The sequence below is a fragment of the Nelumbo nucifera genome, chromosome 1 (assembly GCF_055504915.1).
Source record: "Nelumbo nucifera cultivar China Antique chromosome 1, China Antique-T2T, whole genome shotgun sequence".
Classification (NCBI taxonomy): domain Eukaryota; kingdom Viridiplantae; phylum Streptophyta; class Magnoliopsida; order Proteales; family Nelumbonaceae; genus Nelumbo; species Nelumbo nucifera.
The window spans coordinates 143,592,729-143,664,817 of NC_142649.1; the positions used below are offsets into that span (position 1 = coordinate 143,592,729).

Below are 72,089 nucleotides of genomic sequence, written 5' to 3' on the forward strand. Positions count from 1 at the left end.
AATCCGGCTATCCGGATCAACATGGTTTAAAAACACTACTCTTACTTTGAAGCCATTATTTTATCTTTAAATCCCATTTGCGATAGCTTCAATTCGCTTTGAAGAAATTGCTAAAATTAGCTTTATCATAAAGTTGATTTCTCAGCTCAATGAAAGGGTATGTAGGCTTTCCATGTTTTTCAGTAAACATAGCTTCTATGTTTTCTGTGTGAAACCGACCTTGCAAAGCCAGAAGCCGCTGTGTGAAAGTCCTGACCCATTTGGGAGGGTTTCAGTGTTGAGTTGAGTTGACTGAGCTGCTCTCATGAAATTTAAAAGTAGGTTGGCAGAAATTTGATTTCTCAGCTCATATAAACCCTAGTTTTGGCTTTCCAGATTTTTCATCAAACACGTTATCACAGCTTTATGAAGCCCTCCCAAACGGGCACTAATTAATTATCAATGCAGGGATTTTATTTGAAGATTGAATTGTGCATGTTTGGATGCTGATATGGCAAATGTATATGAACTGTCCGCCTCAAAGGGGAACCTCTGGATTAGTCACGTGTAGTTGCCCTTAATTTGAAGTGCGCGCTCTGATTACATTTCCAAGTTAACTAAATAGCAGTAAAAATGACTGATAAAATTTGCCACATGGCAAAAGGTTGACTACGTGTATCTTACTCTTGTGGACAGCCAGTTTCTTTTTTTACCAAAGAATAATGGTGAATAAGTTAAAATGGTATTTGGCACTTGGTCAAGGATCAAAAATTTGGATCGCATGTAGGAATACAGTCCAGATATCCCATCCACAAGACATCACAGCTGTCCATTGCGAATATCTCCCTGTGAATGACAATATACAAGTATTGAAAATATTTATTGTGAGTGGCTGTACTGTTCAGTGGGTAAAATATCTAAATCAGTAGAAATAAATCTGAACTGCTCTTATTGTGTTGGGAAAATTTATGATGCAAGAAAGACATAATAGCAGAAAGAGCATTGACCAATCAAAGCCCATCTGTGAATTTCAATAAATATCACCTGATTGATTAACACGTTTATGGTACCTATTATCCCAAGAGGCCGAACTAGCATAGAGATATCTTGTAGGAGTTAATTGCTACATCACCTTTTATTTCATTTTAGATATGAGCCAGTGAACAGAATTTGCCCAAACATATCGGCCCAAAAATTCAAGTGAGTAATCCGAAACTTATTGCTTCAACTAGGGCTGTGGTCCAATACAAAATAGGTATCCTACCCGATGAATTCCTATAAGAGAGACAGAAAGAGAGAGATTTTCTCTAGAGGAGTGTTGCTTCAAGTAGGTGAACCTTTTGGGGATGATGACGTGCCTAAAAATAGTGTTGCATGCATTGCCACGTAGGCAGGCAAGAGGGGGTTATCACTTATCAAGATTGCTTTTTCCTGTTTTTCTTTTTGTTAAAGGAAAAAAATGATAAGATCTTCTCTTCACACATAGCACTTCACACCGATCTCACAGACGCATCTTACAATGCATTAAAAACATCTCTTATACTTGCATATTATTATTATTTATGAAAGATATTTCTAATTGACGGTGGGATATGCATGTGAGGTCGTTGTGAGAATTAGGAAGAGGCTCGTTCAGTCGACTACCGATTACCGACTAATAAACACGTCACCCTCATTATTATGGTGGTTTTCATTTTGTTTTATTCGATTATTCTTGTTGATGAATTGGTTTGGGAGATCTTATCGGTCGTTAGATGTGCTAATCGGTGATCCATCAGATTTCACTATTAGAAATTTAGAATTTCAATTTGGTTGGTTTTAGCCTTTCCAACTAATTAATGGTAGGTGGGTCCACCATAGTCTTCAATTTTCACTATACAAAGAATGTAGAAGCAGGAAGGGCAGTTTTGCTTCACATCCACAAAAACACTACATGTGGATGTGGCTACTGTTACTGACGGGCTCTCACTTGATTTTAGTTACTGGGCAACATTTGCGTTTACATTTACCCAATTAGATATGATGGATAGGCTCATAGGCCCCGGTGGGAATGATGGGCCACCAATCGATCCATTTCTATGTATTTTTATTTCTTTTATTCTTACCTCTCATTACTTTTTCTTGAAATAGTAAGTAATGGTATTTCTTTTTATACATAATAAGTATTTCGAACTGGAAGACCCAGGTCACCGTTTTAAAAAAATAAAATGACGAAAATGGCCTTATTAGCTAGAACTAGAAAGACCATTTGATTTGACTAGCCGAGCAACGCAAGAATGGGATAATCACGTGATTTTCAACGTCTAAAGAATTGGGATGGGGTGTCGTCATGGGACCCACCAATACCGCCGAGCGGAGGCCACGGGACGGGACGGCCGGAGAATCTCCGAAAAAGGGGGTTGCGTTTGGACAGAGTATCGGGCGATACAAGGGCGTTTGACTTGGGCGTAACGGCCGATTTCGTCGCGGAAATCAAGACAAAAAGAGTTAAAAAGGGAATAAAAATAGCTCTTTCAGAGGGGCGTGCGTCGTGCGAGCGAGGCATGAACGTAGTAAATGGCCCTCTCCATGCAGCGCTGCGTGGCTCAGACTCATTTAATGAGAGATCGCAGTAGTAAAGGATGGGAATGCGTGGTTGGGCTCCATACATACTCAATAGGAATCTCAACAGTCCCACTCCCCTAATTAACTATTGTGAGCTGTAACAACTAACAACTATCTAAGGAAAACCTTCTCTCTTATACAAAGTACATACTCATACAAGATTACAAACCCTAATACGCCCAGGAAATTAACAATTTTTCTAACCCTAATAATACTAGGCAATCACATAGTTCTCTCTCTCTAATACATACACACATACACAATGCTAATATGTGGTGTGGGTTATTCTGTTTTCCTGATAAGTTCTTAAATTGGGATTTTGCTTTTTCATTCATCAAGTTCCCTAATTAAGATTTAAGACTTATTAATAGTAAGTCCTTTTTTCCTTCCAAAATCCACATTAAATGCGGAGTGTATTTTCTTATCTGTATCATCATGTCTAACATGGAGATTTGTATAATTTTGTTATCTCTAGACAATAACCAAATAACTGGGTCATGCATGCTAGATAAATTGGATTAAGTTTATTCTTTTAATCGATTAATTAATTAGCAATCATAGTACACATTTTCATTACTTGTTCAGTAGTATTATGGTAAATTAAAAGCTAACCAAATGAGCCAATCAATTAAATTATATTAAGGTAAATAAATTTCTTCCTTCTTCATGTTAACAGATGATTGTTTTGTTAAATTTAGGCAATAACTCAACAGGCAGATCACACATTTTTTTTCCACAGGTTAACTAATAAACTAAATAATAATCATACAGGTAATGGTGATTATTCATGTGGACAACATTATCATACTTTTTTGAGTCAACTGACGTATGAAACCACCTAGTTTTAAAAAAACAAGTTTATTGCATTTTGATTAATAATTATTATGTGCTTTTCATCGTTGTCATCATCATCTCTACTCCTTGTTCCAACTATATAGCGTTGGTTACATGAACCTTGTTTTACCATGCAAAACTTTCAATTATCCAAAACAAATTCATAACTAGAATTATGCAACAAAAATCATCAATGGTGCTTGGTATCATATTATGCATAAAAAATTATATTTTTCCATGTTGTAAAGAAATTAAATAGTATGTTTTATCTTCTTATCTCTTTGTATTTGTTCTTTCAATAGCTATATGATCTCAATTTCCCCCATAAAAAAATGGAGATCACTGAAGTAAATATAAAACTGTGCGAGGTTCAAAAAGCTCAGAGCTTAAGAAGATGAAAAGAGAATAATTATAAAGATTAAAATTTGAAGCAGTGAAGACTGGTCGAAAACAATGGTGTTTGGTAGCCGTCATTCGTTTTACCATGCCCTTCGAAAAATATTTATCAGATGCTCTCTCTCTCTCTCTCTCTCTCGCAATTACACCTCTTCCTCCATAAATGCTATTGCACCCTCTCAATACTCTCTGCAATTACTCCTCACTGCCACATCTCCATCTGTTCCCCTTTCTCCTTCTCTTCCCTCCCCAAATCACTTTCTCTTTCTCATCTCCTTTCTCTCCGTCCTTTATGCCTCAAGTCTCAGTCAAAAACATCCTGAAAACCACTCGCCGATACCCAAATAGTGGTTTTCCGGCTATCCAACAGTCTGTTAAACAGATCTAATCCACATATCATATGGGCTGAGTAAGAGCTTCAAAAGGGTTATTTTGTTCAGTCGAAGATCCCTTCACGAGTAAGTATAATCCAGGGAAAATTGCTCCACTTTTAGCAGTTGTTCGGAGGAGTGTTTTTTATTTCTTTAATTCACCATTATCCTTCTGTATGCGTCAATATGACTTTTTATTTCATTTCTCAGTTATTTTTTATTCCGTTTTATTACATTTGTCCCCTCTCTTCGCAGATCATCGAACGAGATGGAGAAAGAGTGAAGTCGGTTACTCCGAGATCTTTTTGTTTTGTTTTATAGTCTGGTAATATTGGTTCTCAAGGTCCATGTTTCGTAAAACCGACTTCTCACTGTTTTTTCTCTTCTTGTCATTTGGCACGTAATCACAGATAGGCTGGAGCAACCCTTTTTTCTGAAAACCAAAACCGTAGCCATTTCTGCACGTTTATTATCTGTAATGATCTGATTAGCCTGCTCAGACTACAGCAATGAATCACAAAAACACTACCTCACAAAATCTGTATAAGACACCAAACGGGGAGTTAGAGAAGTGAAGGAGATTAAGTGTGAAAGATAGATAAGGGTGTCGGAGATGAACATGGAAAGTGTGTGAGACTGTGAATTGTTGTTATTGTTGTAGAGCGGGGGGGTTCCATATCAAAGGGTTTTTCTTGGGGGTGAAGTATGCCTGCCGGAATCATGATTCCACCAGGACATGTACCGCCGATGATGGGAAGGAATGGAAAAATCACTGGCTTTGGGTCATCTTCGGGTCTTACGCTCGGTCAGGTCAGCTCTATCTCCTCTTTCTATCTCACCCTTAAATTCTTGCCTTCTTTCCATTTTTACCTGTGTTTATTAGGCTTCGTTGGTCTCTTCCCTCTTTCTGTTTTCATTTTCTTTTCTTTTTTTTTCCTTTTTTTCATTTTCATGGGCTGTTAGATTGATTTAGCGACTGCTGAGCTTATTTCGTCTTCTGACTTCTTTAGTTCCTTTTTCTTCTCCCTAGTATATATTTCTTCTTCTTTTTCTTCTACTGCTTAAACATTGTTAATAGACTTATTAGTATGACGGTAAACAACAAAGGTGTTAACTGGTTTCTATCCAAATCGTTCTCGATTTCCGAGAAACGCGTAAGGTCTTCTTTTTCAGAGGGGCAGAGAGTGTGAGAGTTTTGCCCTATAAATTTTGCCTGCAGATTCCATCTTCATGCATCTCAACATGAGTTTTCCTTGAGATGGGGGAGAGAGATCGATAGATCTTTTGTGCTACAAAGTTTTGCTACTGCAATTGTACTTTCTACTACAAAATGGGTTTTTATTCTTTTTTGTTTCATTTATCCTAATATTTTCTCAAAATTTATTTTTTAAATCATTTAAAACATCGGCTTCTTTCTTTTGACTGTTGAGTGGTTAGCTTGCTTCACTTCAATAGTTTGAAAGAAAAATAGCTTCGGAATCTTAAGGATCTGGAGATATGTTACAGCCAAACATGTTGGATGGACAGCAACACCAGCTCGAGATGTCTCAGAACACCCCTGAAAGCGAGATGGCTAAGATAAGAGATGATGAGTTCGAGAGCAAATCCGGCAGCGAAAACATTGAAGGTGCCTCCGGTGATGATCAAGATCCCAACCAGCGCCCCAGAAAGAAGCGTTATCATCGCCACACTCAGCTCCAAATCCAGGAAATGGAAGCGTAAGCTCTTGAAAATCTCTAAAGAAAAAGGAAAAGAAAAAGAAAAATGTCATTTAGATTTTCGATCTCTAAGCCTTTTTCCCTGCTCTTATCAGTTTCTTCAAGGAGTGCCCTCATCCGGATGACAAACAAAGGAAGGAGCTTAGCCGTGAATTAGGGTTAGAGCCTTTACAAGTCAAATTTTGGTTCCAAAACAAGCGCACCCAAATGAAGGTAAAACCCTTCATTTTGCATGGACTACATTACAGGCTCCGTCTAAGTTTTCTATGTAAAAATAGTATCTGCATTTTCTATATTATGGCCTTTTCTGCCTTCTTGTTCTCACGTTTACTATACCTAGACTAACTATATTGGTGGGAATTGAAGATTGGCATGATTTTGTTAATACTGCTTAGATTCAGTTTTCTGATCACTTTCTGCTACCAATCTCTCTCCTCGTACAGACCCAGCATGAGCGCCAAGAGAACGCACAGCTGAGAGCCGATAACGAGAAACTACGGACAGAGAACTTAAGGTACAAAGAAGCCCTCAGTAATGCATCATGCCCTAACTGTGGAGGTCCCACTGCCATCGGCGAGATGTCATTTGACGAGCATCAGTTGAGGCTCGAAAATGCTCGGCTAAGAGAGGAGGTACCAGCGATGGATCGAGCTTACCTGTTTGCTGCTTTATTATAAGAAGCTGGGCTGGGAAGTTGTCACACTGAACTAATAAGTTATCAACTTTTCTCTTTGGTTTACAGATCGATAGGATATCGGGAATTGCTGCAAAGTATGTAGGCAAACCTTTGGTCTCTTACCCTCTTATGTCTCCTTCCATTCCTCCTCGTTCCCTTGACTTGGGTGTTGGGAATTTTGGGGCTCAGCCCGGCCTCGGTGTTGGAGGTGGAGGGGAAATGTACGGGGCAGCTGGTGATCTCCTTAGGTCAGTCTCCGGGCATAGCGAGGCTGATAAGCCAATGATTATCGAGCTTGCTGTTGCAGCAATGGAGGAGCTCATCCGGATGGCTCAACTAGGCGAACCCTTGTGGGTGCCTTCCCTCGACAATGCAACCGAGATTCTATCCGAGGATGAATACATCCGGGTATTTCCTAGGGGAATTGGGCCAAAACCTGCGGCGTTCAATACTGAAGCTTCCCGAGAAACTGCTGTTGTTATCATGAACCATATTAACCTTGTTGAAATCCTTATGGATGTGGTACGTGCATTTTCTTTCACCGAAAAGAGTAGACAAGGTCATACCTTTATATGTTTACAGAACTGAATATCCCGAGAACCCAAGTTAATTTTCCCTTTTGGCTATCAGAATCAGTGGTCGAGTGTCTTCTCTAGCATCGTTTCAAGAGCAATGACGCTAGAAGTCCTATCAACTGGAGTAGCAGGAAACTACAATGGAGCCTTGCAAGTGGTAGTTAACTTATACAGTGCTCTTGATCTCGTTTTCTTTCAACTACTCATGAGGAGAGGTTTCTGATTTCATGCTGGTGAAATGAAACGTATTAACTAGAACTTTTCAACGATTTCGCAGATGACAGCAGAATTCCAAGTCCCTTCACCACTGGTGCCAACTCGAGAGAGTTACTTCGTCAGGTATTGTAAACAGCATGCCGAAGGGACATGGGCGGTGGTTGATGTTTCGTTGGATCATTTACGCCCTGGTCCTGTGTTGAGATGTCGAAGAAGACCGTCAGGCTGCTTAATCCAAGAGATGCCAAATGGATACTCGAAAGTGAGCAAATAAATATTCACAAACGAGAGTTAAATTAATTTCCATTTAATTAACACCGCAATCTCTCTCTATCTCTCTCTCTTGTAGCTATAATAACTAGTTAATTTGGTGGTTGTATATTCGAAAGGTAACATGGGTGGAACATGTAGAGGTGGATGATAGAGCTGTTCATAGCATATACAGAGGGCTGGTTAGCTGTTGTCTTGCATTTGGTGCGAAGCGTTGGGTTGCCACCTTGGATCGACAGTGCGAACGCCTTGCAAGTGTAATGGCTAGTAACATACCGGCTGGAGATATTGGTGGTAATATTAATAATACTGTATCCGCTCAAATTAATTATATGAAAATTAAGAGAATAACGACTGTATATTCATTCTCTCTTCCATAATTAACCAACCATATTCATTTCTGAGAAATCCTCACTATACATGTATTGAACTTGGCACTACTATGCACAGTCATAACAAGTCCAGATGGGAGAAAGAGCATGTTAAAGCTGGCTGAGAGGATGGTAGTAAGCTTCTGTGCTGGTGTGAGTGCTTCTACCGCTCACACATGGACTACATTATCCGGAAGTGGTGCCGAAGATGTAAGAGTCATGACTAGAAAGAGCATCGACGATCCAGGCAGACCTCCTGGTATTGTGCTAAGTGCTGCCACTTCCTTCTGGCTACCAGTCCCACCAAAGAAAGTTTTTGACTTCCTACGCGATGAGAACTCCCGAAGTGAGGTACCTATATATATATATATTAATGTTTTGAATCATATATCCTTTTACACTTTTATCATCATCAGACACAAATAAATTAGATTTGAAATTTCTTCTTTTTTCTTTTTAGTGGTCACTATAAATTATAATGCTGGAATCCATGTTAACGAAGAAAATCATGAAGAATAAATTAAAAAACAGAGGCTTAATCATCTTTTATTAGATTCATAGGAATAATAGTCATACTAATTAAATTAGGCATGTAATGTAATCCTCGTATTCTAGTTATAACAATTGCTTCTCTCCTTTCCATCACCCTAATCAAAATGTTCCTATCATATCGTGCAATTACAGTGGGATATCCTTTCAAATGGTGGTGTTGTTCAAGAAATGGCACACATTGCTAATGGCCGTGATCCAGGCAACTGTGTCTCCCTACTGCGAGTTAATGTAAGTCACACAGTTGCAGAGATGGGTGTTTACATTATCGGCCCGTATATCATGCATCTATATATGATCAATCTCAAACATCAAACTGATGATCACAATGAATTGAATTATCATTGTAGAGTGCAAATTCAAGCCAGAGCAACATGCTGATATTACAAGAGAGTTGCACCGACTCAACAGGCTCCTTGGTAATTTATGCTCCTGTGGATGTTGTCGCAATGAATGTGGTTCTCAATGGCGGAGACCCAGACTACGTTGCCCTCCTGCCCTCCGGGTTTGCTATATTACCTGATGGGGCACCAGTTCAGAGTGGAGTACATTGTGGATCTCTACTGACTGTTGCATTTCAGATATTGGTCGATTCAGTTCCTACCGCAAAACTTTCTCTCGGATCTGTGGCTACTGTCAACAGCCTCATTGCTTGCACTGTTGAAAGAATCAAGGCTGCGGTTTCATGTGAAAGTACATGAATCCAAAAAACAGAGGCCATGGGTGAGTGATATACAGCTCTATTTGATATTCATTAATTTTGTCCCTCTATGTTTTCTTACTCTCTTCATTAATTAATGCTTTTTTAACTCCTCTATTTGATATTCTTATTGATAAGACTTGAGGGCTTTTCGGCCTTTATGGGACATGGGAGTTAGGGCTGCAAACCAACTGGATCAAATCAGATATAGGTATATCTAAATTTGATTCGGTTCAAATCAGAATTTATTATATCCGTCCAATTTATGTCAGCTTCAAACCAAATTGGAATTGTAATTAATATTTGAGGGTAAATCCAAGATGCCGATAAGGTATGGTAAGAGCTTTGATCACTCAAACCCTCTCTCCCCATGGTGAATTTTGATGAATATATACCTCCTCATTAATTGCATGGTTACCATTTTTATGATACCTGTTAATTGGATATAAGTTTTCCGGTATCATGTCTTTCCCTAATAATCATAATCGAGCCTTTATTTTTTTGTCTTGTTTTTCAAAAGGCTTCCTTTATTTGAAAAATTAAAGAGATACATATGTGTTTAATCGGAAGCAAGGGGAACCCTTGAAAACACAAATGTGTGAATGCCCATTAGGTTGTTGATGCTACTCAATTCGAGGTGGTGCACGAATCGAGGTTATAGTCATATAATTTTTGTCAACAGAGCGGAGCCAAGATTGAAGGATGAAGCCACGCTCCAAGATCTGTAATCAAGAAAGATGTCAGAGGCCTGAGGAGTTATTCCTAGACAGGCACTCCGACACTCAAGTTAGTGGAATATAGTGGGTGGTTGGGCCGAACAGTTAAAGAACAGTGCTGGTCCGAGTAAAGTAATAGTATGGGTGCTAGAAATTGGAATCCCTTATCTTGAACGGGAGATACTTTTCTATAGCCGAAGGTCTGTGTCCTGATCGGATTAGGCTTTTGGGGTTTTCAGGATGAGGTTAACCATCAAGGTCTTCGGAATGAGCCCTAATCCCCAACGGAATTGTCCCCATCCACTCCTGTTCTTGGTCATGCTGATCCACATGACTTGAAATTGATGTGGCTGGGAGGATAAGGTGGGGACCACTACAATAGCACAGTGCGGTCGTGGCCATGGAGTTAGTGTATGCCGCAAAGATGGTAGAGCGGCATCGACATGGCCGTGATGACTGGGCGGCCATGTGGTACCCAGAGCCAACTCAACCATGACCCGAAGAACTGCAAATGGTATCGAATTGTCCAAATTTGAATTTGACTTAGACCTCATTTGGGTGATTTGAATTTACTCACTTATACATAATTGGATCAAATACAGATCCAACCCTATCCAATCCAATATAATCTGATTTGATTTGAAGAAAATGCTCATATTTATATATATATATAATATAATCTGATTTGATTTGATTCAAGTAGAAAATGCTAATATATATATATTAAATTATATTGTGACTATCAATAAAGTTAGATGAATGTTGTGTTTTTGTCAAATTGTCGTAGGTTCAAGTTTCATACTAGTAATTTTCAATCCATATTATTCATGAAATACAATAACAATGTCATTTTGTGTTCATTTATTGAAAATCTCAAATATTTTTAGTATCATTTCTAGTTTATTTATAGTGTTCAAGGAAATGATATAGGAAAAACTTATAAATAATTAACTGGTATCATACAAGTGGTATACATTAAAAAGGGGGGGGGGGGATTTTTTTATTGGTCAAATCTCTTCCGGTCTCATACTTTTAACAGATAACAGATTTACCAAAAAAAGCAAGCAGTGAGAATCTTTTCTATTAATGCATTAAATGCATTATTACTATCTATTAAATTGTGTGAATATGTCTGCTAAGTCATTTTCATTTTTCCATGTTTATGTATGTTGTTGCAGATAAATTAAAGAAGGAAGAACAAAACAGAAGGAAAAAGGGGGAGGGGTATGGATTTTGGGTGACGGGTTGGAGTCAAGAGCGAACCTTACCTGACCCGTGGTGGCGTTATTGACTTCGCCAAACGGCAAGGAGATACACCACCAACCACCTCGCAAGGGAAATGGTTCGGGTATTGACTTCTTCAAACGGCAAGGAGATACAAGGATCGATTGACGATATACGGGGATATATAAATATAGTTTCATCTTCTATTGTAGAGTTAGGGTTTTGAATCTGATCTGTTACTTAATTCATCTGTGTCCTCTTCTATCCTTCGTTTCTTTTGTCTTCTTCCCCTGTTTGAGTGTGGTTTTGAATTGTTGGGGGTAGGATTTACACCACTAACAGACATTGGTTTCTGTGTTACTTAATATAGTTCTCATTAATTACACATGGCTTTGGAATGAAATTCAAAACGTCGAATTCTCTTGTCGTCCCAAGATAACAGTGTAACGACACAGTTCAGTTTGGTTTGTTGTTCCGGCCCACTCATTCCTCAGTTGGATGGATTCCATTGCCAAATATTTTTCCAGTTTGTCCGACCGATCTGAAACTAAAAGTCTTAACTATAAGGTGCTCATCTCAACAGTAAGGAAAAAGACAGCAAAGAAACTGCGACCATTATTAATACTTCACTTTGGTCTGATGGCCGATATGCCTGATAACTGTAAATGAAGAAGCTGATAACATGGTACTGTAATTCAAGTCTTTTGTCTTGGCTGACAGTGATGTGACGATCCACCATCTTCGAAGAACAGCTGTTGCTTATGCAACATATATATATGTATAGTACTAGAACTATGACAGTATCTTGTTCAAGTTTCAGAGTGTAGTATCACAGCGCCATTAAATTGTTCCTTTAATATAGGAAGATCCAATAAAATTTTTGTCATAATGAAGAAAAACCGTACGTGTGAATGTGAGCAAGTGGGTTGCCAGGACTATGCTGCGCGCGCTATTCTCACTGGTCTCTTATGGCAAGATAGAAGAATCATAGAATGATTGATTAATTGCGATACATGTGCCATTTGACAAATGCATGAAACATGCTTCCCTTGATGAACAAAGCCATGTTTAGGTTTGAGATTAACATATTGATTTCAGAAACTCAGGGCCAGGATTATGATTATTAGGCTAAAAGACACCCTGAGTTTTTCAATTAGACTGGAGTATACATACCTTGTGAGCTGATGCCATTGGACTTAAACATACCCTCCCATCACATGTGAACTCATTTAAATAAATTATTTAAAATCCTATTATTTTGTCCTTCTATGTCCTTTTAAAGATATGAGAGCTTTGGTCATCTACTCAGCATGGAGAGAAGGGATTTTTATCTCCTTCTCCCATTATCCCTGCCCAAGATGCTTTGTGGAGAACTCCAAGAAGAAAGCCATAAATGCTTCTTCACCCATTCTCCTAAAAGAGCGAGGAAAAAGGAAATTTGGTTACATGATTTCTTCTATTTCAATAGGATATCCGGATGCAAAAGAGTAAACTCGTAGTCCATGAATTGTGTCAAAAACTCCTATCCAAGAACTTGTTGCCACCTAGGCATGATGATTATCATACTTTGTTGAGATTCTTGAAAGAAAGGGAGTCTAACATTGACAAAACAATATATAAATGTGGGAAGAAATGCTTCGTCGGAGAAGAGAATATGGAATAAATATATTTTGGAGGAACCTAAATTTGAAGAGCTTGAGGAATTGATAAAGAATGGAGATTGATAAACATGGTTTTTTTTTTTTTTTTTTTTTGAAAATTTGAAAGAAAATAAAGATAAAAGAGTCGCAAAATATATTTAAGTCCATTGAATTCAGAGGGGCTCCCCAGAGGCGCACCCCACTAGCAACCCACAACACATCGCCTCTATGCATTGGGATCATCTTCCGAACTTGTCATGGCAAGATCTTCCCGTTGCACAGAAAGGATGTACTGTAAGGTGAGCCCTGTAGGGAGCCCATCCAAACTCTATAAACTCAGGATATGTTTAAGCCTTTTACCCTTTATTATTATTATTATTATTATTATGGGTGGTTTGCTAGACATTCCTTGTAATTTGTGTATTACTAAAATGCCCCTTATAATTTTCAACCACTTTACTTGATTAACCTTGTTTGTATTTTCATTTGGAATGGTCACATGGCCTCTTAAAAGGAGTGGACGTGATATGAGAACTGATATCGGAATTTATATTCCAAAAATACACCTAATATATTTGTTCTCATTTCAACCTTTTAGAAAGAAAACCCTTGCACGTAATATGAGAAGATCTGAGATTCTGAAGTGCACGTAATATGAGAACTGTTTGGAATTTATTCTTCTAATAACGACGAAATCAAAACGTTCCTCGATGATGGGTGCAACATCAAAAGAGTGTGGAAGTAATACGTTCATTAGTTGATTTTTGTGTTTGATTTCTTCCAAAACACACTAAAGTTGTCTTTTCATCCCCAAGTGGAAGAGGATAACATAATAGATCAAATTTGCACAGAAAACTGACCTGGAAATTTTCTTTAGAACGTGAGGTTGTTCTTCATGGTCTTTTGTTTGAGACCTTCCATATTCAGGATCTCAATTTCTTCATCCAAGTTATTAAGGGCTTAAGGCTCCATTTAGAAGAGTACAATTGGAAAAACCTTTGTATTTTTGAACATCGTATTTACATTGATTATATATTTGTATTCGCAATCTTCCCAAGGCTCTGTTTGTTTGCAATACAAATACTGAACCGGGGCATTTATGTACCTCGGTTCAGATTTATGGGCGTTTCTTTGCCATACACAAATGCGTCGATTCACAAAACAAAAATGGATTCTCTAACAGCTTTATGCCGAAGTAAGCAGGCTTATTCATTGTCTTGATCGAGTAAGAGGAGAGACACCGCTCTTGGGGGTTCCGCCAATGGTAACTTCTCATCTTCATCTCCGACCACTGCGTGGTCATTGCCATCCATGACTGAATCGATTTTTTCGAATCATTTGCTTTTGTAGATCTCCTCTGCTGATGTGGTGATACTCTTTTGCTTTTGCAGTGATACGAAAGCACGGAAGATGAGTGGAGAAAATAATAATTCACTCTATCAATTCAATGGGTTACAACCTATATATAATGGAGCTAATAAGGTCGGCGATAAGAAGCCAACCCTTATAGGGAACTATACAAAGAGGAAAGTAAAGATTAGGAGATAGAGTACTAATTGTGGTAAAATCCGAATTGTGCTAACATCCCCCCTCAAACTCAAGATGGCAATGTATCAGTCATCTGGAGTTTGCCAAATAGAGCACGAAAGCGAAGAGGAGAGTGAGCTTTTGTAAAGATATCTACAGGCTGATCCTGGGAAGAGACAGGAATAAGATGAACAATACCCTCAAGCACATGATGACGAATAAAGTGACAATCAGTCTCAATATGCTTGGTGCGCTCATGAAAGACATCATTGTGAGCAATCTGTACGGCGCTACGATTGTCATAGAAAAGAGGAGTAGCAGATGAATGAGTAATTCCCATGTCATGGAGTAACCATCGTAACCATAACATCTCAGAGGTAGTGTCAGCAAGAGCTCGATATTCAGCTTCAGTACTGGAACGAGAGACAATCATTTGCTTCTTACTACGCCAGGATATAAGAGAATCTCCAAGAAAGAAGCAATAACCAGTAGTGGAGCGTCTATCAGTAGGATCACCGGCCCAATCAGCATCAGAATATGCGATCAAATGAAGAGAGGAAGAATTGGAATAGTGAAGTCCGTGAAACAAAGTGCCCTTGACACAATGGATGATACAAAGCATAGCAGCATAATGAGTAGTGCGAGGAGCAGACATGAACTGACTCATAATATGGACAGCATACGCAATATCAGGACGAGTAATAGTAAGATACACAAGACTGCCAACTAGTTGTCGATATAAGGTGCAGTCACTAAGAGGAGTACCATCAGTGGCTGAAAAATGGGCATTAGGCCCAATCGGAGTGTTAACAGTCTTAGTATCAGTGAGTCCTGCACGAGAAACAAGATCAGTGGCATACTTGGCCTGAGATAGATAATATCCAGATTGGTCGGAGGAAACCTCAATGCCTAAAAAATAATTCAGTCGACCAAGATCTTTCATGTCAAACTATTTGCTAAGAAAAGACTTAAGAGTTGAAATGCCCTGCAAATCATCACCAGTGATGATCATGTCATCCACATAAAGGAGAAGAAGTACACAAACCTGAGAGGTCTTACGAATGAACAAGGCATGATCATAAGTACTAGATTGAAAACCAAACTGACAAACAATAGAGCTGAACTTGGAGAACCATGTTCAAGGCGCCTTCTTAAGACCATATGGAGCCTTACGGAGACGACAAACCTGATTAGGGAGATGATCATAACCAGGAGGGGGCTGCATATAAATCTCTTTAGAAAGATCACCATTGAGAAAAAACATTCTTAACATCCATCTGAAATAGCTACCAATGCTTAGCAGCAGCAATCGCAATAAGACTGCAAATAGAAGTGAGACGAATTACTGGGGAAAACGTCTCCTCATAATCAATGCCATACTCTTGTGTGAATCCTTTGGCTACCAATCTAGCGTTATACCTTTTAATTGAATCATCTGCCCGAGTCTTAATTTTGTAGACCCATTTACAACCAATCACAGATTTATCTGGAAGCAGGTAAACTAAATCCCAAGTATGAGTGCTTGTAAGAGCTTGAATTTCTTCTACCATTGCTTTTTGCCATAGAGGGTTAGTACTAGCCTCGTGATAGGTACAAGGCTCGTATAAAGATACAATGGTAGAATAACAGTGAAAATCACGAAGGAGAATGGAAGGTTTAGTGACCCTACCAGAACGACGTAGTGAAGTATCAGAATGATCAGGGTCTAATTTCATCAGGAGGAATCAAGGGCTCAGAAGAAGGCAGAGCCGGAGGATCCATAGCCAAGGTAGATGCATCAGGAGCGGTTGTAAGTTGTGCAGTACTAGGAGAGCTATCAGAGGAATGAGTAGTAGGACCTACAGGTAAATCATCAGGAAAAAGCGAAATAGTAGGATTAGTAAAAAATTATGGAGATGTTGTGGTAACTCGAAATGAGGAGAGACTCGAGAACATTTTGTGTTCCCAAAAGGTAACATGACGAGATATGCAAAGTCGTTGGGAAAGAGGATTCCAACACCGATATCCTTTATGTTCAATACCATACCCAAGAAAACAACATAAACGTGCTTTTGGTTCCAATTTGGTATGTTCATGAGGTTGTAATAGAACAAAACAAACACAACCAAAAACACGAAGAGACTGGTAATCAGGGCAATGGCCATACAATCGTTCATAAGGAGAAATGTTACCAATAACAGGAGAAGGAATGCGATTGATGGTGTAAACAACAGTGAGAGCTGCTTCCCCACAAAAACGTTTAGGACAAGATGAGGAGATTAAAAGAGCTTGAACAGTATCAAGAATATGCCTATGTTTTCGTTTTGCACGCCCATTTTGTTGAGGGGTACCAAGACAAGATCTATGAATAATAGTTCCATTTTGTGAAAGAAATTGAGTAAAGATAGAATCTCTATATTCCATGGCATTATCAGTGTGAAAAATTTTGATGGTTGAGGAAAACTGCATTTTGATCATGGTGGCAAATTGAATATAAAATGCAGGTAATTCAGATTTATTACGCAGAAGATAAATCCATGTATATCGAGATAAATCATCAACGAATATCACAAAATAACACGAACCACCCATGGTATTATGAGGTGAAGGGCCCCAAATATCAGAGTGAATAAGATCAAAAGGTGTAGAAGAAACAGAATCACTTGTATGAAAAAGCAAAGCATGATGTTTTGAAAGATGACACAAAACACAATCAAAGTGTGTTGTTTTAACAGGACCTAAACATCCATTAGAAATTAAAGATCCTAATCTAGAGGTAGAGATGTGATCAAGGCGATAATGCCAGACACTAGAGGTGATAGCAACAACAAGGGATGGTAATTGAAGAGATGATAGCTCAAACAGTCTCCCAACCTTACGACCTATCCCAATGATCTTCCCTATTCGTGGATCCTGCACAGTATAACCACAACTTGAAAAATGTATTTCAAAACCAAGTTCACATAATTGTCCAACAGATATAAGATTTAGAGACAATTTAGGTACCAAAAAAGTATTAGGTAGTGACAAGTGAGGGATTGAAATAGTTCCTATACTTTTAACAGTTAGGGTTGAACTATCGACAGTATGAACAATTGGTGCAATAGAAAGATGTGAGGAAGTAAACAGAGATGAATTGGAGGTCATATGATTGCAGCAGGCAGAATCAAGATACCATGATGAAGAAGTACCTGAAGTGACAGACAATACTAGATTAGAAGAAATACCAGAATTAGGTTGGAGCTAATGAAGAAGAGCTTGGAGTTCTCTAAGGGAAAATTTTGGAGAGGTGTTATTAGAAGAATCCTCTGTGGTAGCAGCTGTTGTAGAATTCGAAGCCTGATAAACCATGGGTGAGGACTTCTGTCCAGACGCCTTTTTGGCTTGCAAGCGGCGGCACTCAGAAATAGTATGACCAGTCTTCTTGCAGTATTTGCAAAAACTCATTTTTGAGGATTTAGAGGAAGTTGAAGAAGTAGCAGACGTAACTAAGGTGATTGGAGTAGCAAGAACAACATCAGTAGATAATAAGGATCGCTCATCTCGAAGCATTTTTAGACGAGTTTCTTCAGAAAGCAGATCTTTGATCACAACATCAAGAGAAGGCAATGGGCTATGATGAAGTAGAATGCCACTAACAGGTTTATACTCATCCCTGAGAGTTATCAGAAGATGCCAAACACGTTGGCGATCGCGAAGCTTGGAATAAGTAGTGGCCACAGAGGTACTATCCCATTCAGGTTCACACTGTGCTAACTGATCCCAAAGAACTTGTAATTCGGAGACATAACTATGAATGGTCTGTTCAGGTTGCTGCTTCATGCGGTGAAGACGCCTATAGAGCTGAAACTAATGCACATCATCAGAAATAAAATAACGAGCTTGTAAGAAATCCCATACCTCTTTAGGAGAGTCATATCTGTGAAATTCCAACTTGATGCTTGCAATACAAGTATTGCGAAACCAGGTCAATATTTGATGATTTTTCTCGTCCCATTTTTCTACTCGTTCAGCAAATTTATCCTCTGTTTTATCAGCAAATTTAGTAGGTTTGGGAATCTCACCAGTCACATATCGCCATAGAAGGCGTCCCTTGAGAAAACTGCACATCTCTTGGGACCATAAATCATAATTTGAACCATCAAATGTAACAGTGATGGGATGAGAGATATGTTAAGCAGCTTCAAATGAATCCATGAGGAGAAACACAGAACTTTGGAGCAACACAAATCATGGGAAAATCTCAATACTGACCTTAAAAAATATAGGGCAGAATCCCTATTGTCTTCTTTGTCGGGGCAGCCTCAGTTCCGGTACACGTAGACCTTTATAGAAGAAGAGGTTGGCCAATTCCGTTATGATGCACAGGCGGAACAATGGGAAGAAGCTCATGGTTGTCCACATTGTCAAGAAAGCAATGGAGACAATCCATGTGCTCACAAATAAAAAAAACCCTATTCAAGTTATTGTGGATGCTATAATCAACAGTGGGCCGAGAGAAGATGCAACTCGTATTGGTTCTTCTATTGTTGTGAAGCGTCAAGCTGTTGATATCTCTCCTCTGAAGCGTGTTGACCTAGCACTATAGCTTCTTATGAAGGGTGCCCGAGAGTGTGCTTTCAGGAATATGAAGTCCAGGGCTGAATGCTTGGCCGATGAACTTATTAATGCTGCCAAGGGCTTCCAACGGCTATGCCATTAAGAAGAAGGATGAGATTGATCATGCTGCCAAGGCCAACCGTTAGAAGAGATTAATTAAAGCTCTGTGGGTTGCGGCTGTAGGTGCATGCTGGAGATCGGAGGAAGACGAAGTTGATATCACCAAAGAACCACCAACACCGCCAGTGCTGGAATTGCCAAAAAAAAACAGAGTCGAAGCGAGGGGCAAGGATTCTGCTGCCTCGGTTGCCTCCACCACCAAGCCTCAAGCTAATGACCGTCTGATTAAAAAGAATAAAGTCGTATTGCAGTAACATCTGCATCATGCTGAAATAATATCGACAATGGATGACCACTCTAAACAAATCGTCCAACCTCGAAACAGAAAACGACTCAAAACAAACAAAATCGGGAAAAAAAAATTGAATCTTTAAATCGAAAAAGGGCCGAATCTTTAGAATCTTTGGTTTTGATACCATGATACGAAAGCACGGAAGATGAGTGGAGAAAATAATAATTCACTCTATCAATTCAATGGGTTACAACCTATTTATAATGGAGCTAATAAGGTCGGCGATAAGAAGCCAACCCTTATAGGGAACTATACAAAGAGGAAAAGATAAGATTAGGAGATAGAATACTAATTGTGGTAAAATACGAATTGTGCTAACATGCAGATCTCTCGTCTGTTTCACTGTGCTCTCTGGTAGAGGCACAATCCATCTTCTTCTACAGATGAACCATTCACTACTCCTAGACTCTACTTCCATACATCTAGAACTCAGGCATCCGATGTCTTTCCAAACCATTTGCAATCATTCATGTATTTGAGATCTAGATGAAGGGTGTTTTTCTTGTGTAGGATGTAGATCTATTTTCCATTTGGATGGTTCCTGTCTAAACTTCTTTCATATATTTGGGGTTTCAGTGATTTGGGTGATTATTTGCAGGTATAGTCAAGGTTCCTACCTATTCGTTTGCTCACATTGCATTCTACCAAACACCAACAAATTTGTATATGTATTTGCATCAATTGAAACAAACAAGAGCATAAATCGGTGAACCCAGATTGCATTCATGAACCAGAAAGAGTGCATTTATGCACTCTACATATTTGCATTTGCATTGCAACCAAACAAAGCCTAAGGATCAAATAACTATGATACCATCTCATTTTCAACCTAGCTCAGTCTAGTTCTAGGCTTAGGCAAAAATTTTGTGCTCAGGCCTGGTCGAGGCCCACACATATTCATATATTATACGATATATAATATAAAATGTTATATATGTACTATTTTACACATAAAACCTTTAGGTTATTATATGTACTACTACTACTACTATTACTATTATTATTATTATTATTATCATTATTGTTATTATTATTATTATTATCATCATCATCATCATCATCATCATCATCATCATCATCATCATCATCATCATCATCACTAATGAGGGGTGATTTGGCCCTCAAGTGACATTACGACACATGGCTCCACAAAACTGTCAGACGATAACTCAACTCCATGTATGTAGGTTTTAGGAATATGACAAACACCTTGCATCCATCATGGACTCCTCGGTCCCACCTCGCCAGGTCAAACTGCAAATAGATCGGCCAGTGGTAGGTCGGTGTATGAGGCGACCTACCTTCGCTGCCCGAATAAAGATTTGGCCAACGTCCTGGGTGACGCAATGAGCGACCTCCTCCTCGAGTGAGTTGCCGCTTCCTGTCTTGCCCACTTTGGGCACAATCGGATAAGCACTTCCCACCTACACGGAGTCAAACTACATGCCATCACCGCCTCCAAGTCAAATGGGCCAGAGATCTTGGATGTGCTTCTTGGAGCTCATAGCAGTTAGCCTATATAAATGCATCCCCTTCCATAGAAAAGGTACACGTGATTAAACACTAATAGCTCTCTTGCTCTCAAGCTTTCAAATTCTCATAGCTCATTACTAAATTAAGCATCAGAGTGCCCAACCTAGGTAAAGCAACCTGGACACTCTGATCACTTCTCTCTTGTACTTCATCCACACGACCTACTCAGTCCGACGTCCGAGCTGTCCGCCAGCAAGGAGTGTCAAATCGCGTAACATCAATTGGCGCCATTTGTGGGAACATGTTATACAAAGCCTACTAACTAAGATTTCAACATAGTAGCATCTGCAAGCAACAACCTCGTCAATAACGCCAACAACAACGTATGTGTTGATAAAGAAATCACAAGGGGGTAGGACCAGCCCGTCATGAACATTGAGGTCTCCTTTGTCACTATCAAGCAATTCACTGTGCCCCTAACCCTACTAGGTGTCCCTCTCGCTTAGAATCCCAACCTCCCTCTTTCCACAGTGAGCGTGTCTCTTCCAGTGGTCGAGCCCTCCATGGTTTCTGTTTGGATTGATGGCCCTCAGTTTCACAAGCTGGAGTAATTCGTCCACTGGATAGACATGCAAATGAGAACATAGGAGGGCCGTTTTGTAGTAATGGCCGAGATACAACAACACCAATAGCATCAGGATGTTGAGCAAAACGTGAACCAGAATCAGCAGCCTGACGACCAGAACCAGAACCAGGTACCGGACCTACCTCGTCATTACAATGATCCGAGCCAGGTTCCTGCCATGGAATCAACTCGAGCTGTGATGTGTGAGGCCACCAGCTCCACTAAGGGGTTTAGGAGAAGGTGTCATAGACGTGCACACCACAATGTAGGAAGGAGTTGCCTCGCCCCGAATGGGAATGAGGAGGCAATGAAGGAAGAAGAACAGGAGGAGGCGAGCCAGATCGCCACATCATCAATAGAGCTGGTGACCTGCACTTCACCATTGGCGACTGAGATCCTTGCAGCCTCATGGCCTAAGGATTTCAAGGCCCCCAGCCTAGATTCCTACAATGGAATAACTGATCTGGTTAACCACCTCGACAGTTTCTAAGCCTTGATATAGCTACACGGGATCAATAACGCGAGCCTTTGCATGGCCTTTCTTACCACTTTCCGGGGCACAGATCAGATGTGATACTCAGGATTAGTCGCAGGCTCAATCAAGAGTTGGAGCTAATTCACCAATCTCTTCACCACCCACTTCGCGAATAGAAAGCAATGTCCGAAGTCAGCGACCTACCTTCTGAACGTGGTCCAATGACCCGATGAGAAGCTCTAGGATTACATTAAGTGGTTCAACCTAGAGCAGGTACAGATTCTGAACCTTGACCCAGTTGTCCAGCTCACTATGGTAGTTAACAACATTTGACACCCTAACTTGCTCTGAGAGGTCGTGTTGAATCCTCCAACCTCTATGGAGGAGTTCCTCAACCAAGTCGCCAAGTTCATGAAGGCCGAAGAAGCACTTGAGTCTCGGTTGGAGCTAAGTGGAAAGCGGAAAAGATCAGAGGACGAGCCAAAGAACAACAAACAGAGGAAGAAAAGCAATCCATCGAGGCCCAACAGGTCCCCATGCAACCAACGAAGTAGGTTGCCTCACAAAAGAAGTAGGTCCCCATACCGAAGAAGCAAACCCTCAAGCTAGCACTCTCACACCCCTCCCATTCAAAGTCAAAACTACACCACTTTGAACACGAAGAGAGGGGAAATCCTTATGTAGATCAAGACAGCCGGGTATGTTAGATGGCCACCTTAGAAGAGAGGTGATCCTGCCAACAAGAACCCAAACAAGTATTGCCACTTCCACTGGGACATTGGCCACGATACAGAGAACTATCGTAACCTTAAGGACGAGATCGAGGAGCTGATCCACCAGCCAAGAGAAGTGCCACACTAGTAGGGACTAGCATCCACGAGAACCACCACAAGCAGAGCGGCCCATCCATGGCGTAACCATGATCATGGGCAGGTCCATTGTAGTAGGCTATAGCACGTTAACCGGGAAGGACTTAGTTCAGGAGTTCATGCATGAGGATGAGAACCCGCCGAAGCACCTTCGTGTGGAGGAAGTAATCTACTTCACCAAGGATGATGCTCATGGGATCTAGTATCTGCATGATGACGTCGTCGTGGTCAAAAGTGATAAATGATTTCAAGGTAAAGCAGATTCTGGTGGACTCCGAAAACTCGGTAGATATCATCTTCCTTAAAGTGTTCAAGCGGATGAAGTTGGAAAAGAAGGACCTACTCCCGGTCGATGTCCCCTTGGTTTCCTTCATCGGAGAGGTAGTGTGGCCTCTAGGCCGAATTAAGGTTCTAGTGACAACAGGATCATCATCGAACCAGGTACACTTCGACAGTGACTTCTTATTGGTCACAACTCCCTCACCTTACAATGCCATGTTGGGCCGACCGATCCTACATGCACTCAAAGCAGTGGTGTTGACCTACCATCTGTCGATGAAATTTTCGACAGATTAAGGAGTTGGAGTGATGCGAAGTGACCAGCTGGAGTCTCACAAGTGGTACGTGGCAATGTTGAAAGCGAAAGGCAACCAAACTGCCAATATCTACTCAGAACTGTCCCTAAATAATGGAAAGGAGGGAACTCACCCCATTGAAGTTACTGTCATGGTTCCGGTCTCAGATATGACCCCACGAAGATGATGCAGATTGTAGCCCACCTAAAGGGGTCACTGCGATCTGAATTGGTAAGTTTAGATGTTTCCTCTTGGTCGACAACAAAATTGACCAACATAGACCCCTCTATCATAACTCATAGGTTGAATGTTGAGCCTTTGGTCAAACTAGTCCAGTACTCGAGCTGTATTGCAAACCTAGTACTCATGAAAACGCCAATGGCAAGTGACACATGTGAGCCAACTACACTGACCTCAACAGATCTTGCCCAAAGGACATCTTCCCACTCCCTATAATAAATCACTTGGTAAATGTGACCTCGATGTTCGAGCTATTGAGCTTCATGGATGCTTACTCCAGCTACAACCAAATACAGATGGATCCAGCCGACTAGGAAAAAAATAGTATTTGTAACTAAGGAGCCTTGGATCCTCCATGTGGACAACTCTTCCAACCAGCACGTAGGTGGAGCTGGACTAATCCTTTACGCACAATGAAGTTGAGTACGAGGCACTGATAACCAAGTTATCATTGGCAAAGGAGGTTGAGGTGAAGCATCTGGTTGTATGCATCAAGTCACAACTAGTGGTGAACCAATCGAATGGGCAACATGAGGCCCAATAGCCCACCACGTTGGTCTTTCTGGCCAAGGTTATAGAGCTCATGCCCAACTTCTGCTCTTGGTACATCTAGCAGGTTCCAAGGTTTGAAAACACCGAGGCCAACGCACTCTGAAAGTTGGTTAGTGCGACAAACATTACGAAGAGGACAGTCTACATAGAAGACTGGAGGGATGAGAGATCCATCCTATGGACGCCCAAATCTTGCGGAATAAAGGGGCGAATTTCAAAAATTTTTCTCTCCCTTCAACTGGGAATCGCATTCCCTATTTAGAAAATCATATTTTCAATGATCAATCTTGAACCATAAACTGTACCAGATCTGAACCAAAAAGAGTAGGAGAGGGTTATACCAGCAAACAGCACACGATCCTATCGTGAAAACATATTCAGATGTAGACTTTCTATCATCTGGATCCGACTGGAAATAGCCATCTGTATACCCTTCAACAAGCATAGCTACAGGCTCATCCTTTTTAATCAATTCTTCAGCTCTTTGCAACATATTGCTGAGCTCTTGTAAGCTGACATTCAGCTTGTTTATGTTATAGTTCATGATAAACGGATTAAAGGAAGGAGGCAAAGAATTAAGGATAGCATCTATCTGGGTCGCAAGGTCCAGCCCGGATCCAAGAGCCTCCAATTCGTTGATGTATCCCATCTCCGGGGCAGGATTCTTAGCCACTTTGTCTAACTTTTCAGAAGTTAAGACCAGCATAAGGTTCCTGTACCAGTCGGCATAGTTTGGGCCCTTCAACTTGTTGTCATCAAGCAACTTTGCAAATTATTCGTTTGCCATTTTCTGATAAAAGAGCAAACATCAGTCCACAACCTAATTTGATTCATGTTTATTACATAGATATGGATTTTAATCTACGTTCCATTTCCATTTATTCATCTCTGAGATTTCCCTCCTTTCTCAGTGACGGAGACTACGAATTGTCTCTAAAATGTGGGAAATCACATAGGGTGCATGGAGCCAACTGTTTCAGCTGCATAACCCCACCACCTTTCTGTGAAGGATCATATCCACTCATCATATGAGTTTTCCCTTTGGCCTTTGTCAGACAAGGTTCAAAACCGTTTTCAGGTAAACCTTTCTGTCCAGTGAGTGCTTACCCATCATATTCGTGAACGCCAAGGTACCGTGAGAGAGTTCCCATTTTCTGGTGAAGCCCCTCCCACATCGGTCTATGACGCCCCTACCATCTTATGAAACACTCACACAAGCCCAACAGCAAATGGATAGCCCATTTTTTGGTGCATTTCCTCATATTGAATGACCCATCCTTATGCTAATGATGGAAGGCCTTTAAAGAGTTCATCGCATGAATCTCCTTATCACATGCACTCGTATCAGTAGGAGGGAACAGTTAATTACGCCCTAGTTTGATCTAGGTCAAACCAAAGTGGCTCCCACTGACTTTCATAAAGCTAGATTTCAGTGGGCCTAAATCGGCTAGGGTTCCGCATGTAACCTCTCCATGAGGTGTGGGGCCCACCACTGAGGTCATCCAATGACCAAAAAGGGACACCATGGCAATGATGTGCATTCAGCCATGGTGTGCGCAAGAGCCACTGTCGATCAAGCATGGGCCATGCACTTATGGCCCATGTACGTAACACATCACACAATACATCACATGCAAGGATAAATTGATCCAATCAATTAATTATCTGTAAAGCCCATTTTTAATCCATAATATTAACCATTTAATATTATCTAGGTATATGGGCCAAATTAGGGTTGATGGGTTCAGCCCATATAGCTTTATCCGTAGAGTGGGCTTTTAGCAGCTTTAACCAATTAAAACTGGGCCTTTACAAGTTGGGCCGAATTAACCATTTAATTAAATATCAATCCTCAGGCCCATTAGTGGGAAAATTAGGGCTGACTTTCAGCCTTGATCAAACCCTAGATTTGGTCCAAACAATTTGAACCAATCTTGGTTCGAATGGGTCTAGGGTTTGATCTTTAATTAAATCTTTAATTTAAGAAAATAATCTGAAATTAAATACTAATAATAGAAAAGCAATAATCAGTCAAACAGGGTTGTTCACACAATCCATCCTGCAAAACAGAGTTTAGATCAGAGTTTGCAATTTCATAAACTGCAAATCGCAGATTGCGATTCTCCCATCTGCGAAATATCCTTCCTTGCGCTGCCATCTTCGATCCAAAATAAAATAAATAGAAATCCTAATTTCTATTAATAATTACATCAGATCGAATACCTATACATTCAGACTAAAAATAAAAAAAATAAAAAATTATTTTACAGACCAAATGTAATAAAATAATCCATAATCTGCAAAATCGCAAGTTCCCTGCGCAAACCAAGATTTTGATCTCCTCTTGTACGAACAGCCCATAAATCAAGAAAATCATAAAGAACAATTCTAAACAATAATCAGATTTATATAAAAGTTAATTTTAGATTATTCGCCCATAATTTTGGGAACAAATTTCCCAAAACCCTTATCAAAGCAAATCGGGTAGAACACCTTCTGCCCATTTGCGTAGGTTCAGATCTGAAACAAATTGGTTCAAGATTTGAACCATGAAAATATGATTTTCTAAATAGGGACTGCGATTCCCAGTTGAAGGGAGAGAAAAATTTTTGAAATTCGCCCCTTTATTCCGCAAGATTTGGGCGTCCATAGGATGGATCTCTCATCCCTTCAAAGACCTACCACAACCTAGAATAGAAAGGGTGGCAGAAGAGGTCGCTCCTGTCTTGGTCACGGAACCGAGCTAGACAGACCCATTCATTGACTATCTACGCCAAAGGACCCTACCAACAAAACACAACACAACTCGGAGGGTAGAGCGGCAGTCAGCTCATTATGTTATCATGAGATCCATGAAGGTCTTTGCGGAGGACATTTGGGGGGAAGGGCGTCGACCCAAAAAGCCCTAAGACAAGGCTAATACTAGCCCACAATGAAGGACACAGTGGAGTTAGTTCGAAAGTGTAACAAATATCAGCGATATGCTAACATATCGCACCAGCCCACCGCCGACCTAAGGTACCTTACCAGCTCGTGGCCTTTCGCATAGTGGGGGATAGATATCCTTAGTTCCTTCCCACTTGCAATCGAGCAGAGGAGGTTCTTGGTGGTCACGGTGGACTACTTTACGAAGTGTGTGGAACCCGAGACGCTACTATCAATAACAACTCAGAACGTGTAGAACTTTTTTTGGAGGAACATCATTTGTAAATTTGAACTCCCCAGCCTGTTGATAACAGACATCGGGAAGTAGTTCAAAGACATCAAGTTCTAGAATTGGTGTGCCGAGATGGAAATCCAGAAGAACTTCACCTCGGTGACCTACCCCTAAGCGAACGGTCAGGCCAAAGTGACAAACATGACAATCTTTGGCGAACTAAAAGCTCGGCTCTCCTGACCTAAGGGTTTGTGGGTGAACGAGCTTCCCATTGTTCTTTCGGCCTACTGAACTACCATTAAATTGGCAACTGATGAGACTCCCTTCAACTTAACGTAGGGGACGGAGGTTGCCATCCCAACCGAGATCGAAGTGCTAACCCTGTGGTCTGAGGCATATGACGAAGAAGCTAACAAGGACGATATACAAACTAACATTGATTTAGTGGAAGAAGTTTGGGACTTGGCCTAAATATGGATCGTGATGTACCAACAGTGAGTAGCTCAATACTATAATGCCTGAGTTAAGAAATACCAAAATTCAGTTGGCAACCTAGTACTCAGAAAAGTTTTGGTACCTGAGCCCGATACGGGAAAGTTGGGTTCGAACAAGGAAGGCCCCTACAGAGTCTTAAGGGTGATGGGCGAAAGAATGTACGAGCTCAAAACCCTAGAAGGGAGGCAGGTACCTAGGCATGGAATGCCAACAACTTAAAGAGGTATTATTTATGAGGAGTTTGGAGTTTTGAGCTATGTTCGTGAGAAATTATGCTACGACAACCTAGTACAAAAGTCTAGACCATTCGCTATGGCAACCTGGTCAAGCTGATCTATGTTGTAGGCACTTTGGATAAATGAATGAATGAGGGGATGTTACTCTAGGGCTCCCTAGGCTGACCTAGGAAGTCGTCGACAACTCAGCAGCGTTTCGACTTAGCTGAAGAATTTTATAGCTCGACAGCGTTTCGACTCAGCCAAGAAATTATGTTGCTCGATAGCTCGACCTATGTTTTATACTTAACCTATTTCCTAAAATGGGAAATAAACAGTGCAAAGGATAACATAGAATATGTAAAAGGTTGATTTCATTAATACAAAAAAGGAAAGAGTACATCGCTACTCAAAAAAAAAAGAAGAGAGAAGAGAAGAGAAGAGAAGGTAAAGAAAGAAAAGATGAATTCAGAGTGTGCAGGCTCAAAGCCTAAAGACTTCTAAAAGACATGAATAAGGATCCCCCAGTAGGTACTCTTCCTCATCGCCCTCCTGACCGTCATTGACCTCTTCTGTGCCCTTGTCTTCTGCCTCATCACTGCTCTCGTCAGCCTCCTCCTCCAAAGTTAGAGCCTCTTGGTCAACCTGCACAACCAGCTCATCAGGTACCGATCTAATCGATAGGGTGCCAAAGTCGAAATTCGGTGCAAGGACTTGAGGAAGTGGCGACATAGCTTGAATCCTCTCTCCATAGAAAGAACGATGTACTCGACCTTCTCCTACTCAAACTTCGATGACCGCGGAACCGCTCTACCGCTGCGACCTCAGTACAACAGATGTCTTCAATAAACTTGGTTCACCACTCTTCCAACTGACGCTCCCAGGTTTGCACCTTGTCGGTCAGGGTGGTGATGGCCTCTTTGCCCTCATCCATCTTGCGCTGCATGTCGACAATAAGGTCGCAGAAGCACTTATGGTCCTCTTCCGCGCTACGGTGAGCTCCCTCTAGTTGGGCCTACAGTGCCTCTATATTCACCTACATCTCCCGTCTCTCATGCTTTGACACAGCGACCTGATCCAGCAAGACCTAGCCCTTTGAGTTCACTTGTAAAAAAAAAATAATAGTAGTAAGACTCAAAAGAAAATAAAAATGAACAATAAAAATGAGGATCAATTAGTCAGTGGGATCAAACCCACTGTAGTATTGGAAGTCCTTAGGAAGGAGGATCCCCCTCCCTACCCGTAGAGTGACCAAAGGATCAGTTAGTCAGTCAGTGATCAAGAGGTTAATGTTGGGGACAAATCGAGGTGTTTTAGAGTGAGAGGTGCCAACGACACACTCAATTGGGGCGACCTAGGGTGATGAGGTTATTGAACCTATGAAGACCTGAGCGGGTTTACAAACATAGGTTTGCCGCCCCCCTCAAGGTCAACCACCTTAGGCATACACATGACAACCCTCACCTCAACCTCGGCTGATGAGCCATCCATCAACTGATATATCATTAACCACCAACATATGAGGTGTTGGACCTCGAGACACAACTCATTGTCGAACTCAAGTGAAAACAATAGGGCTCATTAGGAACTCTTTTTATATAACACAACCCTAAGAAGATGTCCATGTCCAAAGGGAAATCAAAGTTGTAACTAAGAGAGATTATCCCCACAATGGTCCGGATGGAGTTCGGGTAGAGTTGTCCCAAAGAGATGCCATAATGAGAGAGCACCTCAACAATGAAAGGGTGCAGAGGAAATCGGAGGCCAACGATCAATGCCCCCTTGAAGACACATACCTTGGTCCGAATATGGCTCCATGGAAGTTGGTCCGAGCCAAGCAGAATGTAGTTGTAGTCATTCGGAATATGGAAAGAAGACACCACACTAACAAATTCTTCCCCAGTTATCTTGGTGGTACCAAAATGGCAGCTCGATTACAACTCTTGCTAAGAAATCGAGGTCCCTGTATTGGAACCTTGTTGCTCTCATACTGAAGTCCCTTCCTCGGCCCGAGCAGAGTAGGAAGACCTCCCTTCAGACTCACTCAAAGACATGAATGAAGAGGAGGGAGAAGGAATCATCAGTGTTTTAGAGAAAGAACCACCAACTTCACCTAACTGAATTAAGATTGATGAATTGGCAGCGACTAATAACTCTGTAGTTTGATGCCTTAAGGGCATCATTTCATGGGTATTTTAGGCCTTAGAATAGTCAAAATGTCCCCTTTTCCCAGTTAAAATCAATATTGTGACCTCATAGGGTATTTGTGCAAATCTTGGGGAAAATCGGGGAAGTTTCAAAGTTGAAATGCAATTTCGGGGAAGTTGGTGTGAAGTCCAGCAAAGAGAGGGGGTGTTTTTGTGAGAAATTGAGCACAGGAGGGCGCCTCCTATTTGCTAAACCCAGAATGGCACCCCTCCTACTGTATTAGCATACTCCTCTCTCCCTATCAAACGCTAGGGCACCTCTCCACTCATTCTTTTCATCTCTAACAAACCCTAGCCGCCCCTAACTGCAAAATCCTCACCTTCCATCCCTTCTAATCTCCTCCATTCAAACCCTAGGGCGTCACCTAACTTCTAATCCTCACCATTCATCCTTTAGCCACTAGATCTTAGCCCTCTGTTCCATTCTCTATCTCAACCATCCACTCTAGGGCACCACCCACTCCTTTTAATCTCCACCTTTCAACCCTAGGCGCCTAAACCTCCACATCAAATTCTGGAAACCCAAATATTAGCCCTACATAATATTGAGCGCCATCTCCTTCTCTTCTCAGCCTTAAGATCACCTTATAACCATCCTAACCCTTCATTCTAAAACCTAGGGCACCCATATTTTTGCTAAAACCCAGCTGTCGCCTCCCTCTTTCTCCCTAATCCCAGTTTTATCCACCCTTCTCTATAAAAAGGACCCAAGGGGCCCTGAGAACAATTGGATTCAGCCCCCAGGTAAGACGGAAGGCTGATCTTGAGAAGTTCAAAGGTAGAGGAAGAGGAGAACGCCTAGGCAAGAGGAGGGGTTCCTGCTTGCAGTTCGCCTAGCCACTACTACCACCTCTAGATTCGAATCCCAACCAGTTTACTTTAGTTTTAGATTTAAATTTCGTTCTTTAATTTCCAATTCTTATTTTTCCTTTTTATAATTTACTATTATCTAGTTTAATTTTTGTTTTCTTTTCTGTAGATATGGGATTCGGCCAGGTAAGACGAAAGGCCTAGCTCAAGGAGTTTGAGGGTCAAAGGAGAGATCCGGAGACTGCTACCTCTGACCAAGTTGTAGACATTTCATTTAGTTTCTTTTATTTATTTATTTATTTTTTTGCACTTTTCACTTTCAGCATTGCTAGAATCTTATTTTAATGGATTCTAGTTTAATTAATTAAGGTTTTGTGTTTCTGCAACTTCCCATCGTGTTATTTTGTTCGGATTAAAGCACGTAGTGATTTTTCCCTCGCTTCCTTGTGGATACGACCCCTTTCTCACCACTAACTGCGTTTCATAGTTGTTTTGTGAATCGGAAAAATTTATAAATATTAAAACTGGTGTTCCGAAGTGGTTAACGACACGCTTTCGGAGACACCAGCGACCTCTCAACTGGTCCTGTGTCCCATCTCTCGCCTCACTCTTCTGCAAGGAAATTCAAAACATTACAAATGGGATCCCTCCTAGAGACGCCCTATTTATAGCCATAGGTGAGGAAAATCAACAAAAGAGAGGATCACAACCCACCAATAGTTCACAGGCGAATTTGATTTTCAAAATTTGTGTTCCCGATTTAAAACTTGAACTTGCCATGCACGCTAGTCCGCCCTTAGGCCGAGTTAAGCAAATAGATTGAGCAAACTATGAACTAAACGGACGAGTTACCCCGTGCTAGAGATTGACAACGATGTACTAACTTCACCGAACCAACATTGACTCGGGAGTGGGGGGCAATTGATGAGGGGTGATTTGTCCCTCAAGTGACATTACTACACGTGGCTCCACAAAACCATCAAACAACAACTTAACTCCACGTAAGCAGGCTTCGGGAATATGACAAAAACCTCGTACCAATCATGGACTCCTTAGTCCCACCTCAGCAGGTCAGACTATAGATGGATTGGCCAGTGGCAGGTCAGCGTATGAGGCGACCTACCTCCGCCAACCTGGTAGATACTCGGCCCTACCTCAGTAGGATGGACTAAGAATAGGTTGGCCAACATTAGGTCGGTGTAGTAGGAGGCGACCTGACTCCGTCGGCCTAGTAAAGATTTGGCTAGCGGTCTAGGTAACGCAATGAGTAACCTCCTCCTCGAGCGAGTTGTCGCTTCCAACCTTTCCAAGATCAAGATGCCATGTCGGCGGAGCTAGTTTCTGCCCCGCCCGCTTCGGGCATGACCGAATAAGCACTTCCCACCTACATGGAGTCCAACTACGAGCGTGAAACTGTTGTTGAGTTAGATAGGCCAGAGATCTCGAATGCGCTTCGTAGAACTCACAACAGTTAGCCTATATAAAGGTATCCCCTTCCTCGAAAAAGGTATGCACGATTCTGCACTAATAGCTCTCTTGCTCTCAAGCTTTCCAATTCTCATAGCTCATCATTGACTTAATCTAGACACTTTTGAGGACTTCTCTCTTGCAATTCGGCCACACGACCTACTCAATCCAACATCTGAGTTGTCCGCTAGTAGGGAGCGTCAGATCGCGCAACATCAATTATCATCATCATTATTACAAGTTCCATTGATAGAAGAAATGAGAAAAATAACAAACATGGGAGTTGGGACATTACATTTAGAATAATAACAAAAATCTCATTTGATTTGTCCAAATGAAACTAAAAACTTAATTAGTCCTTTTTTGCATTGAACTCTCTTAAAACTATAAGAAAAACAAAGAGAATTTTATTTGTCTTTTTTGTTTTTCTTTTTTACTTTCTTTATTTGACATATAATTATTAAATTGCTTTTTCTATATGTTTTAAATTATAAAAATGTACTTTTATGCATTAAATCACTAAGTAATCATTGATACTTGAGGCTTATGCCTTTTTACGCCTCAAGCTACGCTTCATGTCTTGAGGCTTATGCCTCATTCTAACAAAGGCTTAAACCTCACATCAAAGTTGTGAAGTTTAAGCCGTAGGGCGTTCTCATAATATCAAGAACTTATTGATAAGACAGGTCCCACCATTGAAAGGAAAAAAATGTAATCTTATTGCGTGGATCCTCCCCAAGTATGGTGAAATTAAGATCAATTTTGATGCCTCTCGATTGAGGGATAGTTTTTGTTCCGTTGCGGCAATTGTTAGGGACCATTTGGGGAGGGTCTTGGATTTCAAATGCTCAACTCTTGGCACTACTTTCATTAATGCGGCTGAGGCTTGGGCTGCATGGGAAGCTCACAATTTGGCCCTCAACTTTAATGACCATCCAATTATATTTGAGGGGGACTCGAAAATTGTGATTGATTGTTTAAAAGGGCAGATTTCTCCCCCGTGGAATCTTAGGAACATCATCTTGGGTTGCTTGAAGATGAAGGAGCAGCTGGAGAGAGGTATACAATATAGGCACGTGTTTAGAGAGGCAAACCAGGCGGCAGATTGGCTCACTCACAAGTAGATGTCATCTTCTCTTTCTGCTTTTTCTTTTAACTATTGTAATCTTCCTAGAGACCTTTATTTTATTTGTTTAATGACTTCTGGGGTCGTACTACCCCCATCTTGTGTATCACATTTTCTTTCATATCAAAAAAAAAAAAAAGAAAGAAGTTTAAACCTTGAGACAAAATCTGTACACTTTTTCAGGGTTAAGCCTTTTATAACAATGCTTTTAGGTTTGGTTTAAATCTCTATACCACTTTTTCAGGGTTCTTTTAGGACCGATTTGAACCAATTTGTTACCTCATAAATCATACTCTACTTGAGCCAAATCCATGTATTGTTTTTCCCAGGCTTAATTATTTTTAATTACTCAATTAACGTACAATGTTAACTTCCATTGTTCTTTAAGGATGTTTGGAGCTCGATAGGCAAATAACTCGTGGTGAAATCTCGTCTAACACTGATGGCTCAAGTTGTGCTTCTTATGCAAATAAGGCTGGTAGTGCCTTAGGTTAATCAATCTACAAATAAAAAGGTTTACCTTTGTATTCAGCCAACGGCTATTTATATAATGAAATTCGCTTGAAGACCGGAATTGTTCTTAGGCTTAATGAAATTTGAAATAAACATGAAAACTTGTATATTGAGAAAAAAAAATACATGCTTGAGTTCAATTGAACCAAATTGATTTAGGTAATGAGAACAGATTACAGCTTTAGAGCAATCCCAAGAGCCTTTGAGAGGGACGGAGCTATAAACATACGTGATGGATGAGTTTGTCTTTAGTTTGAAATTCTCCATTTTCAGGGAGACGTGGAATTTTCCACCATAATGGTCCAGGTTATCACCGTTAGAGCTGTCTAGGTTCTTAGGGCGCTTTTGAGATGGTCAAAGCTGCTCAAAGTCACCCAATCAGAGAAATTTGATAAATGGGCTATTAAATTTAAAGCAATAAAATCTCAATACTATAAATGGGCTATTAAATTCAACATTTCAATCTTTTCATCAATATGTATGGACAACGTTAAGGTAGGAATTCTTTTAGGGGCATTTGTTTTTGAGATTTTGAGAGGGGGAAAGTTGGTGACCAAGAAATCCATTTCTTTTTTCTGATTTATGTAGGAACCAAGGAAAGTTATTCATCTCTTGGTGGAATTGCGACATATCCCCTCCACCCCGAACTCGTGGTGCCGCTGTTCTTTTCCTCAACATTCTTTAAGATGGAGTCGGTTTCAAGCTCCGTAGACCCCCGAGGATCCAATCTAGAAGCTCTTTCTCCTCTCAGCTTCCACCGGATCTCTTCGTCGCAGTTGCAACAAATACTCTCCACGTCGGAGGAGCAAAAGCTATGGTGAATGACGCCATGGTACCGGAGGTCTCTGACAAAGGCCCAGTCACAGCAACCGGTGTTGGGATCCCATTGGATGAAAGCTGGATGGATGTAAATGGGTTCCGTGAATCCTAGGAGAACCATTTTGTCTTTTGGGTGGCAACGGGCAAAGGAGGCGAAGGTGGAAGATGGAAGGAGAGCTTTGTAATCCGGAATTTGTTAACATCTTCTCCTGTTTTCTCCTTAAAATGGTTAAATATTTTTTATTAATTATTTTTAATATCAAAAACAGGGGAGAATGGAGAAGGAATTGTGTTGGAAGGATGTAAATTCTATTCTCCTTTTTCAAAAAAAGGAATCGTGTTTAATGGAATCCTAGGAGGACCTTTAATGGATAATGGAGAATAGAGCTAGATCCGTCCAACTCTATTTCTCTGACTAAAATTCTAAAAATCAGAACACTAATTTCTTCCTAAATGGGATATTTTCTACCAAAAAAAAAATAGTAAACAGGACTCAAATAACCATTTCACCTAAAGAGTTGCAACAGGTATCTCGTGAAGAGTTACAGGGTTGCAACCTGAGTTGCAGAGGTGCAAACAGTAAACCGCTTGCAAACATAGATGAATGTGTGGATCTAACCATGAATTACTGTGCACCATTAGTGATTTGCACAAATATTAAAGAGGAGGACGATGGACGGTTAGCCATTGCTGATTTGAAATGTTAGGGCTTTGACGAATCAGTGTTTCTTTCCCCCTTTTTCCTGTTTTATTTTGAAAATTTGAAAAAAAAAAATAATGGGTAAAATAGTCTTTTTTGTTTTTTCTGTTAACAAATACTAACAGTAAGGGAAGTATTAGTCAATTGTTAGAAACAGCAGGGATAGTGTTTGTCAATTTTCAAACAGTAAGGGTACATAGTCAATTAGCTAAACCATAATAATAGTTTAAGAAATTTACCTTTATTTTATTTACCTATGAAATAAAAAAAACATGGATAAATGCACTTACCCAGATAAATGTTTCCCAAAAAACATTTACTCAGGTAAACAACTTTTCGAAACAATAAGAAGGCCTAAGGGATTTTACAAACAATAGGGGTGTATAAATCCATTTCCTAAAACTTAGGGATAGATTAAGAGATTTCCCCTTTTGTCCAAATATTAAGACCTAGCATGGCTTTTGGCTACCTTATAGCTTCTCCATTACCAAAACACCCACTCCACTTTGCAAGCATTTTATTTAATGTACCGCGCGTTAGGGACCATTTGCATATCCTTTAGAAATGTTTTGTTATTTGAAAAATACCCATAAAAGGTCTCATTCTCATATAACCATTTAGAAATAAATCCTTCCCCCACAATATTATATTTCAGAAAAAAAATAGTAACAGAAATAAAAATTAAAATTAAATAGGCAGTAATAAAGGAAGACAATATGTTTACTGTCTACTTACTTTTATTTTTATTTTATATCATATTCATTTATTTTCCAATTTAATATATTATTTTCTATTATTTGACTATTTGTCTATTTTTTTATTTTTCAAATCAATATTTCCACTCTATTCTTTTAATTATTTTGGTCAAATTGATATTAGGGCCAAAAACATTATTTTACCATATACCACGGACCAGCAGTAGAGTGGTTGCCTCTATAAACATACAAACTAATGAACTATATAGGGTAGGTATTACTAAACATAGGGTGTTCAATTGAATTTTTATTGCTAAGACGATCATTGCCTTATTTACATGGGAAATAAAAGAACATGGGTAAATACACTTATCTGGGTAAGTCTTTCCTGGGAAACACTTACCCAGATAAGTGTATTTTGAAGAAAGGGTTATGATCCATCATATGAATGGCCAAACCATGCTAAATGGCTAGGCGAAATTTCAAAAAAATTCCTAATCCTTTTGGGAATCAATTTCCCTATGTTTTGAAAAATTGCATTTTTCAAGATCAGTCTTGTACTAAACCAAACCAGATTTGAAACCAACCAAAGAGGGAGATGTATACCTGATACGGATACCACAAACGCATATCCCAAGGTGGAAGTTCACGCCCAAGTGCATGTAGAATCGAACGGCTGGGATCTCTATCTGTCTTACCTGCATGCAAAGAAAATAATAGCAGCTTCACAGTATAGGATCCGAGACACCAACCTCTCAAACAATGTATAAGAGAGAATAGCTTAATCTGATTAGAGTTAAGGCTGAGAGGATAATTTTCCTTTCTCAGTAAAGAGCCTATCTCATTCTTTTTGTTGAAGCACTTGGGAGAGATCCCTTATATGTTTGCTTCTCCAACTTTAAGTTCCTTGACATTAGGAACAAACTGTTAGCAATATAACCAATTGAGATAAGTGTTCCTTAACATTAGAATCCATGCTCCATCAGATTTGAGACAATTGTCTCATATTGACCAAAGATATAACCACTTGGTTATCCAGTCTACACTGGGTCAAATGGATATCCATTGACCCAATAAGAGCTAGAATATGGATCCAAATAATCCAACAATATTGGTATCTCTATGCATAAAACATTTTCAAGTAAACAATCAAATAAATTTCTTTTTATAGAAAATAAATAAATAGATAATAATTTGAGAAAAACAAGTGAATGATTGTGTGTGAGAGTGTTGCATAGAGATAACCATAAAATAATCATCTTCCATCAACATGTGGCTTATCACATGGCCATTGGTTGTTCCAACATGTTGAGGATCAAAACGAGGGCCTATGGCCACTCTACCAACATCTCCCACTTGGCCAGTTAGGCCTGAGATGAATAAGTGCCAACCAATCCCATTGCTTTGACATGCCTTACATAATTTGTAATTGCAATGGGTTTAGTTAATGGGTCGGCAATCATTTATTTTGTAGGCACGTATTCTACCAGGATCTATTCCGTTGGTAGACATTATTTAAGTACCGGTACCGAACATCAATATGTTTAACTTCAAGGCATGCCATGGTGGCATAACTGAGTATCTTCATAGTTCTCATCAGTACATCAAGAATTTTCACTACTTTTGAACCCACAAATCTGCAAGTAATGAACTCAGTATGCATGACAAATTTAGGTACATAGCTTTGCTTTCTTGCTCATCGATGAGACAATTGATCCTCCTAAGAGGAATCAACACCTAATGGTGAATTTTCTATCATTTGGGTCACCTACAAAAAAATAGCACGACACTAATCCAACACTTCCAAGTAATATGAGTTTGAAGTGTTTTACCAACTTTAAAAATCCAAGCACTCTTTTAGTAGCTTTCCAATGGGTTCCTTAAGTATCTACTTACAAGACCAACAACACATTATATATTGGGTCTTATATAATATATTGCATAAATCAAGCCACCTATAGATTTAAGCACAAGATTTGCTTTTCATATTCAGTATTTCTTCATTTATGGAAGCCATATCTTAATATTATCTAGCAGATTTGAGTGTCATTCCCATTGCAGTCTTTGATATAAACTATCTTAGAATCTTTTCTAAATAATGCTCTTAAAAGATCTAAAGTTCCGACCCCCCTTATCTCTTTGAGAAGCATCCTTCATTTTTCAAATTGGATTTCAAACAAATATTATATTGATTATGGACATATCATTAATAATAATTGGGATGTGCTCTACACATAAGAGAAGAACAATAAACATACTCCCACTATTCAAAGAGAAAGCCCAAGAAAGGAATTAAGAATAAACATCCTCATAATCAATGCTTCTATTTGAGTATATCTTCTTGACATACAAAACTTGCTTTATAATTTTCTATGGATCCCTCGATATTTATTTACACACTATAGGTTTTTGTTTTGATAAGAACAATCAATTCCCAAATTTGATTTTATTTGTGGTTTCACACCATATCATGTGTTTTCCATAACATCTACAAAGACAGTAGGATCATAAAAAAAAGCCAATAAAATCAACATAAGGGATTGCTTATTTAAATGTAATAGTCCATTAATCTCAATGAAGGGAACCCTTTTCTTTGAAGAGGTAAAGTAATTAGGCTCAAAAGTATAAGGTTAAGTATTATGAGAATTTGTACAAAAAAATGATCATAACTAGGACTTTCAAAAAATCTGGTTAATCTCAATCATACCAAAATTTGTACAGTAAAGAAGGCCAAATGAACAACTCAAAATTATTAGCTTCAATTAAATTTTGGTATGATTGAGATTAACCAGATTTTTAAGCCTGAAGCTAGTTCTTTAAATGCTTAAGGTTTTGAAGTTGTTTTTGAGACAATATACTAGGATTTGCTTCCCTGTATCTTCAAGCTGTAATTTAACGAACCAAAAGATGATTTACTTGTTCCATAGCATTTGAAGGTAGCAGCCTACCTTTCCTTTTATTTGATAGTCCTAAATTTATGTATTTCAGTTGGGACTTTGTGTTTAGGCATTGTGCAATTTAATAAGTCATCCTGTAGCAAATTTACCTAAGTTCTTAAGTTTTTCTATAACCACTGTCAAGTGGACTTAGTAGTATTTAATTAAAAATAAATAAATCACTTTATATCGACGGCTGCATCATACTACTGCTAATACTTTCAACTTGAAAATTGTTGGATGCATATTTGTTGGAACACAGAATTTTGATTTGCATCACTTTTAGTGAATAATTAGACTTAGATTGAATGCCTGTTTTATCCACAACATTTAAATTTCTTTCTGATCACCACAAGTTCCTCATTGTATTCTTATTTTTTTGTGATCAAAATAGTTTAAAATTTTTAAAGTTTCTTTTAGTGTTACACCTATTTGAAAGATTTGATTCTTGGAAGGATAATGACTAGTCCACTCATACTTCTTTTTTTTTCCATTTAGTCTCATTAAAAAAAAAAAAAGAGGGGCAAGGGAAGAAGCTTTAAACCTTGGATCAACACGGGTCGGGAACTTGGAGACGAGTTTCTACTTGACGGGAACTGTGGTTGGACCTCATCCTCTTCCAATCATGGTAAGAGAGTTTCAATCGGTAATAGGAAAGGAAATAAGGAGACAGGCAATGGAGAAATGGGGTGGTAAACCAGACATTCTAGTTGCTTGTGTGGGGAGTGGCTCCAATGCAATGGGTCTGTTTCATGAGTTCATAGGCGATGAAGAGGTGCGGCTGATCGGTGTGGAGGCTGCTGGGCTCGGCCTTGACAGCGGAAGACACTCTGCAATTCTAGCTAGAGGAGAAGTGGGTGTTTATCATGGAGCCATGAGCTACTTACTGCAAGACCGGGAAGGGCAGATAATTGGGCCTCACTCCATAGGTGTTGGGTATGTATACATGCATGAGTCGATCGGTTCATTAATTACAAGAAGCTCTCTCGATTCTCAAATGATATAAATATAATTGACACGTACCCTTTTGGAAACTTTGTTGTTTATATTGAGGTTGGAGTACCTAGGGGTTGGACCAGAGCTCAGCTTTCTTAAAGACACAGGCCGTGCGGAGTTCTATACTGTGACGGACCAAGAAGCTTTAGATGGTCTCTGTCTCTCTCTTTGAATAAGAAAATAATAATAATTTTTGATTTATTACAACAACAGCAAAACTAACTAGCAGTTATAAGTTGTGAATTGCAGCGTACCATCGGCTATGCAGATTAGATGGCATAGTCCCCGCTCTGGAGGCCTCTCATGCACTGGCCTTTCTAGAGAAACTTTGCCCTACTTTGCCCAACTGTACAAAGTTGGTAGTCAATTGTAGCGGGCGTGGAGACAAGGATCTTGCTACGGTCTTCAAACTCAAACAAGGATTCGATGATGAAGTAACAAATTCATAAGCTATATATGGTGGTGGAGAACTGGAGATCAATTCGATTACTCTCTCAATTAATTATAAATGATTCTGAGGTCCCTTTCTTTTAGCCACATTAATTGATTTCTGGTTATTTCCTGTATTGAACCTTGCACAATTGAATGTGATGGTGACAATCCAGACTCCAGGTGGACGGCGAGTTGGATCGGTGGTCTGCAAAACAATCTATCAGAAAACCTGAGGTGGCTAACCCAATGAGGTCGCTCTGATACTTAAGTTAGTATGTTGTAAATGCGAGCTGAGTGCTTGAGAGATTGAGTGCTTGAGAGCTTGAGTGCTAGAGAATAGAGTAATCACATGTACCTTTGCCTTGAGGTTCTCGTCTTTATATACTGGGTAGTCGTGGGTCTCACGAAAGAGCTTCGGGATCTTCGGGGTGTGGAGATAGGGTTCATTCCGCTTCCGAAGGAGAAGTACGTAGATAAGGCCTTATCGTTTCACTTCCGACTCTGGCGGAGCCAGGATGAGTCCTCATCAAGATCTCGGAAAAGTCGGGATCTGTTAGTTCATCGTGATCTCGAGAGATTTGGGATTTGTTAGCTCATCGTGATCTTGAGTAACTTGGGATCCGTTGGAGAGACCTCTAGAGTCGGTTATGTGGCGATTCGGGTTGTTAGCTCCGAGCTAATACTTCGATTATTTAGTTTCGAACTGGACTGGATGCCGAGGTGACTCGACGCCGATGTGAGTTTTGTGCCGAGGTGGTTGAATACCCGAGCTCCCAATGTTGCGAACTGGGCTTGCTAAGCTGAGCTGTCATCCCTTAATTAGGTCGCATCCATGTGTCCCCTTCTCGCTAGGTCGGGCCAAATCACCCTTCATCAATTGCACCCCACTCCCCGTGTCAAGGGTCTCAACCCGGTGTGGGGAGTTCATGACGAGTCCAAGTGGATTTGACATGAGGTCTAGGTGCCTTGACGGGCGAATTGTTGGTCGGACCTATTCGACCTCCCGGCTCAACCCAGGAATAACCTAGGTCGCGTCTGAGTTACGCGCGGACGTCACACCGTTTTATAAACTCCACAGACATCAAAACACGTGCTAAATCAATTTCAACCCCGGGGGTCGTGCAACAAGTTTACCTAGGAGCCGTTGGATCGTGTTGATCTCGATCGTTGACCCCCGAATATACTTGCTATGAATAAGGGCCAAGGGGTTCATTTTCCTCGCCACAACTCCACAAATCCACAATCTTTGAGGTCGCGTTCAAGTCTTTCTGAGGTCGCTTTCCTTTCTTCGGTCTTTCTTTTGGTGAGTCTTCCTTTGCTTTTTCTTTTCGGTTCCGTGTCTTTTTAGTATGTCTAGCTTTAGCTTTGATAGTCTCTTAGATGGGAGCGGTGAATCCGCTGGAGCCAAGGTGGGTACCTCGGCTCAGACCGTGGATCCTTGTCCTACAGAGGAAGATACTTCGGGCCAGGGTGCAGTCCACGGTCCTCCCGAGGTGAACTCACCTCGGCGAGAGTGAGAAGCCTCAAGTAACCTGGCCTCCACCTCACATCGAGGTCGGCTTCCAGACAACTTCGGCCCATCGACAATGACGGCAGACAGGCTCCTAACCCTAGTAGCTCGGTACAGGCTTCCCAACGACTTTGTGTATAGCATCCCCTTAGGCAACTTCCCTTGGGACCATGGTCACGACGAGATTGTGATCTTCGAGGAGTATCTCGCAACTAATCTTCGCCTTCCACTTCACCCTCTCATAGTCGAGATCGTAAAATTTTTCAACATCACCATAGATCAGTTACACCCGAACTCTATCCGCAACATCGTAGGGACCATTTCACTTTTCCAATATTACAATCTTCCCCTTGACCTCGACGTTTTTTCTTCTATTCTTTCCATAAAGAAGAATTCGTCTTGTGTTCTGCCCGAGCACAGGCGAACTTACAATCTGTCACCTCGCCCTGGTTTCAAACTTTTGCACAAGCTCCCTAACAAGGTCCCAGCCTGGAAGAAGCACTATTTCGTGGTCCGCAACATTGAGGGGTGGCCTTTCCCGACTCATTGGAGGGCAGCCATCCAGGACCCTGGTGTTAGGTTGGACCTGAAGACAAGGGAGGCGCTCCGATCTTGGGCGGAGCTCGGCATGAAGTTCGAAGACTTCGTAACTAAGGAGAAATTCATGTAGGCCGGTCTGAGTCCTGGTAGGTCATTGTTTGACATACTTTCCCTATCATTTTTACTTCGGTACTGTATTTGACAACTCATTTTTTGTCGCAATTGTCATGGACATCCCCGCCAACAAACTCTTCGGGAGCATGAAGAGGGGGAAGAAGAAGAGAGCCACCAAGAAGGCTCGCGTTGAGCACCCACCAGCTGTCGTTCCTGAGCCCGAGCAGTTGTCAACTGCCGATCAACCTCCTGTGATAGATCTGGTCGAAGAGGACTCAGGCAAGACCTTCCCACCCCGCGTGCCCGAGAAGGATACGTCTTCAGAGCCCGTCCCGGCAGTTGCCGCTTCTTCGGGCAGCGATGACGCAGTTTAGAGTATTTTGACTCCAAAATTTGGCCTTCTCAAGAGCAAGGGCACGGTATTTGCTGAGGAGGTCACTAGTTGGGTTGAATTGCCAGTTGCTCAGCTCGGGGCCCGAGCGGCTACTCACTGCATGGTGGTAAGTTCTCGGACTTGTCTCTTCAAACTGTCTTGTACTTGGATTTTTGTATACTGACACTTGTTTTCTTCTCTTGATAGGTGAATTCCACCATCCACGCCTTGGCTTATCAATCTGAGGTGAACTTGAAGCTGGCCTTCGGAGTCGAGGAGTCTTCCCAGAAAACCCACACCGAACTGAACTTAGCTCGCAACGAAAATAACCAGTTGAAGAACGATGAGCAGGCTAAGAAGGAGTTGCTTACTTTGTATATGTCAGAGAAGAAAGAACTTGAAGAGCGTGAGGCGGCACTGAAGAGGGAGGTGGAGAACCTCGAGGCCCATGTGAAGGAACGAACCGAGCTACTTCTTCAGGCGATGGAAGAGGCCAAGGCTAAGGCTATCAAGGAGTACAAGTCCTTAGCGGAGTTTCAGAAAGAAATGGTCGAGGTAGGGACGGCGAGTTACCGCAAAGGATTCAAACTTAGCAGGTTGTTGACCCGACGTGAATTTCCCCAACTCGACCTCAGTGTCATAACCACTTCGAGGATCACAGAGGAGATGTCCGTCGAAGCTGCCCAAGATCCGGACTGTGAAGCAGAAAGTGATGGCGACTTGCTCGACGAAGATGAGGAGACTGGTGCTGGCGAGAGCCGCATGGAGACAAACACTCCTGCCGAAGCCTCCAGCAAGGATGAGGAGCCTCGAAGTGACTGGATGCCTCTTTTCTTGGACCCCCTTCTGTAATACTCCGAGCTCGGTCCATTGTAATTTTTTCTTTTTTTTGTATCTGAAATTCCATATCAATGAAATACAAATGTTTTTGCAAGCGTTGTGTGCAAAAAAAAATTTCTAAGTGTAGAAATTTTTTATGTCAGCTCGGCACTATGGCCCTTAGGCTTCTAGGAGTGATTCATAGTCCTCTCTCCAGTTCGGTGATCCTTTTTTACCGGTTCGGTGGTCACTAGTAGTACCTTCTCAGGTTGTCGATATTCCATGCTTGAGGTACCTGCTTCCCTTCCAAAGTCTCGAGCTCATACGTGCCTTCCCCGAACACCCGTCTTAATCGGTACGGACCTTTCCAATTCGGTCCGAGCTTACCAACGTCGAGCTCAGGTACCATAACCTTCTGAAGAACTAGGTCACCGACGCGGAAGTGTCGTTTTCTGACCCGGGCGTTATAGTACCGAGCTACTCTTTGTTGGTAAGATGCAGTCTGGATGTAAGCCAGGTCTCGTACCTCTTCTACCAGGTCTAGGTTGGTAGGAGCTCGTCATCATTCGTCTCCTTGTCATAAGCCTCCAATCGTTGTGTGGGCACCTCAATTTTTGGCGGGATCACCGCTTCTGTGCTATAAGTGAGGTTGAAAGGGGTTTCACCTGTGGCGGTCTTAATGGTAGCTCGGTAAGCCCAAAGGATACTGGCAGTTCATCCACCCACAACCCCTTGGCTCGAGCTAAGCGAGCTTTCAGTCCGCGAAGTATCGCTTTGTTAGTGACTTCTGCTTACCCATTTGCCTAGGGGTGTTCCACCGAGGTCAAATTTTGTTGAATTCCCATTTCGGCACACCAGTTTTGAAACTTGGTATCCTTGAACTACTTCCCATTGTTGGAGATAAGTACCCGAGGTAGCCCGAAGTGACATACTATGTTTTTCCAGAAGAAATCCTGTATGTTGCGGGCTATGATCGTTACCAAAGGTTCGGCTTTCACCCACTTCATAAAGTAGTCTACTGCTACGACCAGGAACCTCCTCTGTCCTGTCGCTGGCGGGAAAGGTCCAAGGATGTTGACTCCCCACTATGCGAAGGGCCATGGGCTAGTGAGGTATTTCAAATCAGCAGCAAGTCGATGGTGAATGTTAGCGTGCCTCTGACACCTGTCTCACTTCTTGACGAGCTCGAGTGCATCTGTCTTCATCGTGGGCCAGTAATAGCCTTGCCGTAACGCTTTCTGTGTGAGATCTCTGCCCCCCAAGTGTCCACCACACAAGCCTTCATGGGTGTCACGGAGTACATGCTCGACCTTTGAGGGTCGCAAGCAGCACAGGCTGGGGAGCGTGAAAGATCTTCTATACAGCTGTCCGTCTATAAGGACGTATTTAGCTGACTGGCGCTCTACCCTTCGGGCCGCATTGCGTTCTGCAGGTAAGGTCCTGTGAAGCAGTTAACTTACGAGTGGGTCGATCCAGCTCAGTTCCGCTTGTTATACGAGAGTGACCTCTTCTATCCCCCCCCCCCCCCGAGGATGCTAGGTAGAGGTAAATTCTCAATGTACACGGCCCGCATGGTATTACTGCTCGTACTGGCTAGTCGAGACAAGGCATCGGCCTCAGCATTCTCGGACCTTGGGATTTGTCTAATGAAGTAGGAGATGAAGCTGCAAAGGATCTCTCTGACTTTGGCCAAATAAGTTGCCATGGTGGAGTCACGGGCACCGAAGTCACCAGTAACTTGATTGACCACTAGTTGCAAGTCGTTGCATATGAGGAGGTGTTTTGCCTTCATTTCCCTTGCTAGGGTTAACCCGGCAACCAATGCTTCATGTTCTACTTCATTGTTTGATGCTGCAAATCCGAACCAGAGTGTGTATTCCAGCTTCACCTAGCTTGGACCATATAGGATCAGTCTTGCACCGCTTCCCTACTGGTTGGACGAGCCATCAACGTGGAGAATTCAGGGCTCTTCATCCCAGGTCGGTCCTGCTTTGACCGGGACTGGCGCCGCACTGATTGAAGCTCTCGTTGTGTGTTCGAGCTCGACCGGCCCGGGGGTCACAGTACTGAATGTGCATTCTGCTACAAAATCGGCCAAGGCTTGGGCTTTGATTGTCATCCGAGGCTCATACCAGATATCGTACTCGCTTAGTTCGATAGACCACTTCATCAATCTGCCAAACACCTCGGGTTTAAGCAGAATCTGCCTCGGAGGTTTGTTGGTGATGACGACAATAGTATGGGCCTGGAAGTACGGGCGAAGTTTGCGAGTTGCTATGATTAGCGCGTACGCTAATTTCTCGATCTTCGGGTACCTGGTTTTTGTGTCCTGCAAGATTTTACTAACATAGTAGATGGGTCATTGGACCCAATCTACTTCTTAGTACCGAGCTGACCACCTCGTCACTCGTGGAGAGGTACAACTTTAATATGTCCCCCTCCTTTGGTCGAGTTAAAACTAGGGTGGTACCTAAGTATATTTTCAACTCGTCGAAGGCGAGCTGACATTCTGCAATCCATTCAAAGTTTTTGTTCTTTTTTATGGCTTTGAAAAAGGATAGGCAGCAATCTGCTGACTTGGACATGAAACGGCTCAAGGCGGCTATCTGGCTAGTCAGCCTCTAAACCACTTTTTTTTTGCGGGGTGGTCTCATATCTAGGATGGCTTTTATTTTATCTGGGTTGGCTTTGATGCCATGTCGGTTGACTATATAGCCTAGGAATTTTCCGGAGGTGACTCCGAAGACGCACTTGTTTGGATTTAACTTCATGTTATATTTTTGCAAAACTTGAAAAACACTTTAAATCATTCAACAAGAAATTCAAAAACTGGGTCTTCACGACCATGTCATCAACATAACATTCTATTTTTTTACCAATTAACAGCTCAAAAATCTTATTTACAAGGTGTTGAAAGGTTGCTCCGACATTTTTTAATCCGAAGGGCATGACCTTGTAACAATATAACCCGAGCTCGGTTATGAAGGCGGTCTTCTCTTCGTTAGCAGGGTCCATCCTAATCTAGTTGTAAACGGAATAGGCGTCTAGGAAGCTCAACAACTCATGCTCTAAGGTCGCGTCCACTAGGCGGTTGATCTTGGGCAGCGAGAAACAATCTTTCTAGTAGGCTCTATTCAGGTCGGTGTAATCGACGCACATGCGCCACTTGCCATTGGCCTTTTTCACCAGAACTAGGTTAGCCACCCAGCTCGGGTAATGGACTTCCCATATGAAGTCTGACGCTATGAGCTTCCCGACCTCTTCACCAACTACCCTCCAACATTCAGGGGCGAGGTTGTGCTTCTTCTACCTTACTGGCCTGACTAAAGGGTCGGTGTTCAATTTGTGAGTTATAACTTTTGAATCTAAATTTTCAAGTAAGAAACTTACTAGCTGGGAGCGGAGTGGTTCGTTGATCGTGGCACCAATCTAGAGAGTCTTGGTCAGTTCGTCAACAGAGACTGGTATGTGGATCGTCTCCTCTGTCGGGGCAGCTCGCTCATCGGTGTACTCTGCAGGTCGCTCGAGCTCGACATGTTTTGTTAGCTTCGCCTTCCCTTTAAGAGCAGTTACGTAGCATTTGCGCGATTCGAGCTGGCCACCTCACACGACTCCCACCCCGTAATCAGTCAGGAACTTCATCACCAGATATTAAGTGGATACTACGGCACGTAGAACATGCGTGATGGGCCGACCTACTATGGCATTGTAGGGGGAGGGAGTGGCGACTACTAGGAAGGTGTGATCAAACCGCACGATGTTTGGCCACGTGTCGGCTTCTACAGGTATTGTGACTTGCCCGAGAGGTCTAGCCTCCTCGCCGCTGAACCCTACTAAAGGGGTGTCTGCCGGTTTCAGGTCACCTTGTTGTAGCTACATTTTATTGAACGTCTCTTTGAAGAGTATGTCGGCCGAGCTGCCCGAGTCTTCCAGTATCCGCTTTACTTCGAAGTCATTGATCCGCAGCTTTACTACCAGGGCATCGTCTTGAGGATACTAGATCCCACGTGCATCGTCTTAAGTGAAGTATATCGGTCCTTCAAGACGAGGTCATTTTGGTGGGTTTTCTTCTTCTTTTTCTAGTTGGCACACCGAGGTCCTCCCGGCTGCCGAGGTACACCCCGCAATAATGGACCCGTCGGTAATCGTGTTAATTACCCCACGGATCGGTCTCTCTTCTGGCAACTGTCGTAGCGGTTGTTCGTTTTGCCTGTTGGCTTCTGGGGCATTCCTCTGATCTCCCTATCGGTTTGCCTGCCAATCTGTCTGTCTTCTTTCTTCGCACAAGATGAAATTCTTCAGGTATCCATGTCGGATAAGTTCCTCAATCTCATCGCAGAGGTTCCTGTAGTTCTCTGTACTGTGTCGGTGATCTCGATGAAAGTGGCAATAAGCATTTCAGTTTCTTGCTCTTGGGTTTCCTCTTAACCTGGGAGGCCATTTGATGAAGGAGGAATCCTTAATGGCCATTAGGATCTCTCCTCTTTTGGCATTCAGGGGTGTGTAGTTCGTTCTCTCCACAGGAGGGGTCCTGGAGCATCGACCTAATTTACGAGATCGCAAAGGGGACCGACTTCTAGAGTTGTTTCTTCCTCTAGTTGGGGACTTGCTTTTCTTCCTCTTCTGTCCACCGCTACTCGTTCCTTCACTTTCTCTCTTACTCTTCTCCGAGGGTGGGTTATCGAACTTCTGATTGATCTCCTCCTTGGTGCCAATGAACTGGTCTGCGAGCTTTAAGAACTCAGTAATGTCCTTCGGTTTGTTTGCTACAACATGACATTTGAACTCCTTGTGGGTAATTCCCCCTTCTTGGCTGTAGTGAGCCTCACTACCGGGTCGAGATCTGGTATCTGCGGGCAAGTGTCATTGAAGCGTTTGATGTAGCTCTTGATCGATTCTCCTTCCCTCTGAACCACATTGAGAAGGCTTTCCTGAGACTTCGGACACTTTTTACTGGTGATGAAATGTGTAATGAACAAGTCAGTGAACTACGACCAGCTTTTGATCGATCCCGACGCGAGGTTTTGATACCAGGTTCGAACTACCCCTTTAAAGGTAGTAGAGAATACTACACACATGCAAGACTCATCAGCCCCAGCTAGATGCATCTGGGACTGGAAAGATTCCACATGGTCGTTAGGGTCGAAGGACCCATCATACTTGTCTAATGGGGGCATCTTGAAGTCTTTTGGCATCGGGGCCGCCAAGAGCTCGGGAGACAAGGGAGACAACCTGCAAAGTAGTGGAGGAGCGGTCTTTGTAGCCACCGAGCTCGCTTCTTCCTTCCCTTTGGTTTGCCCTTCTTGTTGGCTTGGCTTTGCTAGCAGGTTGTTCTAAGTTGAGGTACGGCGTGTCTTGCGATGTCTCTGTTGTTGTTTCTTCATTGGCTCGGCGTTGGTGCTACTGACTTCAGTTTGATCTAGTACTACGACCCTGTCATGAGGCAGATCCTGGTTTCTCAAGGGATTCTGGGGTTGACTATCACGGGGGACGGAGAGGTCCTGTCTCGAGTTCGCACTCCGAACTCTGAACTGGTTATCTGCTCGCGAGCCATCATTCTCTTGCTGTGAATGCCGAGGCGGATTCAATTGACTATCCCCGGACCTATTCCTGAGATTTCCTTACGAGGCCGGTGGAGTGTGTTGACCGTCTCTCCTCCCTCGGGGTGAGACCTGACTCTTGAGAGGAATCAGTGCTTGTGAGGTCTCTTCGCCCCGATGGGAGGATCGGTTGATGTTCTAGTTAACTCTAAGGCAATTCGGGTTCTGACCGTGATGGGGCCCTGGGTGCCGAGGTGGAACCGGCTGCTGGTTTAGCTGTAGTGAAGGGAACTGGTGTTGATATTGCTAGTAGAGGTAATAATTTTGGTATTGCTGATACTACTGGACCTGCTGCATCTGGATCTGAATGGCCCGGACGCACTGGACGAGGTCGTGAAACTGGGAACTCCCCACTCTGGGACGAACTACGGAGGGCTCAGAGAAAGTTGCGCCTACAACTGGGGGAAGCGGGGCGCTCACCTGTGCGGTGCTTGGTAGTGCAGTTAATGATGGGACTCCAGACGCTGTGAGCGGAATGGTGAACTATCCGATGCACACCGTAGGAGCTTGGGGAAAGGTTGGCTGCTGGGCTTGCCCCCCAGTGGTGTTCATCTCGACGCTATTTCCGATGTGGCTGGAGGATTGAAGTTGAAGTTGCAAAGAGGTAGGAATGACCTTTCGATCGTTTTCCCACAGACGGCGCCAATTGATAATGCACGATCTGACTACTCCTAGCTGAAGGACGATCCAAACTCTAGGTGGACCTGCACAATTAGTCTCCAGAACATTATACAAGCCTATGAAACATGGTAAACTTATAATTTAGTATATCCAGATATCGATCACTGTTGATCAGAACACTGACAAAAGCACTTTATTGACCTAGCTAGCTAATTTGCCCTCTTGTATGCCTTTTAACACATGAGACTGTTAAATTTAGCACCCAAGTAGTCTCTTGTTTTCTAATGGCTGGAATGATGTAAGGTTATGCTTCTAGTCTTAATCTTGTTAAACGCAATAAGGAGATGGGCAACAGGCGGAGTTCGATCAAGGTTGCAGTACTGAACGAGAGTGAGGAGAGCGAGCATGTTCTATCTAGCTAGCTCCATGTATAATTAAAGTACCTTCATCCTCCTCTATGTAAAGCCCCCACCTCGCCATCTCTCGTATATATCTACTCTTGGATATATAGCACAGGTTAATTACTTGTTCGCTAATAATGTAATTACAACCCTGGATAAATATGGCAATGATTTTGTTGATTCTGCTGGAGAGAGCTGATCAACTATAGCCATTTACAAAAATTACAGTAACTTAAGATTTTTCTATTATTATTTTTTTACTCTTCAACTTAATACAGTATGTTTGTTTTCATTAATTTTCTTTTAATTAATTCAAATGCCCAAAATCAAAGTAGAGAACAAAGTAGGGAGCGGAGATGCTAGGCAGGGGTGGACTAAACAATAAAAACCCCTTTTATTTTTAATTAGCATTTATTCATATACTTCTTTATGAAAATTTAAAAAAAAAATTAAGTGCAAAAGAGTCGTTTAAGTCAATTTATGAAAACTGTTTTAAGTTTTTTACCCTTGTACTAAAACGCTGGGGCATTGGAAAGAAACGACAACTTAAATAAGTTTCCACCAATGGCTCAAAGCACAAAAATTGATATACTTCCATTTTTGGGCGTTTATTCGTTATAAGACCAAACTATGATTTTCAAAATCGGACCGGAAAAATCAGGAACCGGTCACTTGACCAGTTCCATTTTTCTCTAAAATCATTGATTTTGGTTAGTAAATCGCTGAAACGGCCGGTTAATCATTCAAACGGTTTTAATCATTTTCCAATTTTTTTTAAATTTTTTTACTTTTTTATCAAAACGGGACCCCTGACCGATTCAGTCACCAATTCGTTTTTAAAAACCATGGACCAAACAATGAATCCAACCAAATAAATACCCATGCCAAACTGACTCCAGAAAACGCCATAGTGACAGACAAGCTCTAAGATTCTTTTTCTTGTTTATTTGTTTTTTCTTCTTCCACAGTGTTTTTAAATCATCATTGACCCGGACGGTTATATCATTCAGTCCAAAAACTGTCCAGACAATCAGTTTCGTTTTATCTTTAATCTGTTTCTTAGTCAATAACTGTTGATTTGGTCAATGATCCGTTGATCTAAATGGTCAAACCATTGATCATTGAATTGGAACAACAGTTTTTGATTATTTTCTTTTAATTATTTTTTATTTTTTAATTTAAAAAGGGAATACATTTGAATCTAACGATCAAACCACTAACCCAGAAACCAATTTAACAGAGTTTTTTTTTTTTTTTTTTTTTTGGTCTTCAGTGCATTGCACCACTAAACCTCCCCTTGACCCCTTTTCTCTCTAAAGTGGTGATTGCGGGATTCAATACCACATCACTGCTGAAACAAACCAGCTAATAGACCAACGAGCCACCTCTTGATTGGTAAGGCAGATAGGTTTGATTGTAAATAGCACACAAAATTATCTTTGAATTCAAGCAAATTAACAATGATATCCATCCTTCTGTATCTGCTTGCTATAATCCTCTGTAGATAAATGTATGTAAGATACATGCACTTATCTAAAACAATATGTAAGATAAATGTACTCACAGGAGCTAGATTGTTAGAGATAATACCTCCATCTGAAAATAATATGTCATCTGTATGACTGTATCCAAATTTAATTTAATTTAATACAGAGAAGGAATGTAGTATTGAGAATGGCATTAGACACAGAAGGCATAGCAATTGAATTAGCACGATTAATAGCCCATTGGATCGATGTACTTTTGTTGTTAAAGGCTGTGTTTGGAAATGATGCAAATAGGTGTGAATGCAAATATGTAGAGTGTAAAACAGTCCATAAAAATTATAAAATTGGGTTAGTTTTGCACTGACAAATTTATCTTCATACTAAACAAACTTTTAGATGTTTAAGGGATGCAAACATGTATTCCAATAAAGCATATGGTTTTTCTTTTTATCAAAAGCCCACTTGAATGCAAATTTGCTTCTTTTTTATTGATGTACTTTTGCATCTTATTATCAACGTAAATATGTATTGGTCTGTCATTTATCAATGCATAAAAGTAATACTACCAAATACAAGCAAAAGTGAACCAGATTACAAATTTACCTGAACCAAGATTTACACTCCATTTGCATCATTTGCAAATGCAGCCTAAATACTTTCTCATTTCTTGCTGATCAGATAAAATAGAAAGCTACAGCAATCCAATTAAGAATTTCTAAAAACATAGCCTTATTATTGAGGTGTGGCTTAGGGGTGTAAGCAAGCCGAGTCAATTGGTGAGTTACTTGGGCTGGCTCGTTAAATAATCGAACTTGACTCAAAAAGTTTGAACTTTGTAATACCTAGCTCAAGTAACTTGCAAGTCTAATCGAGCTTCTAATAAAATATTATTTTTAATATTTTATTTATCAGTTAAATAAATGAATTTATAATCAAGTCTTTTAATATATATAATATTTTAAGTATTATTTTATTTATCATTTTTAAGAGCAATTTATTTATAATTGATTCAAGCTAAGTCGAGCTCGAAAAACTTGCAAGTATCGACTTGACTCAAGTTCAAGTATGAAATTCAACTCGATCTGAGTTCAAGTTGAGCTCAAACTCAAATATCCCAAAACTCGACTCGAAATACACAGCAGAAGCAAAATAACAGGAGCAAAATAAATGATTGATGGATTCATCTTCCTGAAAACATAGAGGGCATAGCCTTATCATTGAAGTACAAGTAGAGAATAATGATCGTTATCTTGCCGAGAGTTCTCAACAGAATACTGAACTGGATCACGTACATCCATAACAAGCCCCACATTGTGATCGTTGTCTTACTGAAATTCTCCCAGAACAGAAGCCTTCTTTTTTTAAAGCTGTAGAGAATAGAGATCTCTAGAGAAGCCCTATCAATATAAAAAAAGGAAAATTCATGATCAGTATCCTGAATTTTAGGTGGTCTCAATCAGTCCCAGAACTTCAAAACGTGTTTCTACAGTATCTAAACATTTAGAATGTATCTAATAGGTCCCTGTTGTTAACAGTTCGTCAGTTAATTTTTTAAAATATCAAAACTATCCTTCAATAGAAGATACTGTTCATTGTCTACTACCTTGAGACTGAAAACAGAAATATTATAGATTGTTACCAATCTAACAAGTTCTATGGCTTTTGTGTTTTTAGTTCTTAAAATAAAATGGCAAGAGTTACAGAACATCTTTCCCTGAGATAGTTGATGACTAACATGAAGCAACAATTGCAAAACATGAATTCTCTCCATCATAAACTTTTGCGGATTTTGAGTTTGCCTTATTCATTTATCATGGCTTTTAGTTTTGCCGCTCTCGGTACATCATTATCATCACGCACAAGTTCTTTGTCGTTGTGGAGTTCCCTTCATGCATGCAAAGTGCATATCTAAACTAAGAGCATACAGGAAGTAGATACGCCTAATAATCTGGGCAACAAGTAGATGCAAAAATCTTCACTTGGTTGCTTAGGACAACCAGTAGATACGCCTAATAAAGGTGGGGAAATCTTTATAAACCTTATACAGGTTTCCTCACCCTTCCCTTCCTTTCCCCTCCTTTTCCTTCAAACCAAACATAGCTGTAAGGTGCGGGCTACAGTTGCATATTGACTTGAAGCTTCACGTTAAAGTTTTATTCGTCTAATTGTATAAATTATGTGCAGGGAAATTTTCAAAACGCAGACTTGAACACACGGTAAGATTTCCTCTGTTCATTACCTACAATTGGTTTGATTATATTCAGTCTTGGAACTGATGAGTTAGTAGTTTTTAGGGTCTGAGGTTGTGGTTGAATTGCTTGTTCTAATTTGCAACCATGAAACCTGGATCCTACTATACTTGTTTACATAGAAACAGGAAACAGAAGTAGTTATAGTAAGGTTATATTGGTCTTGCCAAAATCAATCTAACTGGATCTTGTTATTTTCTTAGTTCCTTCCCCACCTTTAGAAGGATTAATGTCCTAAAGCATCTGATCAAGTTTATATTAAAGATCAGAAAGCAGCATGGCAGATCATCTTGCAAAAGGAGCTTACCGAGAATTTTTGAGCTATTGTAATATGGGAGTATTAGAGGGTTGTTTTTAGTTTCAGTAACGGATTATTCTGTTTAGAATGAGTTTTTACATTGTTTTTGTGCTAATGCCATAAGTTTCTAGTTGGAACTGAATTCAGTGACCAATTCAGTCTCATGGTAGAAGACAATGAGCAGTGTCTTCTTTCAAAATAGAAGATAATGAACAGCATCATCTTTTGAGTGATAGTTTTATATTTTCAAAAGTTTTAAGTGGCACATGTCATCATGTATACAGCTCAGTTTGGAAAGAGTACAAATGCAAATGTGTAGTGCAAATACATACAAAATAATTCAAGATACAAAGTTTTGCACTGTACATATTTATATTTGTACTCCTTCCAAACTGAGCTGTAATAGATAACCGAAGGGCGGTTACCCACAGAAACCTATTGGACACATTCTGAAAGTTCAAATACTACAGACACGTTTTGAAATTCAGAGACTGACTTGAGAGTTGAGACAATCCCTAATGTCGAAGGTACTGATCAGGAATTTTCCCATACAAAAACTCTTTCCTCAACTCCAATCAACTTACGAAAATAGTTTTATTTTCACTTTTTCTTATACTTTTGGTATTCTAACAAGTAACAAGCCCAAGCCCAATCCCAATCTATCTCGTCATTTCGGTGATTAAAAGCCTCACTCATTTCAAACGATCTCTAATCAAATGGCCACCACTTTCTTTTTTAAATGCAGTACTATACGTCTTTACCCCGTTCGCAACAATATAATAGTAAGTTCTAAAATATATAGCACAGATGCAATGTTCAATCGCAGGAAAACTGATCAAAGAGCATAATCATACCATGTGCATCGAAAGTTGAATCAAGAAGGTTTACCATTTCATACCCCATTAATCAGGGTATTTCATATAGAAATGGGTGATCCATAGGACCAAAAAGTATAAGATAAAGAAAATTAAAAAAAAAAAAATTAGACCCTAGAGATGCCAGTGAGTAGTTTGACGTCAAGAATTGATCCTGTTATCTTTGATCACCAGCCTCTGACTTATGCGGTGTTGAGACTCGGTCATGGTAATTATACATCTGGTATCCCTCCTGTAGATAATTAGCGCATGCAGCAGTTGTTCCAGAAAATAGAGTTATAATGATGACATAATAAAATGACCTGTCAATAGAATTTCTGGGCGAATGTATCCCCGCCAGCAAGCAGAGCTCATTATTCAGTACCCCTAAGAAACTTTACTGCAAAATAACAAGCAAAATATAAAACAGAACAAATAGTTGCTCAGAGAAAAACTTTGTAAGATTTCGTTGCAAGAATGTGATGTTACAGGGCCCAACTTTACATATACATGATTATAGTATGATGTCATGGTACGCAGGCTCTAGGTGAAAATTAGAATGGTGTACCATAAACATATGCTGAAACTCGAAATAATTTACACAAGATCAACGCCGGTAATTTCAATCTAACTCCGCATCCTTTTCCTTTGATTACCTTCTTCAGTAGTCCCCTGCAGAACAAATGAAAATTGATCATCTTCAACTTAAGCTGATTGGCAATAGCAACAGTTCTAGCAAATGAAAACTGTTATAAAGAATAAAGAAAAATATCAAGATAAAAAGTCGTTAACACATGATAACAATAATCAAGAAAATACAAAACCAAAAACAAGTGAAAATAACATGTATGCCATTAACCATAATGAGAACACACTTAAAAATCTCCTTATAATTTCTTTATGAAGACCCAACTCTCAGATTCAAACCCCTCATTGTCACGCTTGCCAGCCCAATAATTTGCTATCACACCAATTAATTGTTCCTTCATCTAGTTCAACACCATAAACCACTACTATTAAGAAACAAAATCTTCTGAGTAAAACATGATTACAGCAAAAAACAGGAAAACAAAGCAGAGGAAAAAGAAGACAAAGAAAGGGAGGGGATAAAGATAGTGACAAGCTCAAACACCATAAACCGCTCAGATGTCCAATAAACCTATTAAGGCTGCATTTGGCATTCTTTATTTTAAGGACTTCCTTTTTTCAGTTAAAATACTCAGGGTTATGGAGGTTTCACATATTTTGTGACCTCCTAGAATATAACAGTGAAATTTCCAAATCACAATACACGTCTAATTTCAAATATATTAGGTAATATATAGATATCAAGAGAGAATATCATAAAAGCCAAAAAGGGAAAAAGTAGGAGAGAGTATGAAACATACCCCTTCATCTAGCTGAAAATCTTCTGGAGGAACTACTGTGGACTCAGATCTACACTTTGCATGCACAATTGGACCTAGTTGGGATCTGTCCATGTCTGCTGGTGGACCATCAGGTGCATTTAAGTATACAGCCCCTTTATACATCCATTCCTCTGTCTCATCACTGTAAAAATCATCAAAGGGCTCTCCACATAATGCACATACATTCTGATTCTCATCAGCAGGAACAGCCATTTCTTGATCATCCTTCTCAGCAACAGCTTCAGTGGGCAAAAACCCAGGAACTGCATCAACTCCCAATGCTTCTGCACCACTGAGCCACACATTAGTACTCACAAACCACTTGCGAGATGGCTTCTGCTTGCGGCTTTTGGATATCCGATTCTTGGTAACATGCCAATCCATGTGACTACTATGTTCCTCTTGGCACTTGAAGCGTAAGCCACAAGTAGTGCACTGTCTTGGAAGATCAGCATACAGAGCCTTTATTGCAGACTCATGCCGCACCTTAAGGAGATCCAGATTGAACTCAACTCCTATGGAGTCCTGACAGAATGGATTGCTGTCTTAAGATATAACATTATGCTATTTCACCAAGAACAACACTTCAACAAGAATAACTAAAAAGAGTAAACATTACTTAGATGTACCTGAACTGAAGCAGGTGTTGTCAATGAGATCAAACCTTGAGCCATGAGAGAACTAATTAGACCTGAAAATGCACTCCCACTAGATGCATGAGTTGCAATAGGGCCCACATTTTGAGATATAGGTTCTATCTGCGACGAGACAGGAGGGGGGCCTGGAGGTAGAGGAGGCAAGGCCCGCCCTGGCAAATGGAAGGGGGTATTTGATAAACCATGAATTGTAACAGACGATGATGCTAGCCCAGGTATTGGATTAGGTAAAATTGAACTTGTAACAGATAAATGCCCTTGTGGGATATGTCCATGATTCAAGGGTTGTTCCATTTTGTGAGTTGACATCTGAGCAACAGCAGATGGAACAAAATTTTCTTGAGCATTTTGAGACATAAGTGGTTGTGCGGGTAAATGAGAAGCCTGTCCCTGGCTTCGCTGATTCAAGGAAATCAATCCAGCCTGTTGATTAGGAAACTGAAGCAGCTTAGTAGGAGTTAAAGTGTTCCTCTCAATAACACCTAAATGCTGCCCAGGCAAAGTCAAAGACTTATTTGGGATCCTGCTAATGTCCATTATATTGGACTGACTCTTAATCTGGTTTTGTTGAGGAAGAACCGAGAGAGGAGGGGGTGGATGAGATTTAGGTACATTTACAGGAGGCCAGACCAATGGAGCCAAGGAAGGTCTTTGTCCCCGATGCTTCTGCAATGCTGATGCTGGTGGCATCATGGTAGAAAGAGCCTCCACATTCATAGTATCACGATTTGAAGATCCCATTCTGGACACAACACCTGAGAACCTCTGAAATTGTGCATCAGTATCTAGAAAATTATCAACCTGAGAAGGCATTTTCTTGATAGCTGATGGAACTACTCCAGCTGCTGGAAATGACATCTGAACAGCTCTTCCCCTTGCTTTCAGGTCAAGATGTTCTTGTGAAGACTGAGGGAATTGGTGTGGAAAATTCTGTGGTTCCTGAGAATGATGAGAACTCTGAACATGACTTGACTCATTTTGAGTTTGTGGACAACGAAGAGAGTTGTTGCCCATAGTTACATGGCCAGACTGCAAGAAACACCAAGTCATGTAAATTTTAAGCTCAAAATTGGAAAAAAAAATTATCTTGCTCATTTTTTATCAATAATAACGAGGCATTTTCATAAATAACAAGGAAAAGTTCACCACAAGGAAAGGATATGGCTAAAAGAAATCCGTTGTACATGAAAAATCAATCTGTTTGTCAAAAGAAAACTAACACGATCTTATCAATCAAGAAATCCCCAAGCACCCCTTTGAATAATAATACAATCTTTAGAGTGACAAACAGTGTTGTAAGTAAAAGAATTGTGTCGCTATAAGCATGGATGCAGGTCAAAGCATCTGCACTAGTCTGAACTGTGGGATTATGGATACGATACAGATAACAGAAACAGGAAGAATTAATAGGACAAAATCATGATTTGCCCAAGACACATTCTCATATTTGTCCACTTAACAACAAACCCTGATGTTAATAAGATCAGATGGATAGTTGCCCTTGGATGAATCACTTAACACAAGTGCTCTTTGCAACTTTCCAGGGCAAAAGACATATGAGGTAACAGATAGTTCCAGCAAAACAAAATTTGGACTTTGTGCATAAGCCACTAAATGATTAAAAAAGTGGAAAGCACGTCTAATTGTGCAAATCAATAGATTCTTACTATCCAGTAAGATTGCTAACTAATGCTTACTAACTAACAAACAGATAACTGGACAGACAAAAAGTTGAAGAGCCATACACCCAGGATGGAAACCCCATCTCCAGAAATAAATGCTGCATCATCCATCGTAGAGAGTTGAACCTGATTAGGCCAATTGCCTCTCCTGAAATCAGATTCCAATATTGCAGTACTAGGTCTCTCCAAACCAGTTCTTCTGCTTAAGCTGCCAAGAGGAGGATTAAATGGCATGAGATCGTTACCCCTACTACGGTCTGTCAGTGTTGGGCTCATATCTTCCCAAACATACTCCTCTTCTTCGGTATTCTGCCATCTTTTTGAAACCTCCTTACTGTTTATGCCATTAATATCAAGCCGTTCAACCTTCAAAGGCTTCCCATTAAGTGTGTTTTTCCCTCTGTAATTTCCATAAGCATCAATCAACGCTCTTGGCCTTTGCTGGTCACATCCATTACTGGGATTGTATGTACCAGAAGTTTCCATCTGCTGACACTTAAACCACCATTCACTCTTCTCCCCATCCCCATCGGTAGCTTTTCCAGGTCCATATTCAGAACCGGAATGTGATGGTGAGGCCCCTTCAACAACTCTTCTTGGAGAATTATTAATAGCAAATCCATCATTTGTTGGTGGTAAGGACCTAGCTCCAATTCTCGCAGGAGAAGAAGACCTTGCAAGTCTAGCTTTTGTAGGAAGCAGCCTCTCAGCAGCACCAACAGAGGATGCACGGATTGCAGCTCCTTGTGAATCTAACCCCTGCACTCCAAAATGAGGAGAAATACCCTCATCATGATCCAAATCAAATTCAACATATCCACTTGCAGGTTTTCTCCCATAGATCTGTAGGCTTGAAGAACTCCCTCTTCCTTGTTGAATGTCCTGCAAGGACAAGTAAATCCTGCAATTAGATGTGAATTAACATTTAAAGGGAAAAAAACAAATTATCCATGTGCTACTAAGGTATGTTGACTAAAAATAATACTAGGAAAGCCCTTTGAGAAGGCAAATTGAACATTAACAACCCACAGGAAAAAAGAAATACGAGGCAGATGTATCAAGGAAACAATCCTCATGAGAAAACATGTATAAGATTAAAGATTCAGAGGTCAAATCAATTTCAGATAAAAATTGTAAGTGAAGGCTTGCATTGCACACATGGAATTTTGGGGAAGCTCCAGACCATTGTGTTGGGCTTGCTTAAGTATTTCTATCCATTTTTTCTCCTCCAAAGGCTGTCATAGATGCAGCAATATCATTGCTATCTGCTTCATGCATCTGCAAACGCAGATAGTTACAACTCAGAGCACTTAGAAAATGCACAGATTATATTACATTTCCCAAAAAGCCAATGACTAAACTATTGCACATTGCTTCTGATCAACAAAAATTCCAAAGGAAGCATATTGTCACACCTCCACACCTCTTATAGGCAAGGGTGCCCCTGGCTAGAGGTTTAAAGGTGGTTATAGAGGATTCCAGCCAAGGCTGGGATGTTCCAGTTCCAGAGTCATCTGGAGCACTCTGGGGAGTTCTAGAGTCTTCTCCATTGGGCTGGAGTGCTCTAGAACGTAGTCTTCTTGGACCAAGAAATATCAAGAGGGATCTAGACATACTCTAATGAATTCTTGTATATTTATTATATAAGAGAGATTGCAGAATGTTCTAGAGAGGGGTTGCTCTAGAAGAGGTCTAGAGACTTCTACTTGAAAAGGTGTAACTTGTGGATGTAGTACAGAAGGTGTAATGTGTGGCTACCATGAGGAGGTGAAAACATGTGGCCCACATTCACTCATTAAGGATGTGGAGAGTCCTATGAATAGGGGACTCCCTCATTTGTTAACATTCAAGAAGAGATCCAAAGAGCGGTCCAAGAGCTTAAACATTGTATAGTGCAATGAAAGCGTTATTTACCCAAGCCATGATGTGTGACATCTTGTACCTTTGTGTGTGTGTGTGTGTGTCAAGGAGGGTGTCTTGAACACACAAACATGCCAAGGATTGCACAAGGGAGTGTATCTTCACAAGCACCAAAGCAAAGGCAGAATCTGGGGCAGAGCTAGGCTGACTCTACCCATGGGATGAGTATATATACATTGATCAGCAAGGTTAAAATGAAAATTTTAGGCTCCTTTTGGGAAGAGTGCAAATACAAAAATGATCAGTACAAATGCACATATATCTGGTTCATGAAAATGCAAAGTTGGTTTAGTTTTGTAATGATAATTCTGTACCTTTACCAAATGATTTCTAGTTGTGATAGGTACAAACATTAATCCCAATATTGAAATATACCTTTTTAACATTGATCAACTTTGAGTGCAAAGTTTGTATCCATTTTCGATGCGAACTTTGCTCTCGTTTTGAATGCAAACATGTCCTACAATCTGTGTTTGCTGTCATTTTCAAGACATAAATGCACTTTTACCAAAAACTAGCAAAACTGAACCAGAGTGCAAATATGTACTGAACCAGCATTTGTACTCTTCCCAAATGGAGCCTTAGCCACATGCCCACATCTAATTACTAGTAACCCGAACATTCAAGGATAGGTGATTAGAATCATTAGATGACTATAATAACTACTTTCAGAAACAACATGGTTACATGTATACCAGATTCTTATAATATCTCTAATATGCTACAAAATATTAGGATGTTTAACATGTATAGTATATGGGATCTCCTTAAGCTTCCCAAAAGGTGAATCAAAGAGAATGATTATATATCATAAATTTACACAAGCTCATAGATAAAAAAAAAAGGAAAGGAGACACACCCTCTGAAGGCCTGAACTCCTTGTGAATGGACAAGCATGAAGACACCATGACTATAATCTTCTTCAAGAAGTATAATAGAAAAATGGAAGATTTCATCATAGAAGTGCTTCATCTTAATTGACCCACTAGCAAAAAGGGGACTAAAAAGACTGAATTATCTTAGGGATCTTTCTAGGGGGCAGGCAGTTGTAATATTGGAAGTATTATATGGTACAATGTTTTAAAACACAGAGGCATGAGCGAGGCATTCCACTACCTAGAGGCATGAGGCAGAGTTCAGAACATAAGAGGCATAACCGTATAAGCCACCCAAGCACAAGGAGACGTAAGCCTCCTTAAGAGGAGGGGGATGAGGAGGAAGGTATTGGACAGTTTTTGTATGCCCTTAGCTTCAATCGACTTCATGTTGTGTGGCATACTTCTGTCTAAGACCCTAAAACTGGACACTTAATGAGACTTGTGTTGGTTTTAAATGTTCACAGCCGTTGGATAAGTCTTGGGAGATTTATCCTGCCAAGGCTGACATTGGTGTGCTGCCAACTGTTGGGGTGGCTTGTCTCAGCTGCCAGGGTGAGACCCAAGGCACACGTAGTGTAGGATTACTTGAACCCTTGAACCGGACCAAATTTCCAGTACTGCCCTGAACCTTGGAGATTGATGGGCAAAACTGGAAAGTTGCACCTGACCCTAGACCCGATTATGGTACTGCACTAGGTGTCGGATTGGGCTGTCTTTGATATGCCAATCAGTGAGATCCTTAACGGGAGTCAAAACCTGGGTATGTTGGGACAGTCTGAGAATTCATCTGAGTGGGTGATCATAGTGACGGGATCAGCCCCTTTGTCGGACAAAGCTAATGATCGGGGATGCACTCTCTCTAATGGAAACCAAACAGACGGCAGTTGTTTTCAATCGTTGGAATTTTGTTTTGCAAAATTTATATATATGATATATACTTATGTATGGTTTCAAAATGTTTGCAAATGGTTTTAATTCTCGGGATCCATGTGAGCAGAGAGTGCAGCACTGTTCCTTGCAGCCAAGGAAGAGGTCATCTCTTGTCGGGCAGTGCTTAATCATTATGGGCTGAGAGGTTAAGTGTAAAGCCATTTGGGATAATACTTGATGGGCTAATCTTGCATCTGCCCACAGTCCTTGGTTTTTATAAGATGGCTTGGCGCAGGGACCACTTAGTGTAAGTGTTGAGCCCATAGGGTCCATGTGATGGGCTCAGGGGGTTCACTGGGCCTTCCAGTGAATTCGGCTAGGCCTTGTAACAGAGGTTGGGCCGAACCCATGTGGCTTATGTGTAGATCAATGCTTTGGTCCCACGCCATACAAAGAAGCCCAACTGGGCAGCAGTTTAAAAGACTATTGAGCACTTATTACTTAATGGGCCTAAAGCCCATTTCGAACTGGACTGATTTGATCAGTCACAAAAAGGGGCGGGTCTGAGATTAGAATGAGCCCAAAAGCTTATCTAATCTACAGATAAGATTAAGAAGAGACCTAATCCAAATACAAATTTGGATAAGGGCAACTCCTGATATGATTAGGAGGTTTTCTTAATCATTAAGCAAGTGGAGGAAACCCTAATTCGAATTACAAGAATTCAAACCCAGGGGATTTCGCAGAGAACACACCTGCATTATGAAGATTGGATCTCAGAAACCCTAGAGAAGAAAAAGCAGTTTGCCACTTTCTTCTCTAGTTCTCTTCTCCATCAGCCGCCGCCAACCACCACCAGTTCGGTTTTCTCTGTGAGGGAAAGATCAAGAAAGAGTTCTTGATATCAGTCTTTGCTGAAAGGCTAATTCAGTTCGGTGCTCATTGTTTCCAGAGGATTCTTGTGAAGGATTCAGTGCGTAGGACGCACTCTACTGGTTCTGTTCCACAGTTGTTGTGTCATCTTCAGTAGGAGCAGATCTTGGTGTCTTCTTTGGGCGTGAACACCAACTTTGGGAGATATTATTTCTCTGGATCATGTATAATCACTCCCTTCTCTTTTGGTTCAAATCTGGTTTAGTTTGGAAGGAAGGTAGGAAATTTTTGAAATTCGCCCACCCATTCCGCAACTATTTTGGCGTCCATACGATGGATCCTACCATCCCTTTCAATGGTATAAGAGCCACAGGTTCAAATCTTGAACCAAATGATCAGATCTGAACCTACGCAATTCGGTAGAAGTTGTTCTATCCGGGTATTGTGCAGTTTGTTGTTTTACTTCAAGAAACTGTTTCTTGTTGAGGGCGATTGATCTGAAATTAATTTTGTTAAATCTGAAATTTATTTAGAATTATTCTTTATTTATTTCTTGATTTAATGGATTGTTCGTACCTAGAGATCGCAATGCAGAATTGGCGCAGATTGTCTGCGCATTCTCCTTTTGTAATTTCTATTCAATTCGGTCTGTAAAATAATTTTTTTATTTTTCTAGACTGAATGTATAGGATTCAATCAAGGATGTAATTAATTAATAGAAATAGAATTTCTGTTTTATTTTATTTTCTTGATTGAAGAAAGCAGCGGCGCTGGAGATTTGCAGATGAAGGCATCGCATTCTGTGTTTTGCAGTTTATGAAACTGCAACCCTAGTGACTAACCTCTGTTTTGCAGGTGGTGCGAAAAGTCCATGTCTGATTTATGATTGTCTAAAATCAGAAATATTAATTTCAGATCTTTCCTGAATTAATTCTTGAATTGAAAATCAGTTTCGAACCATCTCGGACCAGATTGGACCGAATCTAGGGTTCGAAAGGGGATTGTCTTCAGTTCAGATTTCTCACACTTTCAGACCCAAATCTGATGTTCAATTGCAGGGATTAATTCGGCCCAACCTGTAAAGCCCAATTTTAAAGAGTTAAAACTGCAAAAACCCACTTTTATGAGAAAAGCTATATGGGCCGAACTGTTAATTGTTATTCAGCCCATATACCTAGATGATATTAATTGTTAATATTGTGTTTTTGTTGGGCTGATTAATGGGCTTTACAGCTAGTGATTGATTGGATCAATTCTTCCATATCATGTGATATGTGGATGTTTGATGTGCTGCAACCATGGGCCATAAGCACCTGGCCCATGATGTTACATTAGTGGCTCTTGCGCACACCATGGCTGAATGCACATCATTGCCATGGTGTCCCCTAAGGTCATTGGATGACCCCTTCCTTGAATGGTGGGCCCCACAACCCTAAAAGGGGTCGCGTGCGGAAACCCTAGCCGATTTAGGCCCACCAGAAATCTGACTAATGAAAGTCAGTGGGAGCCACTTTGGTTTGACCTAAATTAGAACTAGGGCGTAATTTTTTGTTCCCTCCGGTAATACGAGTGCATGTGATAGGGAAATCCATATGATGGACTCTCTAAGGCCTTCCGTCATTAGTACGATGATGGGTCCTTCAGTAATGAGGAAACGCACCATAAAATTGGGCTATCCATTTGCTGTTGGGTCTGTCAGAGTGTTTCATAAGATGATAGGGGTGTCATAGACCGATGTGGGAGGGGCTTCACCAGAAAATGGGAACTCTCTCACGGTACCTTGGCGTAACCTGAATATGATGGGTGAGCACTCACTGGATAGAAAGGTTTACCTGAAAACGGCTCTGAACCTTGTCTGACAGAGGCCAAAGGGAAACTCATACGATAAGTGGATGTGATCCGTCACAGAAAGGTGGTGGGGTTATGCAGCTGAAACAGTTGGCTCCACGCACCCTATGTGATTTCCCACATTTCCAGAGACATTTCGCCGTCTCCGTCACTGAGATAGGAGGGAAATCTCAGAGATGAACAAATGGAAATGGAACATATATTAAAAGCCATATCTATGTAGGTAGCATGAATAAAACTAAAGTTGTGGACTAACGTTTTGTTGTTTTATCAAAAAATGGCAAACGGACAATTTGCTAAGTTGCTTGACGACAACAAGCTTAAGGGACCCAATTATGCCGACTGGTACAGAAACCTTATGCTGGTCCTGACTTCAGAAAAACTAGATAAGGTGGCTAAAAATCCTGCTCCGGATCGTCCGGGGGACAAGGCTTCTGAGGCCCGAAGGAGAGAATACCAAGAATGGGAGGATAAAAACTCCCTGGCCCGCTGCTATATCATAGCCTCTTTGGACAATCCGATATAGAGGCAGTTCGATCAGATCGAACTTGCTAAAGACATATTGGATAGTCTGAAGACTATATACGAAGACCAGAATCGTTCTACTCGACAAAAGGTCCTGAAACAGTTCATGACCGCACAAATGACTAAGGGGCAGCAAGTGCATGACCATTGTCTTCGGATGATGGGCTACATAAACGAGCTGGAGGCCCTTGGTTCCGGACTAGATCTGGTCACACAGATCGATGCTATTCTCAAAACTCTGCCTCCGTCCTTCAACCCGTTCATTATGAATTACAATATGAACAAGCTGAATGTCAGCATCCAAGAGCTCAGCAACATGTTGCAAAGAGCTGAGGAATTAATAAAGATGAGTCGATAGCCATGTTTGTTGAAACTGGCAAATCTGGCAAGAAGATGAGGACAAAGAAGAAACCCCAGAAGAAGGCCACCAAATCTAAGAAACAAAAGAAAAACAAGGCATCCGATGCCTGTCACTTCTGCAAGCAGGCCGGCCACTGGAAGAGGAACTGTCCTGCCTACCTGGAATCTAAGAAAGGTACTTTCGAAACTTGTGTCATGGAAACTAATTTATTAGTAACTTTTGTGTCCTGGTGTGTTGACTCCAGGGCTTCAACTTATGTGTGTAACTCACTGCAGGGGTTCAAAGTAAGCAGAAGGCTGAGTGAAGGAGAGGTGACACTTTACTTGGGGACTTCTGCAAGTGTTGCAGCCACGGCGATAGGAACCGTAGAATTAAATTTTAGAGAAGGGATTCTTGTACTGAAAGACTGTCTTTATGTACAAAATCTAAGAAGAAATTTGATTTCTGTTTCTAAACTGTGTGTGGATGGATATATTGTCTCTTTTAGTAATGTGATTACTATCAAAAGGAACAACAAATTCATCGCATGCGGGAAACTGGAGAATGGTCTCTATGTTCTACATCCTTCTCTAGAAACTAACTTAACCGAAACTACATTGGTCGAAATCCCCAAGAAAAGGACTTGTGAGATAATCAGTCCCACATGACTGTGGCATTACCGACTTGGCCACATCGGTATTGACCGAACCACAAGATTGGTAAAGGATGGTCATTTGGGTTTTCTAACCGTAGAAAACCTTCCCACTTGTGAGCCTTGCCTTAGAGGCAAGATGACAAAGCGGCCATTTAACGGTAAGCCTGAACGATGTACAGGCACACTTGACCTTATACATAGTGATGTATGTGGTCCCCTGAGTGTTAGGACCCGCAACCAACACGTGTATTTCATCACCTTTACCGATGATTTCTCACGATATGGTTACGTGTACCTAATGAGACAAATCTGAATCATTTGAAAAGTTCAAAGAGTTCAGACAAAAGGTCGAGAAACAGTTAGGGAGAGAAATTAAGGCCCTTCGATCAGATCAAGGTGGCGAGTATCTCTCTGACGAATTCAGGGACTACTTGAAGGCCAATAGGATTATCTCACAGTTAGCTCCTCCTACGACACCCCAGCTTAACGGTGTTTCAGAGAGAAGGAATAGAACATTGTTAGACATGGTCCGATCACTTCTCACACGCTCGGAATTACCCACATCCTTTTGGGGATATGCGTTAGAGACCGCAATTTACGTGCTGAATCAGGTTCCAACCAAATCGGTTCCGAAAACTCCATACGAACTATGGACCGGAAAGAAACCAAGTGTCAAACACTTGAAGATTTGAGGTTGTCCTGCGCACGTTAAAAGAACGAGTGCGGACAAGTTGGAATCCAAGACCAGTCGTTGCCTATTTGTAGGCTACCCAAAGGATTCAGTGGGTTATCTTTTCTATGACCCAAGTGAGCAGAAAGTGTTCTGCAGTCGAAATGCCCTGTTCTTAGAGACGGATTATATCTTGGACACCCATCGTCAGGAAAGTTCTTGATGAGGAGAGCTCAGGAGCAGTGGGAGATGTCTTGCAGGTTCCAGGTAGTGACCAACCTAGAAGATCCACCCGGGTATCCAGGCCACCAGTCCGTTATGGTTATGACCAGGACAGTTACCTGGTGGAAGTATTGACTAGTGAGGAGGATCCCGTGACTTACGCAGAAGCTATGTTGGACATAGAATCCCAGAAGTGGGTGGAGGCCATGAGAGTTGAGATGGACTCGATGGAGGCCAATGGAGTCTGGACTCTAATAGATCCGCCCTCCGGAGTAAAAGCAATTGGTTGCAAATGGATCTATAAGAGGAAGAAGGGCCCTGATGGCAAGGTTGAGACCTACAAAGCCCGTTTGGTGGCGAAAGGGTATACTCAGAAAGAAGGCGTCAACTATGAGGAAACATTTTCGCCCGTGGCCATGCTTAAATCCATTAGGATCCTGCTAGCTGTAGCAGCATACCATGACTACGAGATTTGGCAAATGAATGTCAAAACCACGTTCTTGAATGGAGATCTTACTGAAAATATCTACATGCAGCAGCCGCAAGGCTTCATTGCTGCTGGTCAGGAACACATGGTATGTAAACTTAATAGATCCGTATATGGACTTAAGCAAGCTTCTAGGAATTGGAACATCCGTTTTGACTCTGTCGTCAAATCGTAACTTTGAGCAAAATCCGGATGAGCCCCGTGTTTACAAGAAGTCCAGTGAGGATAAGGTCACCTTCTTGGTGTTGTATGTGAACGATATCCTACTCATTGAGAATGATGTAGGAATGTTGACTTCGGTCAATGTGTGGATTTCGCAGTAGTTCTCCATGAAAGATCTTGGAGAAGCTTCCTATATACTGGGTCTTCGACTCTATAGAGATAGGTCGAAGCGGATAATTGGATTATCCCAGGCTGCTTACATTGACAAAATTGTCAAGAGGTACAGCATGGAGAACTCCAAGAAAGGAAATGTTCCTTTCAGGCACGGAGTCACTCTCTCCAAAAAGATATCTCCCAAGACTTCTGAGGAGATTGAGGGCATGAAAGACGTTCCCTATGCCTCAGACGTAGGGAGAATCATGTATGCCATGCTGTGCACTTGCCCTGACATTGCTCAGGCGGTGAGTGTTGTAAGCAGGTTCTAGGCCAACCCAGGGCAGGGGCATTGGACTGCTGTGAAGAACATACTCAAATACCTTCAAAAGACAAGAGTTTTGTCTAGTATTCGATAGTAGTTCACTACAAATTCTGGGGTATACTGATGCCGATTTCCAGTCGGATCCAGATGATAGAAAGTCTACATCTGGGTATGTTTTCACGATAGGATCGTGTGTTGTTTGCTGGAAAAGCAGCAAACAGGGGTCCACGGCAGACTCCACAACCGAAGCCGAGTACATTGCCGCAAGTGAAACTGTCAAGGAAGCCGTGTGGATGGAGAAGTTCATTCACGAATTAGGAGTGGTTCCGTCCAGTACATCACCCATCCCGTTGTTGTGTGACAACAATCTGTCAAGGAAGCCGTGTGGATGGAGAAGTTCGTTCACGAATTAGGAGTGGTTCCGTCCAGCACATCACCCATCCCGTTGTTGTGTGACAACATTGGGGCGATCGCCTAGGCTAAGGAGCCTCGAGCCCACTCGAAGTCAAAGCACATCGAGAGGAAGTATCATGTACTAAGGGAGATCTTTGGTAGAGAGGACGTCCTAATTCAGAAGGTAGCGTCAGCAGATAATGTGGCAGACCCATTAACTAAGCCACTCACACAGAAGGTGTTTGAGAAACACGTGGAAAGTATGGGACTCCGGCTTGTACCAGATTGGACCTAAGTGCAAGTGGGAGCTATTGGACAGTTTTTGTATGCCCTTAGCTTCAATCGACTTTGATGTACTTTTGATATTTAATGTAAATAAATAAAGTACATGTTTGATTCATGTTGTGCGGCATACTTCTGTGTAAGACCCTAAAACTGGACACTTAATGAGACTTGTGTTGGTTTTAAATGTTCACAGCCGTTGGATAAGTCTTGGGAGATTTATCCTACCAAGGCTGACACTGGTGTGCTGCCAATTGTTGGGGTGGCTTGTCTCAGCTGCCAGGGTGAGACCCAAGGCACACGCAGTGTAGGATTACTTGAACCCTTGAACCGGACCAGATTTCCAGTACTACCCTGGACCTTGGAGATTGATGGGCAAAACTGGAAAGTTACACCTGACCCTAGACCCGATTATGGTACTGCACTAGGTGTCGGATTGGACTGTCTTTGATATGCCAATCAGTGAGATCCTTAGCGGGGGTCAAAACCTGGGTATGTTGGGACAGTCTGAGAATTCATCTGAGTGGGTGATCATAGTGACGGGAGCAGCCCCTTTGTCGGACAAAGGTAATGATCGGGGATGCACTCTCTCTGATGGAAACCAAACTGACGGCAGTTGATTTCAATCGTTGGAATTTTGTTTTGCAAAATTTATATATATGATATATACTTATGTATGGTTTCAAAATGTTTGCAAATGGTTTTAATTCCTGGAATCCATGTGAGCAGAGAGTGCAGCACTGTTCCTTGCAGCCGAGGGAGAGGTCATCTCTTGTCGGGCAGTGCTTGATCATTATGGGCTGAGAGGTTAAGTGTAAAGCCATTTGGGATAATACCTAATGGGCTAATCTTGCATCTGCCCACAGTCCTTGGGTTTTTATAAGATGGCTTGGCCCATGGACCACTTAGTGTAAGTGTTGGGCCCATAGGGTCCATGTGATGGGCTCAGGGGGTTCATTGGGCCTTCCAGTGAATTCGGCTAGGCTAAGTGTTGGGCCCATAGGGTCCATGTGATGGGCTCAGGGGGTTCATTGGGCCTTCCAGTGAATTCGGCTAGGCCTTGTAACAGAGGTTGGGCCGAACCCATGTGGCTTATGTGTAGATCAATGCTTTGGTCCCACGCCATACAAAGAAGCCCAACTGGGCAGCAGTTTGGAAGACTATTGAGCACTTATTACTTAATGGGCCTAAAGCCCATTTCGAACTGGGCTGATTTGATCAGTCACAAAAAGGGGCGGATCTGAGATTAGGATGAGCCCAAAAGCTTATCTAATCTGCAGATAAGATTAAGAGGAGACCTAATCCAAATACAGATTTGGATAAGGGCAACTCCTGATATGGTTAGGAGGTTTTCTTAATCATTAAGCAAGTGGAGGAAACCCTAATTCGAATTACAAGAATTCGAACCCAGTGGATTTTGCAGAGAACACACCTGCATTCTGAAGATTGGATCTCAGAAACCCTAGAGAAGAAAACGCAGTTCGCCACTTTCTTTTCTAGTTCTCTTCTCCATCAGCCGCCGCCTACCACCACCAGTTCGGTTTTCTCTGTGGGGGAAAGATCAAGAAAGAGTTCTTGATATCAGTCTTTGCTGAAAGGCTGATTCAGTTCGGTGCTCATTGTTTCCAGAGGATTCTTGTGAAGGATTCAGTGCGTAGGACGTACTCTGATGGTTTTGTTCCACAGTTGTTGTGTCATCTTCAGCAGAAGCAGATCTTGGTGTCTTCTTTGGGCGTGAACACCAACTTTGAGAGATATTATTTCTCTGGATCAAGTATAATCACTCACTTCTCTTTTGGTTCAAATCTGGTCTGGTTTGGTTCAAGTAGGATCCTTGAATTATATTCTAAAATCAGGGAATACGATTCTCAGTTGGAAGGAATGTAGGAAATTTTTGAAATTCGCCCACCCATTCCGCAACTGTTTTGGCGTCCATACAATGTATCCTACCATCCCTTTCAAAAGGGAGGATATCGTCTTTTTTTTTCTTTTTTTATGAAAGATGTCTTGGATTAAGAAGAATGAAGATACATAATACTAGCTGAAAGGGGGTCTTATCGAAATTTCTTTCCTTTCTCTTTCCTTCCCTTCCCTCTTTCTTTTCGTTCTTTCTTTCCCTTCCCTTCTCTTTCCTTGTCCT

The 72,089-nt window shown here is 41.2% G+C and overlaps 3 protein-coding genes across 7 annotated transcripts in view; 2 read left to right on the top strand and 1 right to left on the bottom strand.

Moving 5' to 3' along the window:
• The first annotated feature begins 4,051 nt into the window (after positions 1–4,051).
• Positions 4,052–11,584, top strand: LOC104610873 (homeobox-leucine zipper protein HDG2-like). Of its 2 annotated transcripts, XR_737517.2 has the most exons (14): positions 4,052–4,271; positions 4,440–4,994; positions 5,691–5,902; positions 5,998–6,115; positions 6,346–6,534; positions 6,645–7,100; positions 7,209–7,310; positions 7,431–7,631; positions 7,759–7,933; positions 8,090–8,361; positions 8,695–8,790; positions 8,910–9,282; positions 9,398–9,470; positions 11,154–11,290. XR_737517.2 is itself a non-coding variant. In XM_010277694.2 (13 exons), exons 2-12 carry the CDS (start codon positions 4,890–4,892, stop codon positions 9,258–9,260), a joined length of 2,277 nt encoding a protein of 758 aa, XP_010275996.1. In that variant the 5' UTR covers positions 4,052–4,271; positions 4,440–4,889; the 3' UTR covers positions 9,261–9,282; positions 11,154–11,584. The 2 variants fall into 2 exon arrangements, 1 of the variants encoding a protein (XP_010275996.1); XM_010277694.2 differs by lacking the exon at positions 9,398–9,470 and having other exon boundaries at positions 11,154–11,584.
• A 23,385-nt stretch (positions 11,585–34,969) lies between these two features.
• On the top strand, positions 34,970–50,275 carry LOC104610958 (tryptophan synthase beta chain 2, chloroplastic-like). The gene is made up of 6 exons (XM_010277831.2): positions 34,970–35,062; positions 35,502–35,653; positions 39,825–40,241; positions 40,359–40,453; positions 40,551–40,710; positions 50,146–50,275. The coding sequence occupies exons 1-6, from the start codon at positions 34,970–34,972 to the stop codon at positions 50,273–50,275; spliced, it is 1,047 nt and encodes a 348-aa protein (XP_010276133.2).
• A 5,763-nt stretch (positions 50,276–56,038) lies between these two features.
• Positions 56,039–72,089, bottom strand: part of PCFS4 (PCF11P-similar protein 4) — a 22,494-nt gene continuing 6,443 nt past the window's right edge. For 2 of the 4 annotated variants that reach the window (XM_010277696.3, XM_010277697.2), the window contains exons 4-7: positions 59,410–60,228; positions 57,638–58,693; positions 56,988–57,533; positions 56,039–56,271 (exon numbers count right to left, since the gene is read on the bottom strand). In XM_010277696.3, coding sequence (XP_010275998.1) covers positions 56,227–56,271; positions 56,988–57,533; positions 57,638–58,693; positions 59,410–60,228 — 2,466 coding nt within the window. In that variant the 3' untranslated portion in view covers positions 56,039–56,226. Of the gene's footprint in view, positions 56,272–56,987; positions 57,550–57,637; positions 58,694–59,409; positions 60,229–72,089 lie in introns of all 4 variants that reach the window. The other 2 variants (XR_016080320.1, XM_088894541.1) reach the window with 2 other exon arrangements.

What these genes read in the sequence shown, in the direction of transcription:
- LOC104610873 (XM_010277694.2), top strand. Translation starts at nt 4,890, where the DNA reads ATGCCTGCCGGAATCATGATTCCACCAGGACATGTACCGCCGATGATG. An exon ending in CGGGTCTTACGCTCGGTCAG is followed by an intron (nt 4,995 to 5,690) that starts GTCAGCTCTATC and finishes GATATGTTACAG; the next exon opens with CCAAACATGTTGGATGGACA. An exon ending in ATGCTCGGCTAAGAGAGGAG is followed by an intron (nt 6,535 to 6,644) that starts GTACCAGCGATG and finishes TTTGGTTTACAG; the next exon opens with ATCGATAGGATATCGGGAAT.
- LOC104610958 (XM_010277831.2), top strand. Translation starts at nt 34,970, where the DNA reads ATGGTGAATGACGCCATGGTACCGGAGGTCTCTGACAAAGGCCCAGTC. An exon ending in AAAGAGGAGGACGATGGACG is followed by an intron (nt 35,654 to 39,824) that starts GTTAGCCATTGC and finishes AAAAAAAAAAAG; the next exon opens with AGGGGCAAGGGAAGAAGCTT. An exon ending in CCTCACTCCATAGGTGTTGG is followed by an intron (nt 40,242 to 40,358) that starts GTATGTATACAT and finishes GTTTATATTGAG; the next exon opens with GTTGGAGTACCTAGGGGTTG.